This window comes from Thunnus thynnus, chromosome 14 (genome assembly GCF_963924715.1).
Source record: "Thunnus thynnus chromosome 14, fThuThy2.1, whole genome shotgun sequence".
In the NCBI taxonomy this organism is placed as follows: domain Eukaryota; kingdom Metazoa; phylum Chordata; class Actinopteri; order Scombriformes; family Scombridae; genus Thunnus; species Thunnus thynnus.
Genome location: NC_089530.1, coordinates 7,169,380 through 7,220,666, shown reverse-complemented (window position 1 = coordinate 7,220,666; position 51,287 = coordinate 7,169,380). Strand labels below are relative to the sequence as shown.

At 40.0% G+C, this 51,287-nt stretch overlaps 2 protein-coding genes across 4 annotated transcripts; one reads left to right on the top strand and one right to left on the bottom strand.

The window, feature by feature from the left end:
• Positions 1 to 1,724: 1,724 nt before the first annotated feature.
• On the top strand, positions 1,725 to 9,015 carry cyp1b1 (cytochrome P450, family 1, subfamily B, polypeptide 1). Of its 2 annotated transcripts, XM_067609497.1 has the most exons (4): positions 1,725 to 1,833; positions 2,654 to 2,803; positions 4,689 to 5,693; positions 6,340 to 9,015. In XM_067609497.1, the coding sequence occupies exons 3-4, from the start codon at positions 4,699 to 4,701 to the stop codon at positions 6,950 to 6,952; spliced, it is 1,608 nt and encodes a 535-aa protein (XP_067465598.1). In that variant the 5' UTR covers positions 1,725 to 1,833; positions 2,654 to 2,803; positions 4,689 to 4,698; the 3' UTR covers positions 6,953 to 9,015. The 2 variants fall into 2 exon arrangements, with proteins under 2 accessions (XP_067465598.1, XP_067465597.1); XM_067609496.1 differs by lacking the exons at positions 1,725 to 1,833; positions 2,654 to 2,803 and adding an exon at positions 4,353 to 4,561.
• A 3,107-nt stretch (positions 9,016 to 12,122) lies between these two features.
• LOC137196705 (regulator of microtubule dynamics protein 2) lies at positions 12,123 to 48,444 on the bottom strand. 2 transcript variants are annotated; one of them, XM_067609495.1, is made up of 11 exons: positions 48,422 to 48,444; positions 44,264 to 44,724; positions 31,384 to 31,561; positions 31,181 to 31,283; positions 29,531 to 29,591; positions 20,040 to 20,115; positions 19,397 to 19,474; positions 17,696 to 17,794; positions 16,417 to 16,470; positions 16,188 to 16,268; positions 12,123 to 15,997 (listed from the first exon to the last, which is right to left on the bottom strand). In XM_067609495.1, the coding sequence occupies exons 2-11, from the start codon at positions 44,713 to 44,715 to the stop codon at positions 15,944 to 15,946; spliced, it is 1,236 nt and encodes a 411-aa protein (XP_067465596.1). In that variant the 5' UTR covers positions 44,716 to 44,724; positions 48,422 to 48,444; the 3' UTR covers positions 12,123 to 15,943. The 2 variants fall into 2 exon arrangements, with proteins under 2 accessions (XP_067465596.1, XP_067465594.1); XM_067609493.1 differs by lacking the exon at positions 48,422 to 48,444 and adding an exon at positions 47,422 to 47,495.
• Between the last annotated feature and the right edge of the window lie 2,843 nt (positions 48,445 to 51,287).

Below are 51,287 nucleotides of genomic sequence, written 5' to 3'. Positions count from 1 at the left end.
CCTTCACTTGTCACCCCTATGATGAAGCACATGTGCGTGACTGCTCTGCACCTTTAGAATAGCCTTGGGCAGTCCCCTCTGTTCCTCTGTTTTCCCCAGAAGTTCACAGCATAGATTCAGAAAGTAAGATAAGCCCTGTAAGTGCTGTAAAAGGCGTGCAACTCTTCCGAGGTCCTGTGCATGCTTCCACTAATTACAGACATAAATCAAAGTAATGACCTGTTTCATTTGTCATTTTTGTTTGTACATGACGTAACTTCCTGATCAGAGCTTACTCTGATTTCCTCTGTACGAAACTATGCTCTGAATGTGAGAAATGCTGTTGAAATCAGACATGATCGCTGCCCTGCCAGGCAGTAACTTTACAATGTAACTGTACCTTTACTGTCTGAGCAAATCATCACCTGCACACACCTTTCTGAGCTCCTCCCTGACCTCCATGCTCACTCACACGCGATGAGCAATTGAGCTGTCAGTCAAGCAGGAAGGGAAACTGGTGTTGAAACTGAACTTGCTAGCAATGAGGAGCTTTGGTGGCCCAAGGCAAAGGCCACTGTGTGGGCCCATCTACCCTACAGGTTGATCTGCAGCTAAAGTCACCTCACTGCACCTTTGAGCGGATTACCTAAAAGGCTCGGCATCCAAACACTGACAAATGTGGGGTTTAAGGGCTACATTTATGACAGCGCGATTAATTCTAGGCATGAAACTACACTGACACCTATAAATATTAATAACAAATGCATTTTTCTCTGCATGGTAGAGTCCACCTAGTCATCATTAAATTCTTTACTTTTAATTTGATGTGAGAGGTTTTAGGTCTTTAATTTGACTGAATTTGAGGGCAAATGACAGGACAGCCTCATGCAAATATGTGTGATCCTGCAGCCATAACAAATAGTGGGAAAAAAATCAAGACAATAGGAAATGTGCAAATGATGAATACTTGAATTTCATTGGGTAGATCTCTGGAAGTAAAAGACTATATATCAAGTTTCAAACAGGAACACAAAATGGAATGAAGACTACAAATGGAGGAAGTTGTATTTTTTTAAGGTTAATCTTTGAATCTTTTGCTGCCTAGGAAAAGAAGGAAGCTGACTCACTTTTATCGGACAAAGCAGCAATACTCATTTACTCATTTTTTCTTTTAAAAAAAATATGAACTTTGAGGTCTTGGGAAATAATAAACTTGCAAAGAGAATAAAAAAAGAGATTTTGAGCTGTCATAGATTAACTGACATTCAAGCACAGAGTATGTGTTATCCTTTAAAACAGAGTTAAACTAAAGACCTACTGAGGAACAAAAGTCAGTCATGTGACCATGGGATGTTCAGGATCACTGACCACACACACACACCAGACAGAGACAGAGAGATGTGTGTGTGTGCGTGTGTGTGTGTGTGTGTGTGTGTGTCAGAAACCTTCCTGAGAGCAGCTATTGTATCTTTTTTTTGTGCAGATTTAAAAAAACACATGCACCTAAAAATATTTAATCTTCAATTCTCCACCATTCAGAACATTATCACCTATAGATGATATTATAGTTTCAGTACAATTATCAGTTTACAAACATGCAGTTATTATACTACATGAGAGGAATTGATCAAAACCAGCTTGCTTTTCAATGAAGTGAAAGAAGGCAGGGGAGGACCCGCTCTAGTTTGGTCTAATAACTGAGTCCTACCAGTAAAGGAGGCTGGGACCAGTTGTACATTTACCAGCTTGTCTCCACCCTCATGGATCCATTCACCACTGGACTAAAGAGAGATCACGCACGGTCACCTTGTGAGAGCTTGATCCAGTGGAAGACAGCAGGAGGGTCCTGACTCAGTAAGTGTCTGTGTGCTTTACAGTGATTCAACTGAAATATATAATTAAAAAATTAATGCTGTAAATTATAATTTATGATAATATGGCTATAGCCTCTTTAGATTTTATTATATATTATATATGTATAATATATATTTTCCTTGCCGCTGTGGCTTGCTCCTGGGGGAATGTTGGGTCTCTGTAAATTAAAGAATATGGTCCAGACCTGCTCTATGTGAAAAGTGCCCTGAGATAGCTTATGTTGTGATTTGGCGCTATATACATAAAATTGACTTGACTTGATCATATTATAAGTAATAAGCTGTAATTGAGAATATTCTTTATACTGTAAGGCCAATAATGCATCGTTTTATAGATGTAATAATGATTTGCCTTTTTTAAAGGCCACAGGACAATCTAACATAAAATTACAAAGCACAAGTCTCATTAAATACCGGTTTTACAAATATATTTAAAAATATAATATATATACATATACATATTATCCCGAATTTGTTCTCGAGACTGACCGCATTATTACAACAAAGGACAATAATATGTTTTAAAAATATCACATTAACATTATGGCAAAACTATAAACCACATGACATCCTATATGTTATGATGATATTATAGAAGTCCAAATATTGTATAAAGTGCAATAAGTTCAGTATTTTATGTTGTGCGTGCTACAGAATATTTGTGTCGACCTCTGCGCAACAATGACCGACAGACTTATATCTAATTTATTACATGCGTGGATTTTTTTCTTAACAAAATATAAAATCAGCAGTATTGAAATGTGTCTGTACGTCTCTGTTAAAATGTAAAACTCCCACAGTTGTAGCTCGGTGCAGCAGTTGAGGGTCAGAGGACATCACCGGGTTTATCTGAGCCGCTGTCCGCGGTGCTGAACCAGGATCCCCGAATCACATCCCAACCAGACCAGACCTCCTGAGCAGGAGGGTCCAAGCAGGGGACAGCGAGCCAGGTATCATCTACAGGCTGAAAACAAAGCAGAGACTCACAAACAACAACAACAAGTCCAAAGACATAATCATAAACAAATGTCAGACTAAAATGATGAAGCAGGTCTGAACCCACGACCACTGCTTTAGACTACATACCGAAGCCGGAGTGAACACAGGAGAGAGAGGTGGCCTAACAGTTATTCTTATTGTTCAGAATTGTCAAGGCGCCCCGAAATACATTTAAGAAATGTCGCTTTAATTATGTTTTAGGGTCACATTTCCTGCCGCACTCTTATATTTAGTACTTTTATATGAGTATAAAAGAGAGACAGACAGGGTGTGCAGTGTCCTGCAGGACAGGTCTGATGCTCAGCATGTTAATTAGGGATTATTAATGAGCTGCAACGCGGGGTTCGCCTCCTCCTGGTGGCTTGATGGGAAAGCGCACCCTTAATAACGTGCTCTCATTACAGCAACTTCGCACTGTGCCGTCCGAGGCATCAGAAGAAATACAGCGAACAGCGTATCTCATGCAAACAGACTGCAATCCTATTTTCACTCCTATGCAAAAGCCACAGCAGTGAGAGGAAGGAGTGCAGATTCCCGATTGTAATTTGTAACACTATCAATATTAGTAAAGTCTCCTCATCTGTAAGGTTTAATTAAACATACAATTCAGGAATAAAAATACGTTTTATTTTTCACAGTCTGTTTCAAAATGTGATGATGAACCATCCCTTCAATAAATAAATACATAAAGAAAAAAGAAAAAAATTAAGACCTAATTGTAAAATGCGACGTCACATTTAGTTTAAAGCAACAATAACAAATTAACACTTAAAAGGCATTTGTGCTGTACTGTATTTTTGAAAAACGTAGTTTCCTCCCCTCAGACAGCAACACGCTATTGAAAAGCTCTGAAAAGGAAACCATCAACACAATGACAAGAATCTCAATTTGATTAAGGTGAAGAATAATTATGATCAAATGTAAAACAAAATCCATTATCATTAAGAGATTAGAAATATATTATTATCAATAAAATGTGTGTTATTTTCATTTTCTTTCAGGAACTTTACTACTAACGACATTAATATATATATATATATATATATATATATTTATTACCACTACTACTACCTCCACTACCTAATAATAATAATAATAATAATAATAATAATGATAATAATAATTATAATCAATTGTTTATACTATCGTAATTATGAAATTACAGTTAGTATAAAAACATTTTGAACTACTTTAAGATGGCTAAATCTACAAGTTTAATGACGTCAATGCTCCATTCATTTATTGCAAAGAATATCCTCTCACCTCAATTAACTTTACTTTCTCAGCTTTGTATTGAGGTTAAACACTCACATTTGCTTAGTCGGACAATAACGCCTGTAAGCGCGCTGAGAGAGAGAGAGGGAGGGGGGGGAGAGAGAGAGAGAGAGAGAGAGAGAGAGAGAGAGAGAGAGAGAGAGAGAGAGAGAGAGAAAGAGAGAGAGAGAGAGAGAGAGGTGGGTGCAGGAGGTGGTGATGGTGGGTGGGTGGGGAGACACGCTTTGCAACAAATCTGCCCACTGTAACAAAGCAGGGCACAGACGCTGACGGGCCGTGATGCTGCGCCGTTTGGGGATAAATGCTTTCACTTGGTGCTTCAAAGTTTCACAGTCTGTGGATAAACATCTGAAGTGGAAAAGTTTTTGAAACATTAAAAATCTGGATAAATCGTAAAGGCTGGTATATTTTCGATGAGCCAGGGATATAACCAGGTATTTTATCACCTAATAATTGAATTTATTTAATTTCACATGCCCATAACTCATGTCGCACCATATATTTTAAATCTTGAATAATATGTGCGTTAATATTGATGTTATTATCATATTCCCCCTGCAGGATCCCCATCATGGATATTAAATTGGAGGGGATTGACCCAGGGACTCCAAGAGCTCTGTTAGTGACATGTGTGACTCTGTTGCTTTCCCTCCAACTGTGGCTGTGGCTCCGGCAGAGGTCGATCCACTGCCCGCCCGGTCCACTCTCCTGGCCGGTCATCGGGAACGCTGCGCAACTTGGCAAGGCACCGCACTTGTATTTTACGCGTATGGCAAAGAAATATGGCAATGTCTTCCAGATTAAACTGGGCTGTCGGACCGTGGTGGTGCTGAACGGGGAGTCCATCAAACAGGCGCTGGTCAAACAGGGACTTCAATTTGCCGGCAGACCGGACTTCACCTCCTTCCAGTACGTCTCCAACGGGAACAGTCTCGCTTTTGGCACCATGACGGACTGGTGGAAGATGCACCGCAAAGTGGCCCAGTCCACTGTACGGATGTTTTCCACCGGGAACCCGCAAACCAAAAAGACATTTGAGCAACACGTCCTCTGCGAGGTCAAAGAACTTCTGCAGCTGTTTGTGGGAAAAACGAAGGAGCACCAATATTTCCAGCCCACGACATATCTTGTGGTGTCCACGGCCAACATCATGAGCGCAGTGTGTTTTGGGAAGCGCTACTCCTATGAGGACGAGGAGTTTCGGCAGGTGGTGGGGAGGAATGACCAGTTCACCCAAACAGTGGGCGCAGGGAGCATAGTGGACGTGATGCCCTGGCTCCAGTATTTCCCCAACCCCATCAAAACCATATTTGACAACTTCAAGAGGCTCAACCTGGAGTTTGGCATGTTCATTCGAGATAAAGTCATTGAACATAGAAAAACAATCCAGTCAGACACAATCAGGGACATGACGGATGCTTTTATAGTGGCGCTGGACCAACTACGCGACAAAACCGGGGTTTCATTGGAGAAGGACTTCGTTACCTCCACTGTTGGGGATATATTTGGAGCAAGTCAAGACACACTGTCAACTGCCATGCAGTGGATCACCATCATACTTGTCAAGTAAGAAACTTTTCCTATGATTTTATAGAGATTATTTTAATGTTCTGACATTTAAAATGCACAAATAGTAAACAATATACGGTACATTCTAAAGGGAAATAAATGTAACAATTAATGATAAATCAGAGTGGGTCCTCATCCTTCTGACTTAAAGCTGCTCAGACTTGAGGAAGTGCAGTAGCATTTGTGTTATGTAACAGCGGGGGAGCTGAGGCTCAGGCAGGTACTCGCAGCACGATATAAAGAGCTGAAACTGCACACCAGTGAGAGTGAATGAAGCGCCCAGTCAGCATTTTACTGTACACATTCTGTAGCAAGACCTTTGTCTGACATCTCATAAATCCATTTTCTAATCTTGCTTGATTGTTTAATCCCATCAAGGCTTAATATTTTGTTCATCAGGATGGAGTGATAAAATGTCTTGAGCCTCAATTTTAAAAAAGATAAACATGTGTGTCTACATTATATCCTTAAATCAAAAGATAGGTTGCATTTTCTTTGGTTACTAAATTACGTTAAATGTCAGATAAAGTTTTCTACAGAGATGTTGTTCCACTTATTTCTTTAAGTGAAGTTAAAAACCTATGACAGTAACCTCCATCCTCAATATAGTCATCTTAAATGTAGGTCTCACCTGTGCATGTAGGTATCCAGAGATGCAGGTGCGTCTCCAGCAGGAGGTGGACAAGGTGGTGGACCGCAGCCGGCTCCCGTCCATCGAGGACCAGCTGCAGCTGCCTTATGTCATGGCCTTCATCTATGAGGTGATGCGCTTCACGAGCTTTTTGCCGCTCACCATCCCCCACTCCACTACCACTGACACCTCCATCATGGGCTACACCATACCAAAGAACACAGTCATCTTCATCAACCAGTGGTCCATCAACCACGACCCGGCAATGTGGTCCCACCCGGAGACCTTTGACCCTCTGCGTTTCCTGGACCAGAACGGAGCACTGAACAAGGACCTGACCAGCAGTGTGCTCATCTTCTCGCTGGGCAAACGGCGGTGTATTGGTGAGGAGCTGTCCAAGTTGCATCTCTTCCTCTTCACAACCGTCATCGTCCACCAGTGCAACATCACTGCAGACCCGGCCAGGCCACCCACACTGGACTACAACTATGGTCTGACTCTGAAACCCCACTCCTTTTTTATATCAGTGTCTCTGCGGGAAGACATGACACTGCTGGACACGGCAACCAGGCAGGCTGAGGAGGTCAAGGCCGAGCCCTCATCAGACTCCCAAACAAAAGAATAAATTAAATCAAAACTATCATGAGTACAAATGAAGGCTGAAACATAAAAAGACTTATGAACTGTAGCTCATTTTTGTGAGCTGCCTGAAAAATATATTTATAAGCTGAAATCTCAGGCTAAATTCTTATCCTCTACACACTGTTTTTAATGCTTCACATGACAGTGAGTTGAGAATGATTACATAGTTGTGATCACTGATTGCTGACTTATTTTTAAGTATTATAATGCCGGACAGAAACAGATGTGCATCTGTTTCACAGGAGACATGATGAATACTGCACATGCCATGTCTCACAGCAGTTCACCTGGGATGAATCTGCTCAGCTGTAATCCCTTCACATGCCAGACGACCTCAAACACACATCAACTTTGCAATTAGCATCTTCTTTTGATTCATCAAGGAATGCAGTCAGCTGCACATCACCAGTGATCAGCCTCAATCAGACGTCAGTATAGGCAACACTGGCTACAAGCTGTGACAAATCCTTGTGATTTTGGTGCGAATAGCATTACTGCAAGAGTTGAATGAAAAGTAGAAACCTCCAAGCTTGTATACACCCTGTTGTCATTGTTGCTGTCAGATAAAGAGTTATAAACCCTCTGAAATTCATGTCAAATTTCTCAACACATAAAAGAACATTTATTCCATGAAGTTAACTAATCAAAACTGGACTTACAAGATTTCTAGATGATTAAAGTGATGTGCCATCTAAGGTCAGACTCCTGATCTTTGCAGTGATTCTGCATGAACAGGTGAATAAGCTCATGGAGTGCTCCAGCCCCTAAGCGTAATGTCTACTAAAATAAACCGCCCAGTACTAACGTGTAGTTTTTGATATAATAGCGTAAAAGCATAGTTACTCAGGAATAAGGGCTATGAAATGCCAAATACTATTTTAAGTAGAATGCTTTTGAAAGTCATCTAATATATCCTGAAACCTACTGTAGATACTGTTTGAAAGGACAAAGCAAAGGAGCTTAAAGAGTACACCAAGCAGACCTACTGCAAGTGTTGCTTGTGTCTGTGAACTACTGTACAACGCACCTATGAAAAAAAAACTAATATTAGATCAGTGTTATTTAGCCATTTATTTCTTTTTTGTGTGTCTTGCAAAAGTTTGTTTAAGTTTGAATGTTTTAGAAAGCTGCTCTATGAAAAACCCCTCATCCTGTCATTTAGGTTCCCTCTTCGAGATGCCAGTAACCAAACAATTTTGTCTTTATGTTACATACAGAAATATTCATGCTGTCAAACCTGGGGTTGGGACACTGGGGTTAACTGTTTTTTGTAGACTCATCTAATTGCAGTCTCAACATGAGAGACTAATGCACTGACTGTAATGTCTTGGATTTGGGCGTTTGTTGGCCTCCTTTTTAGCATAATGAAATTCAGATTCATCTTCAAAATGACATGTGACTTTAAGAAAGTATTTGTTATTTCTATGATGTAGTACAGTAACAATCACAATGTATCCACTGCTGATATACAGCTCCATATACAGAAGGTAGAGTATAAAAAGACATGAAACTTGACAATCCATGATGATTATCTAAAAATAGGAGTAAAATCTGAATGAATGAAATGGAAGCACTGCTGTGATGATCGTTCAGTTTGTAAGATCAGAAAAGCATGTCATAAACTTTCAAGTTCCCTTTTCTTCTGTAAAGGAAATGATAAAATGTTAAGTTCTGCATGCTAATTTCGGCATAATTTATATAGAAACAAGAAGGTTTTGTCATCAAATAATAAATTAAAGGTCACCTGCTATTATTCTTTTCATGTAATTTGGGACACTAACCAACAGCTAACATCTCATGAAGTCAACATGATGGGGGTCAAGAAATACTTCAAATCCAAAATTTACAGTGTCTTTACCTCATATGCTTCTTTTACAGAACTATACAGATTAGATGAGTGAAACAAAAAAATACATTTATTATTTGTCACTGTTGCAGTACTTTAAGCTTTTGTCTACACATCACTGCATCTGTGATTTGCTTGCCTGCCTGAACGTTGTTTTGAAAGATATTGTACAGTTATGTAATAAAAGGACACTAACTATTCTTTTGTATTCACTGATGCAGTTTCCTATCATCTAAATGGGTTAAAGGTGAAAAGATAAGGACTTCTTAAATATGTTAAAACTATAAGCTTCCTAAGCACATAGAGTAGGCTCAATTTTTATTTTTTTTTCAATGGTATACACGTTAGTTTGTCCCGATTGTGTTCAGAAGTTTTGACATAAAAGTGACTCCGTACTTGAGGCTGATTAGGTAGAGCTGATTAACATAACATTTCAAGCAAGTGTCACTGTGAACTCCTAGAAAAATGCCATGAACTCTTGGCATCTTGCCCGGTCAGGTGGGAACAAAAGGGAAGTGTTTGGGAGATCCCTTTCCCTGCACAGCGTTTTATCTCGCCCTGCCAGAACATCCTGTACTTGATCAGCAAGAGCGTCGCAGCCAGCCAGCCAGACAGCTTTCAGAGTGCGTGACAAATTCAGATAAAACTAAAGTAGATGATTACTGATATGGCTCTCCCCATTCTCTTTCCTCCTTTACTGCCTTTTTTTACAAGCACAAAATTAAATCTGAAGACTAAATAGTGCCAGCGTACTCGTGTGGCAGCTGTCCAAGCATAATCTTTATGAATCAGAAGGAAACACAAAGTTTGCCTTGCACTTCTTTAATGAAATGTGAGCTGACAGGTCATCAAACACAACTGGGCTGAAAAGTAAAGAGAAACTGACGATGTCATGGATAATATGCCAGATTCAGTGGGATGATGGCTGATGACTGATTATAGAAATGAAACAAATATTTAAGGCTAAATTGGTCATACTGAACTAATTAAATAAGAAATGTCAAGTAAAGCAGGTGCCTTGTATGAGTTTGGCAGGCACACATCAGAAGAAGAGCTATGGTGGCATAATGCTGCTGAAGAAAATTAAATATTGCATGAAGTAGTGGTAAGACACATCCTATGTCATTACAGCTTAGACCTGTCAAGACTGCATTAACCAGATTAGCATGAATCTCTCCATTTAATCTGGTATCCTGCACTGGCTGAAGATAACACATGTACACGTACAGCACATACACACAACAAGCTCTTGCTGTTGTGTAACTTAAGACATAGCTGAGCTTAGATTGTGGATGGAGGGATATGTTAGCAAGATTGTACAAATGTGGCAGTCAGAGAGAAGGTCGCTGGTTGTTGAGACTGACAGATAGGAGTTCAGAGAGGAAGAATAGCACTGAAATGTAGTTGAATCCTATACAATGTCAAGATCAGGTCCAGGCTGTCCACAAGGGTTGAGTTCAGGTCAAGATCAGAGCAGACTGAGTCTTAGTTAAGATCAAGACATGAACAGGATTGTTGTATGTTATTCGTTAACATCTGACTAATCAATGCACACACATGTTTATAGTCAATGCTGGATTTACAACTGGACAAAGTGGGCAACAGTCCGAGGGCCTGAGGGCCCCAAAACTCCAGGTCCCCTGCATGGCAATTTGTTTGTTTTAATTTGATTGATTGCAAAGTTGTTTGGTAATATTGTATGCACTGCTAAAGCAATATAAAAAAATATAATGAGTAATGATAGAGGCCTTAAGATAACGCCTGCATTATTATATAATGTTGAGGTCTTTTCTCGTAGTGGGGCCGAGAATAAAAATCTAGTTTTAATGCCTTTATCATTTCAGTTTATACTGTGCTTATGTGGTCCATATTCCTCAGTGAATTTGTGCTCAGTCGAGTTACTAACAATTTACTAATACATACCTAATGCACAGACAGTGGGAGAAACTGAGGGTTCAGTAGGGGCCCCCAGGTCATTTCTGCCCTGGGGGCTCTACAGGGTTAATCTGGCCCCATTTGGAACTACATTAAGGAAATATTTAAACATTTTGGGAAATCCACTTTCGCCTTCTTTCTGAGAATTAGATGAGAAGATTGATACCACTCATGGTAAATATGGACATTACAGCAAGTAATCAGTTAGCTTAGCTTAGCATTAAGACTAGAAGCAGGGGGAAACTGCTAGCCTGCCTCTGTCCAAATATAACAAAATTTGACTACTAGCACTTCTGAAGCTCACTAATAAACATGTTATATCTCGTTTATTTGATCAGGAAAAAAAGTGGGAAAATGACAAGTTTTACAGCAGGTTATGTGCCAGACTATTTCTTGGTTGGCTGCAGTTACTTTCAGGAGTCACCGTGAGGCTGCCAGGCAACCAGCTGAGACTCCAGCAAGAAAGCAAATGGCGTATTTCGGAAAATGTCAAATTCTTGCTATACATGTTCGCAGTGCTGAGGTCAAAATAAACCAAACTTCAATCAAGGTGCACATGAGACAAAGTGAATCTGAGACAAAGTGGCCCCATAGGTCCAGAAACTTCCAAAGAAAGCAGAGATGATTCTCAGCTCGTTATGATAGACAGCAGCCATTCATGGGCATCAACTAATCCCTCCTCTGGAATTTCAGGAGACTTCATGAGAAAGAAAACCCGAAAGCTGCAGCCTCTAAATTCTTACGCAACATGGGGTCCTGTCTTTTAGGCCAACATGTACAGACATCAAGATTAGATGCAATCACATCCACAGGCATAATATATGATGCCTATGAATAAATATAAAACATCAAAAGTTTCTTTCACATCTAATAAAAAAAAAAGCTGTAAGTGAATTCTGCAGCTGTCTCAACTGAAGCCTTTGATTGAAGTGCAGAAGAGGCTATTAAAATCAGTCAGGGAAAGCTGAAGTTTTCATGACTGTATAAACAAACACCTGTGCTCATTTGGGAGGTACCTTCTTCCAGTGGTTCTACCATGGAAAAAAAAGCTCAAACATGACTAGACTGGCGGGAAGTTGTCCTGAATCAGATCCAGTAACAAATTCAAAATCGTCCTGGCACAAAATGTAGTCTGGGGAAAAGGGAAGCCTTAAAACTCCACAATAATTTTTACTCATGCAGGAGCCTGCTTTTCTGTTGGACTTGGAGTAAGATCAGTTTAGTTCATAATAAAAACCAATGTGAATTTTAATTATAAGTTACAGATTACATAAATTATTGCAAGAGGGCACTCCTCATAAACAGCAACTAACAGAACTAACAAGCTTATGTTTTCATACATGCAAGACAAATATCAAACTGGCGACACATATCAAGATTGCACATATTTAATTATCGACTCCAGTACCATTAATCATTCAGTGCACACCATCTATGACATTATACAGTATAATCTCTATGTAGTGTATCCATTTTGATATCATTTTGAGGAATATTGTACTTGCTTTGGCATATGAAGAAAATCAAATACATTCGTAGTGCTGGTAGAAAAATCTGAAAAGTGAAAAATGAAAACAATTCTTGTAATTTTTTTTTCAATAGATACCCTTAAAAACATAAAATAAAATAAAATCAATGACTCTAAATCCATAGGATCACCCAAAACAAATCTCAAGAGTAAACACAACTCACAATATGCATCACATTTACAAGACTGAGTAAAACCATTAACAAATGTAAAATAATTAGGAATGCATAAAATGAAAGCAAAAGTCAAATATTACTTCAGTCTCATCGGGTCACATTTTAGTGGTATAATCTGATCTGGAATGCAATCACCTCATCATGCCAGGATGGGTCTGCATCCTCTGCAGACGTGGCCGAAATTATCGGTACCCTTGCATTTTATTAAAAATAATTCACTGTTTGCCCTGAACAGTGTTGAAATTAAAAGATATGTTATTATCGATGCATGTCTATGTTTGGTTTGCAGTGGAACAAGACAAAGAAGTTGTGAAAATAACTGAATTCATGTTTATTCTACATTCTAAAATAGCCTGGACAAATTTATTGGTACCTTTTAGAAGTTTTAAGAAATCAGTGATTTGTAGTGATACTTTAAGCAGACTATTATGTTTTAATTAGTATCACAGGTGTTTTCAGTGTTATAATCACTCATGCAGCCAGTTTAAAAGAAGAAAATGATTCACTCTGCTGTTTTGTGCCACTGTGTGCATCACATTGAACAACAGAAGAAAAACTTGAGAGTGGTCTGAAGACATTAGGAAAAAGGTAATAGCCAAAGATGGTCAATGTAAAGGTTACAAAACCATCTCCAAATAGCTTGATGTTCCTTTGACCACTGTTACCAATATTATTAAGAAGTTTAAAGCCGAAGGAACTTTAGCCAACATCTCTGGACATGGTCGCAAGAGGAAAATTGGCCTGAGATTGACAGAAGGATTGCTCAAATGTTTGAGAAAGAACCAAAGAAAACTTCAATACAGATCCAAGCTGATCTTCAAGTTCAAGGTACAATAGTTTCAAGTCGCATCATCCATCGCTGTCTGAATGAAATGGGCTCCATGGTAGAAGACCCTGGAAGACCCCACTTCTAATAGAAAGACACAAAAAAGCCAGACTGGACTTTGCCAAAATACATGTTAACAAGCCACAGTCCTTCTGGGAGATTGTGCTTTGGACAGATGAAACAAAATTAGAGCTTTTTGGTAAATCACACCAACCCTGCACTGAGTGCCTTGAATCTGTGAAGGACACAATGAAATCACAAGACTATCAAGGCATTTTGGAGCGAAACATACAGCCCAATCCCATTGAACAGCTGTGGAAAGAGCTGAAACCTGCAGTTGGGAGACAGCACCCATCAAACCTGAAAGAACTGGAGCAATTTGCATAAGAACAGTGGGCTTAACTACCAGTGGAGAAGTGTAGAAACCTTATTCAGAGTTACACAGAGCAAGCCTGACTGCAGTTATTGCCTCCAAAGGCTGTGCTACAAAATATTAAGTTAAGGGTACCAATATTTTTGGCCCTGCCATTTTCATTTCTTTTATTGTATTAAATAACATGTTAAGTTGTAAATCAAAAGCAAAGTTTTCAGTTATGTTCAATGTGAAATAAAGAATGATGGATACCATATACTTCTGCCAGTTTCAACAAAAAGGTGGAAGGGTACCAATATTTTCAGCCACATATTCATTATAGTATTACTGGAGAGCCATAGATCCAACATTTCTGCCACAGAGAGAAAAACACAACTTGCCAACAGTGTCCCCCTCAATGACTCCATTTACATGCACACCAGTAAGGTGATTTATAACACCTTAATCTAGCTACATTTGTTCTTCAGTGTAGTGATGAGACCTGATCTCACAGGAAGTTTCCACTTATTTCCAAGAAAATATACATCTTTTGACATTATGTGTATGAAACACTGTAAATCATGTGGACTGTGAACCAGGGTGTTTTTTACATCAACTGAAACATGAGAAAAACCTTAATTTAACTGTTAGCAGTATAATTAGGTGCTGTATATGTGCAGTGTAATAGTAGCCTTCTATAAACATTAAACTGTTTTTTTTTTTTTACTTGGCATACCAAGTTCGAGTGGTGTGCTTAGGATGCCTCTCCACTTTCTTTGACATTTGTAGAAGTTCATAAAAAACAGATGTCTCAATAAAAGCGACTTTTGATCACACAGATTTAAAAACAATGTAACAGCTATGAAATATGAGCAAGAGTCCGAATGCCAAATAAACTGGGAGAAAAACCTGTGGGAAATAAAAAGCATTTAGATAAAATCTTTCTGAAAGGTTCCAATTGGAAAAAGTTCAGATCTGCCTGCACAGGTTTTACATATAACCCCTTAATATGCAGAGATGGTAATCCATGATTTAAAAAAAAGAAATTTGAAACAACTTAATTCTGTGACTGTGAAGAATTGTTGTGACAGTTCTGAAGAGAAAGATGAAGTTAAGGCTGTTGATGGATCTGTAAGCGATGGGACATTTAAAAACGGTTCTGCTACACGGTATAGATCCGACAAAATCTTGTTTCTAAGTGTATTATGTCTTAATTTAAAAACATTACTGTCACAACAGCTGAGTAGCAGGAGGTAGCAGGAGGTAAGAGTATGATGAATGTCATTCGCTTACCTCCTGGACACATGCCAGAGTAAACAACCACAGTTCAAAGATCTCATAAAAGACACCACAAAAGAAAAATGTGTGTTCACTGCATGGTCAAATTATTTTATAAAGTTAGGGAGGTAATCAGCTTGCTGCCTGCATGTAAATGAAGCCAGAGAGCACTAATGTTCGGCAGAGTGAAGAGGGCAGGAGGTTATCCAGTGGTCACAGCATTCCAAGATCTTTGTTTGGGTGCGCTATTGTCTGATGTGTTTTTGTTATTGCCACTCGAACGTGTGGCGGGAGACGCAACAAAAAAACAGGACGCAACAGGAAGGAACAAGAAGTCCTGTGGGTCACTTTCCCAAAAAGTGACATGTCTTTCTTTGTTGTCAAGGAAACTTATACTCGAGACACACTGGACTCCGTATCAGGGCAATCAGACCTCTGAGAGAACGTCTGCGACACGCTCCTGCTGTGCAAATAGATCAGCAGGGTTTACATAACATGTACTAAGAGTGAACACTGAATTCAATATAAATTATGATTCATCCAATTTCTGTAGAATATTTCAAATCAACTAAAATCTCTACCCACTATAAAGACTTCATTGCAATATACTTGATTATTGAGACAGGGAAAATCAATTAATTAGATTATTTGGTACAGTGGTAGTTTGTTTTCCACTATTTAAAAAAATTTTGTCTACCACACCAATTTAAAAAAGCTGTAGGACGGTTCTGACTATATTGTTCCTGATGCTGATACAATGCCACAGCTCACCTCCCTCCACTCACAGAGTGAATTAAAATGATGGCCTCTCAATACAAGCTCTCTCTCTCTCACTCTCTTTATATATATATATATATTTATACACACACACACACACACACACACACACACACACACACACACACACACACACACACACACACACACACACACACACACACACACACACACACACACACACACACTCACACACATGTGGCCCATAGCACATGGAAAATAAATTCCCAAAAAGAAGTGGTATTGCACGGTGATGTCACACTCCAAGCACTGGGCAGAGTAAGTCCAGTTCCTTCTGTGCCTCTTCATCCTGAGGAAAAAACATTACTTTTAATACAATAAAGTAAAATACAGTAAAGTACAGTATGCACTGATTAGCCAGCTACCTAAACAACTCCAGGATTTGATTTAGGCGTCCTGAAAACATGGGTGAAGGAATAAGCCAGCAAGATTTTTAGACTGTATTTAAAGCATTGTGATAGGACAGTGATGGTTCCTACCTCTTTCGAAACAGTATTCATTGAACAAGCAGCTTCAAACATCTTCCTAGCATTTTCCCTTTGCCCCAGGTCTTTGTAGCACTGCCAAAGAAAAGAACAATAACTGTCAAAGCATTGTTTAGTCCAAGAAGGATCTCACAGAACAGAGCACAGTTTAGTCCAAAAAGCAAGATCTGGCAGTGAAGTCTCAACATTTCTATGTAAATGATAATGACTCTCTGGTACTGACCTTAGCTAGAAACACATAGTTGAGTTTGGAATATCCTGGATGGAGCTCCTCAACCTGAGTGAAACAAAGAGACAAAAAAGGGGAAGGCTTTCTTTCAGCTTTCAGAGAGAAACTATATCTCTGCCCATTATGCCCATTATATATATAGAAGCAATACTCCAGTACTGTTTATATTACATATTCAAGAGAATTCACTAGGAAAGCTTTAATGGTAGCTGTCCATTTTAACTGGACTACACATTCTTCTATGGTCTGGATTTAAATGAAGACACTGTTCTTCAAACAGGAATCTGTATCCCTTAAAGGTCTGGAGGAATTACCATCAGCTTATTTCATCCTCTCTTTCTCTGCAGCTCCTACAACCTGAACAACTCTCCTACAGTTTTGTCCAGATAACCACTTGTTACGGGCCGGAGATCCTCTTTAACCTCACAGGACGTATTTGTTGAAGCTCAACAGCCTCTCTGAAGGCTGTCCTTGAGGTCATGAGCAACATGTTACAACAAGGTTTACTTAAATCAAATTGATGGGTGAGATACAAAAGACATGAGGAAGAGGCATGCACAGGAATATTGGCCAGAAGCAAAATTCATTTCTCTACTATATAAACATTCGAAATGTGGGAATGCAGATTAAGCCTTTCTAAATATGGAGGGTTTGGTCTGTGAGAACTGGCAAGTTATGAACATGACGCTGCACATTACATTTCTTTAATCAGGGCAGCTCAGGGAAGAACGTGCCTTAAGAACACAAAAACAAACACAAACTCAATATTAAAATAAAACAGTAATCCATGCAAAATTAGTCTAACTTTGTTTATTTACCAGGAACAAAGGCTAAGTGGAAGTATTTCTAAAGAGGTAAATATACTTCAAATGGGGTACTTTACAATACAACAACAATATTTGTAACTTTCCAAAACTGACAATCCAACCATCACGCCCACTTCTCACGGCGACTGCACCATGGATGCGGAGGTAAGAAAGTAGGCAGGATTTATTACTTCTGTCACTTTTCGTGTGTTCAAACAAGTACAACACCATAATTGCTTTTGAAAAAAACTGCCCGAAAGTGTGCGGTGTTGTCCCCATTTGAACATGTCTCACGTCTTACCCCTCTCTCTGACAGCAGGCTCTTTGCGCCGCCTTTTTCATGATAGCTATCACTTTTACTAGTTTGTTTTGAGCATACTCCGACCTTAAGGAGTGGTATGTCTGGAGTTCCCCAGACTGATGTAAAAAAGTACAAAGAAAAGTGGTTGCAAAATTATTCACCGAACCTTAAGAAAATTCTTCAGTGCGTCTTCAACGGTGGCGCTTGGAGGTTCTCCAAATAACGTGGCAGCAACTTTCCTCTCAATCCAGGATAACTGGGCCACCTGCAAAATAAACACCTCAAGGTAAAAGACAATTCTGCACATTAGTTAAAGAGTAACGTTACACCAGGCTGAAAAGCAGCGGTTCACTGCCCTCTGTGGTTGAAAGTTTCAAGCCTGTTTCATATGCTGGATGTGGTCAGAAACGTGCTCTGTTGCACCAAACAGTGATGTCACAGTGTCATGACACCACTGCAGCTAGTTGAGCAGGTAAACCACTGGAGGTCAGAAAAAACAAAATTTTCAGGGGGTGTTAAGTTGTGAATAATAATGGCCATCAACTTCAAACATTTTTTTCCTGCACAACTCCTAAAAACTTTCAGAAAAGGACCACATTCCCTGAGGTTTCTACAATGAAATCCACAACTTGTCAATGACATGAAGTTCAAATTCCACAATCACTATTTGTTATCGTTTGTTTAACTTTTTAAAGATGACTTTTGACTGTCTCTCATCTTGCTTAGACATATTGCTGCTATCTCTTGATATTTCTATGTAATGTGGAGATTTTTCCTTTTTGTCCCTTAAAAGTAATTATCTCTCTGAGCAACCAACAGTGGAATCAAGTGCTTTAACATTTAATGGAAGCAAAGTTGATGAATTTTGTGGGTATTTGTTTTGTTTTTGTTTTCGTTTCCATAACACCCACAGAATTTAATTACAGGTTTGGTTACATATCATTTTCCTTAACTATTCCAGGCCAGAAAAACACAATTTCTTGACTGTGAATTTTCCTGTACACTGATACCTTTCCACTGACACTTTTCACAGAAGATGATAATGGCCAGGACAAGCCTGGGTCAAACATGTAATGTTCCTGCCTCACACCATTCATCAGAGTAACGTCTAATTGCAGGTGTAGCATTGCTTTGGCGTCATCACAGGTTATTTCAAACAGAACCGCTGACTGAATACAAACAGTAGATCATTGTTGAACATGAACACACCACAGCCCATAAAACTCAATCCCTAAAAAAAAAAAAAAAAAAAGGTGTTACTACTCCAAATTAGCACAGTCCCTCACTACTGCCCTTGTACCAACAGTGAAGGTGAGTATTATTAATTTAATCAGAGCAATTTCTATAATAGCTTCCTTACTTTCTGGCAGTTAATTTGACAACTGGAACCAAGTTATGTGATTAGTAGCTCATGAAACAACAAGAACAGTTACAGGCTGCAAAATGGCTGCAAACTTTTACATCTGAATGATAATAATTCATCACACCATAATCAAATATACAAGTATTGATTAAATGATTGGCAGACAAAACATGGTGTTCATAGAAACCATTATGAGCTGCATCACAAACAACTTCCTGCACTGAAAGAACATGAGCCGAACAGAAACAAGATGAAAATATCTTCCTGGTACAATCTGATTCAAAGCTAACAATGGCTGTGTTAACCTCCTGTAGCGCTCTCTGTGAATATCGTAGAGGGAAAAACAAACCTCAGGGAAACCTAAACAGTGAGAATGAATGAGGGGAAACGGTGGGTGTGTTAGGCCACGCCGACATGTTGGCCTCCATAAATTCCCTGTTCGTGGATGTGAGGAGAGATGGGAGAGATAGATGTGTAGCGCAGTGTGTCGGAAGGGTCACATACAGCGTAGCACCAGCGGCCCAGCAGGTAGTAAGACATGGGGTCTTGCGGCTTCAGCTCGATAGCTTTATCCAGATGATCCTGCGAGGGGAGGCAGACATACAGACAGACAGGGAGAAGTTTTTCACTGTTGATTCATGACACGGCTGCTATTTCCACTGCCTTCTGTTCTGACCTGATCTGTCCTGCTTCACCAACCCACAAGTATTTCACAAACACCTCTCACACACGCGATCTCGGCGAGCGACCACACACTCCTGCCTGTCACGCACCCTCCCCTCGTTCTTTTCCACTCTCCCTCTCTCCAATTCAGCTTTTTTTTTTCATATCTTCCCTCTCCAGCTCTCTATCTCTCTCTTTCACCTGTCAAGAGTTTTGCAGGTACACAGTGTTTGGGGGAAAGCCGCTGACAGAAGATAAAATGCTACGTGCCGTTGTTCCACACACTGTCTTATGCAACTGAATGGCTGTAGGAGTGGCCTTCTGTGTAGCCAAGCCCCTCTACTCTAAGTTTATGAGAAATGTAATGGTCAATATATACAGTATTTATGAAAAAATGTATACAAATAATAGTATGTGGCAAGCATTTCACTAAATAATCACAACAAGCTTCAGAATGTACTGTATGTGCTAGAAAACAGCTTACCTTAAAGATGTATCCGTTCTTTATCTTGTTCTGTACTGTGTCATATTCTGCCATAATTCCACACATGATGGCGTACCTGTTGAGAGACGATACTATATTGACATTAACTGTCTACATCTTATATTGACAAAAAATTATGTCCAAGGCTCTTTGTTTTCTGCAGATTTTCACTGAAAAAAATGACCACGTTTTTCTTTTTTCAAAGTAGTTTGAACTGATTTGCATAGATTTCGTGTCAGCTGTATCAGATCATTTGTTGTGTTTCTTCATGCAAGAAGGCGCTGACCATCACAGTTCTTCTTTTCATCAGATCATAGCAGACAAACTTTTCAGCGAAAAAACTGGGAGAAACTGCAACTAAGCAACAAAAGCAAGTTGAGAAAAAGGGAGAAAAACTGCTATGTTTGGATGATAAATTGTAGTTTTAAAATCTTTGTTTTTTTTTGTTTTTTTAATATTCAGAATAGCCAAGGTAAACTCTCTTTTTTAAATACAAACAGAAATGAACGACTTTCTCTGATACCCTTTTGGGATCCATAAGCTTGGCTTGAACGCAAAAGCATTTTTCCCCTTTATTTATTCTGACAGACAGAAAAGAGCATGCTTGTGCTATTCCAACATCACCTTGCTTCACATTTACACAGATTAATAGATTCACAAGTGTGAGACAGTTTAAAGATGTCAGTATGCTTCAGCTGAAGTGCTTGCTGGGTGGTCAAACCATGTGCGAACCACATGGTTTGAACCACTAACACAAGCTCTCTTTTATAATTTCACTCCGCCTTCGAGTGTGACTGAACAGCTATAAACACTTCTGCCTTCAGATGTGGTCGGACGACACTTCGTACAAGCTTTTTCATTTGGAGCATACCCCAGCCTTAAGACAGCTGGTGATCGAATGTCTTGCACAAGGTCATCTCAACATCATCAGTTAATCCACCCACCCAGCTGGTCCAGCTATTTGAATCTTTGACCTTGCATCACAAGATCACCTCTGTCCTTACTTTGCCTCTTCTTTATAATGCAGAGTGACTGAATTCGAAACTCTCTGTTGATACTGTACTTGTATGTTGGTTGAGATCCAACTGGAAAAAAAAAACATTTTGAGCCTTTCTGACAAGTTAAATGCTTTTTGGGTGCCCAGTCCTGACTCATAACGATAAAGAAGTCAAGTACTGAAGATTTGTGTGATGGGAGGATGGAAGAAGAGGAGCTCCGCAGCACCTTTAAGTCACACCACCTTTTCTCTGGGTCACTAACGATGAGCACAGCAAAGGGGCACTGAGAAACCACCGACACTCAACCCTCTTTAGCAAGACTCTTCGTTAGACAACACCATCAGAGATAATCCACTTCACCCTCTTCCCTCACTCACTAATTAATACACTGACTTAGACCAACAGGCAGGTAGGAGGGAAAACAAAGAGCGATTTCAACTTCGGGATCTGTAAGTCAGCATGACGCTGAGGGTTTGAAGAGGAGCGGAGGAGGCTGATCAAAGTCTTTTCACCGCACGGCTGCTTTAATCCTGCTGGTACTCTGTCAAACACCACAGAGCGACATAAACACCTTTTTATATATGAAGGATCAGCGGGTAGAAAGGTCACCCGACAGCATCGTCTGACATGGTGGTGCTGATGGTAGATGGAATCTGCAACTGTGTGTGTGTGTGTGTGTGTGTACTGAAGTGTCTGGTATGTGTGTATGGATTTCTAACAGGGCATGATTTGGCGGCAGGCTACTGTTCTCTGTAGTCACTCACACTGTCTGGATCAGGCACAGCATGCCGACATGGATTACAACACCAAAAAAATAATAGTAATAATGATAAAAAAAAAAAAAATGAATGAGCTCTATTGAGCTGTGGCAGAGTGCAAATTGTACTACATGATTAGCAGGTAATTACAAATTACAGTAATGTTGGGTACACTTATCTGTCTCACTGGCATTTAAGTAACTGGATGATTTGACTGCAAGTTGACAATATTCCAGACAGCGATCGATCAAAATGTACAAAAAAAACAAAACACATAATGAAGGTGGTTGTAATCGGTGAAACATCATGAAATCATTAATCTTCATCCTAACCATTATTACTCCCACTTACTGTGGGCGGTGCAGAAAATGAACAGTGATACGACAAGTACTAACCACATCACGTTTAAGGGCCCTAGATATTCACTGCAAAGCAAACAGAGGCAGATGAATTGTGTGTAACTGTAACCAAAAAGATCTGTGTTTATTTTCTTAAGGTAGCTCAGGGTGCGGCCATGCTGTCGCTGGTTGGCGCTCGATGAGTGCAGAGCTCCACTACATCACAGGAGCAGAGATGCTATCTGTCTGCAGTTGTGCTGCCTGGCTTCCAATGAAAACAGATTGCTGGATGTAAAGGCTTTGAGCAAATCCATCACCGGTGACTAAATATCTGCTGTGAGGAAACTGAGCCAGGACACTGTAGGTTTGCGCTTGGCCACCACTACGTTTTAATTCAATTTTGAGCCCCTGTCATACAATAAGAATGCGTTGCTCCGAGAATCTGTGTGGCAACTACCTGGCTGCATGATACCGTTTAAACAAAGTGAGAAAATCAAAGCTGCAGTGAATCAAATATTATCAGTGAGAAGTGTGAACAAATATCCTTTGGAGCTACTGGAGGAGCATTTATCAGAAAAATGAACTATACTCAACAACAATAGGACCTTTTTCTTCATTTACCAATTTTGAAAACTAAACACTGAAGATAAGTTGATTCACTTATTAGTTGACGGAAAATGAATTGATAACAACCTAAAAATCAAAATCGTTTAAGTCATTTTAAAGCAGACATGTCAAAACATATCTGGTAGCAGCCTCTTAAATATGAGGATTCATGTTCTTTCCCTTTTGATATCAATTGAATAACATTAGGTTTTGGATCGTTTGCTGAACAAACAGGCTACTTGCAGATGACACCTTGATGTGTGAGAAATGGGAAATCTATTTCTGGACACTTGGACTAAACGATTAACCAAAATCATAATCGACAATGAAAATAATGATTTGTTGCCGTCAATCTAGCTTCTCTTCACTCCTAGAAGTCAATGCTCTGTGAATCCAAGGAGTCAATTATAAACGAATAAGTTCAGCTCCTTCAGGAGTTATACTAACCAGTTAGACATTCCTCTCTTTCTACGAGCATGCTATAATATGCTGATGTGATTAAATGCAATAAATCTAAGCGATTGTGAGATGAGGATAGTAACCAGAAGAGCATACCAGAGAGGAATAGTAATCATAATTGAGATTGAGCATTGCCCAGGTGAAGGCTTTTGGAGAGATTGCTCAACATCCAGGTTACCGCAAGACACATTTTCACTTCCCTCTGATTGGCTGTTTCTGCCATTATTCAGCATGTAGCAATTCTGGCAATGTTTATTGAGAAGTATTTGGACCAGGAGTGCCAGTGGCAGAGCTGTTCATGATTGGCTCTGCATGTAATAATGTTGGCTCATCACGCCACCTGGACTTTCCCCTGTGGAGTGAGACTGGGGAGTGTTTGTATTTAGCAAAGAACACTTTCAGTGAGTGTGTCAAAGTACATCCTAGTCATGCGTTTCTGTCTTCTATGTGGTAAAAATTTCTTTCGGCACGGCACAGGGGAGTGTGGGATGTTTTTGTTCTCATGCAACCTTTCTATTGTCATTGTGTGAAACAGCAGCAGGCCTTCGGTGGGGCGGAGAGAAGTAAGGGGAGGGAGTGTATAAGGAGAGGGGATGTGAAGGTGTAGAGAGGTGTGTCTCGCCTCAGGGGCCTACCTGCTGTTGTTTATCCTTTCCTTTCTTCTCTGAGCTGAAATACTAGCTCTCCTCAACTGTCTAAGGCAAGAAAAGGGAAATATCAAGAGGAGGAGGAAAGGTGGGCGGTGGCAAAACATGACAGGGGGAAGATGAGAGGAAGACAGAACACTTAATTGCGCATGGTTAGTCCGCGTTTTTTATCGCGGCTCAGTGAAATCCCCCACTCTACTGGGCAAAAACAAAAGGGCCTAAGTGTCAGATGCTTGGCGGAAACAGCAGATTGATTTCAGCCTTCAAATCCAAACATAGAGCTCATTCAAAGACAGAGAGGGCCAGGCAGGACTCCAGGCTAAAACTTGTACAGAAACAGGGGGGAGGAACTTGTGGAATTCAAGGACAACCTGTGAGACAATGTGTGGGAGTGAGTGAGGTGCACTGATATTCTTAGCCCATGACAGCATGAGCTGATAGTGTTTTCTTTGCATGGGAGTATGGGATTTGTGGCTGTGTGTCAAGTGTTCCCACAGTGATGAACTGTAGTACAGTGAGGTCTGAAGTTTACGCACACACAGGGTTTCCACGGCTACTGGAACAGAGCACAATGCTGCCACAGCGACACTAACGATGACTGCAGCAACGGAGGCACGTGTTTGAAATTAAAGTTGTCTTTGTAGAGGTCAAAGTCACCCCATCCTCCCCCTCCTCTGACTGGCACTGCCACAGGCTTCCTGCTTAATCCGCGGGCCTTTGTACCATCAGAGAGGCCCTATAGTCGGGGATTTACATGGGCTGAATTCACACGGTGGGATCACTGAAAACGTACCTATAAACAAAGCCGGCGATACAAGAATGCAATCACATCTCCCAGCCGTCAGCCTGCAGAGATTATACAAATAGGCTTCACACTCGTTGTCACGAAAGCACCCTGCGTAACCCAATGCATGCATATGCTCACTCACACACATTCATACACCCACAGACAAAAACACATCCTACACTATATCCCAACACATTAGCTCTCTTTTGTAAAGTGGTTTCCTAGAAAGCGCTTGGGCTGCAGGATTAATCGAAATACAATCCTTGTCTCGGTTCCCTGTGCGATCTCTTTTTTTTATATGAAAACGATTCTGCTGTGTTTGTATTAGCGGGGACATCCAATGCATCAAAACAAATGCTCCAAATTTCTCCTTAAGCAGCGTAAAAATGACAAACTGTGCACAGAAAGAGGCGGCAGGACATTGACCTAAATAAAGTGTGAATGACACATTTTTGCTGTTCCTAAGAAGATTCTTCTTTTATTGCATTTTACTCCTCTGACAGAGTCATGGATACTCAGCGATAGTGAGGAAGAGCAAAAAAATGTATCTACCCCCAATTCTGACAAAAATGCTGTGCTTTTACCCTAAAATGTTGTGCTGCTGTGTACACCAATTCAAAGACGACGACGATGATCATTAAAAGCACCTACATTATTTTGAAACCAAGAGTAACACCGAAAATTAGCTTAAAAATAGTGTGGAAAATTCTTGTGGCCTGATCACTCAAGCATTAAAGGATTGCTATGCAAATGCAACTCTATGACTTCCCACAATGGTTCTTCATGTTGTGCTAACTGCCTAAAGTGTTGACAGTCGAGGCAGATATGTAGATTTACTGTAAGATCAAGTCCGACAGTCTGTTTTTATCAATAATAAAATCATCATGCACAGTCTAAAGACTGTGGGGGTCGCTGGGGATCACGCAGGACTGAAGCAGCTCTCACCTGCTGGAGGTTGAAGGTGTGTTTTGGGGCACAAGTTACAAGATACTGGAAAACATTTTTCAAAGTGTTCTAGGGAGTAGACAACACACTTAGCTGATTATTAAGTGTTTCATGTGGTTGCATATGAGCTGTCTGTTAAAAAAAAAAGCAGTATCTAATGATCATATTGCTTATGCTGTCTGCATGTAGACAATATGGATTACAAAAACAATTTTTGTGTTAAGGAATGTGTACCAATTGTGTGAATCACGGGGGGAAATTGTGCAGCCCTAGAAAGCACTACAGCCGACAGGACAGCTACACATTACCGGAGTGCTTTTGAGGAATGACACCAGAGGAGGGAGAGGTGGCGGCATGTACTCTGACATGCACAGAGAATTAAAAAAAATAGGAGGTGACAGTGTGTAGAACTGTTGGAGACACTGATCGTATCCATCTCAATGGCACTCTTTGACTAAGCCAACTGCCCTCATACACATCTGACTTCAAAAGAGTCCTCATCCACCTCTCCTGGGAAAAGTACAGAGGTTTTGTACTTGACAGAGTGGGAAAGTATGTGTAATCTCTTGTGAAGTGATGACTGTTACACGGGCATCACATTCATTCATCACTCCGGGTCTTCAAACGGCCAGTCAGAGAGGATGTTGCATGTTTTGTGACTGCGTGAGGTTCACAAACGTCTTGCAACTTGTAGCTGCACATAGACAATGTTTAATGTGTAAAAGCGTCGGGTTAGTGTAAATCCTGGTTCTATGATAACAATCTGAGATCTTTCACTATGGGCATCGCCTTGGTGTTATGCAAATAAATACAAACCTGCAGAATGAGCTTCAACTTTTTCAACTTACAGTTCAATGTCAACTTTTGTGAAACTGGATTTATGAAGCTGATACCAATACCAACATCAAAGAGTTAAAAAATCTGATAAACAGTATAGCTTACTTATTGGCAATGTGCTGATACTTATATATTAGTAATAAGCTAATACTGACCAAAAATATCAGGCAGCAAGTTATTGGTCTTGCTCTAATGGCCACTCTGCACAGCTGACAATCACTCCAGATATTACTGTGTTTCAGAGTCGTTTAGGGGACCTGAAGAGCTAAACTGGGACATTGCTGCAGCAGCAGAACACCTTTCATGGAAACACAGTGTATATATTAACATCAGTGACTTGCCATGCAAGGTACAGCTACAATAAATCAGGTTTGTTAAGACTGTCTCCTCACCACACCTGCTAAACTGTCACTCAGAGATGTCTCAGTGAATATGCATTAGGTGTTTGGGCCTGTGTGTGCTTGTGCTCTACAGGCCATAATGTCTGATAATATCTCAAAGCTATGCATTTCCACAATTACAAAATACTTAACATGAATTTAAAAATCATTTGTAATTGTCTTGGGAATCGCATAATTTGTTCCAAACTTATTTATAGGTCATAAACAGTAATCTGATAATTTGTACTTGGAGATGTGTAAAACTGGTTTGACTCAATAGGGTTTGTGTGTGTCATCAAACTTGTAATACTGAATGAAGTTTCAAAACAAATGTTTTGGAGAGCATCCAACTGCAGCTGGCTTGCTAGGATTTTAGCCAGCTTTGAGGTACTGTACCATGAAGAGTAAAAATGAGTCCGCGGGCCTTGTTTTGGATGTCATGACACAATGATAACAAATTTGGTGTACAGAGTAAAACTGACATGTTAAAGCAATAACTGTGTAAATTGGGGTGCATCCAGTATTTCATCCCTTCATGCAGGGGCAGAAGCCACTGTGGGCTCATCTTTCATTTTCTCATTACAGTACACTAACAAAATATATGCTTTTGCACCAATTATTTGCCAAAATGTTATAATTTTCATCAGTGTGTTGCATGCAAAGTTTCAGCTGTGTCTGCATCATTTATATCTGTGCATGTATTATTACACATTTAAAAAAGCGAATTCAATGCAAGTTGCAAATTATTTGTGGTTCTTTTTTTATAAAAGTAGTTTCAGTGGCAGAAGAGGACCTGACATTCAGGAAAACAGGTGACAAGTTTTCTCACGGCATCGGTTCACTAAGTAAACAGTTACCTCAGACATAAACTTCCTTGCAACACTGCCTGGCACCGTCCCCAGTCCCTGCCTCCTCCCTTCTCCAAAGTGCGGCTTTACCTACTTTGTCCTGTCCATTCAACTTAGACAGCATTTCTGCTCGGTTTAAGAATCTTACAAATTCCATTAGTGGATATAGGATTAAGCATTAAGCTTTTTTAAAGCTGTTGCTCTTAATTAACTAAACAAACACGGCCTTCTATTTCACTTGACGTCTCGAGTGCTGCGGTATGTGCATGAGCTAATGCTAATTATTTCCTAACGAACAGAGCAAACAGGACTGCTGGCACGAGCAGGCAGACTGGGACTATTTTCCATGAGAAAACTTCACACGCGTGTATACAGAAAGTAACCACATGATCTCAATTACATAGGACACTAATTTAGGGAATGTAATTAACAGTAACAAATACCTACACTGGGGAAACTATTAGTATGATATAAACAAGCTAACACAGTACACTGTTTACTCTATGTAATTATATATGATCTATGCCCGTTTCTGAACCTGTGTTAAACAAGTCAAAATAAAAAGGGGTCTGATGCAATTTTATTGAGGCTGTGTCTGAAGCAGGGCACACTTGTTTTCAAACCCCAGCAGTTGCAAGCTGATGGCAGAGCTGCATCTGGTGCAATCTTCATCTCTCTGTTGCAGCCATGGATTCCGTGTATGATCAGCAGTCAAGTTTTGACACGAGCAGTGTTTCAGATGAGGAATGCACCACTGGGGCCTTCACAAATATAAACGGGATTCATGCCATCAGGCCCACTCTGCACAACTAATTAAAAGCAAGGGGATTTTTTCCCTGAGTCATGAGCGACCAGGGAGGTATACAAGGAGAGAAGAGGTTCTCCTGATTTTCTTTCCTTTAATTTGTCTTAACCTACGGCTGCAAAATTCCCCTCAACTCTTTATTATATACTGAGGACCACCTAAATGTCCAGCAGTGTTTGATGGAACAAATCAGACAAGAGACGACAGCAACATCAAAACATAAAATGCAAAGAAAAGTTACGTGTGGCATTTAAACCCACAATGCCTCAGTGCCACAGACTGATTTATCACCAGGATAATCCCAAGCATTAAAAATATAAATATGTGAGTATGTACAGCTCATGCTGTGAAGCAACCACCAACATAGATGAACTGCAATAACAGTAAACTGATCACATTATTTATTCCAGTGCAGCCGTCAGTCTATGTGAGCAATGTAGTCCGTGTTTACATTCCTGAAACTGGATGTGATGCTATCAGGTGGATGAGGGGGTGACCTGCAAGAGGGGATGTTTACGAGGTAAGCTACTATTATCTTACAAACATGCATGCCTGCAAAGCATGCAGCCATGCTCTGCTGAAAACCACTATTTCACTCCTTCATTTGACAAAATGTATTGACTTATCTATTCAACAGTATATATTTATTTATTTGCATCGCCAAAACACTGCAGATCCCCACCTATTTTGGTTTGATACAAAGAGCAAACAAGCATACTGTCACTTTGTCTTCTACGTCTCTGGGCTTAATTCGAGTTAAACATCCAGGCAGACATCGAGGAACAGCTGCTCCAGGCTGACACGCCACTCAAAAACCACAAGCCCCTTAACATCTCATCTGGGGAAAGTACCTGTGTTATGTTTTCATCCTGTCTCATCACATTCACTGAAAAGTTTACCTGATTTACAATTCAACCATGAGTGATTCACACTATGGGGCTCAATGACAGCAACTAACATGACATCAAACTGCACCTTCCTTGATTGTGTCAAATAAGGTTTGTTTTTGAAATGGCAGCTCCAAAGACTTTATTGAACAGAATACACAGGATATAAAGAAGTTGGGAAACAACTTGAACCTACCACTGATGACTTTCAGCACATGTAGGGTTCAGCCTCACTGCCTCCTCTCCAACTTTCTTCCCTAAGAGGAAAGAAAAGATAGAAAACAGATGATGATGATGTTTCACTGAAACACAAATTCAACACAAGCAATTTACCCCGGACATTCTTTTTCACATGACAAGAGAACATAGCACGGATTAATAGAGTCAAGGAGTGTGTTGACTGAGAAAACACAACAGGATATACATGAATCAAGAAATGTCACTTGGTGCTGGATTAGAGCAATAAAAACAGAAGTGATATGAAATGCAATCTAGGATGGGAGCTCACTTTTAAATCCTTCATCACTCAGTGGAAAGTGTCACATTCTTTCTGATCTATTAATATCTAAATGAATGTTAAATATGATGCCCCACTGCTTTAAATATCCATGTCTCTAACACTGTCAAATGCTTTGACACAGGTGTCTTTGCAGGAAGCACCTGCTCTGCTCTGATCAGAGGTGCATTGATGACGAGGGATTACAAAGAAACAGGTCAATCCAGTCTGAACTTCAGTTTAATCACAAAACAGCCTCTGTTTGAGGAAAAAAAAAAGCATTACACAAGACAAGCACGGAAAGTCATTGCTTGCTTTTAAAGGGCTGGTGGGAGCTCACTGAGAAAAATGTTTTGTCATCATGAAGTTGACTTTAAGACTGTCAGATGTTCTCTTTGTTGAGTGCAATTCTGTTTACAGTGTGTGAAATAGATGTTCTGTAGCCTGAAAAGACTGAAGTAAATCTAAAAAAAGGTTAAAAAAAAATAAAATTAATATATATTTAAAAAAAGCATTTTTGAGTATATTTATCAAAATCCATGTCTTTTTTCTTCCTGTAAAATATTTTTTATGACTCATTCTGTACTCGAGGACATACGTGATTTGGATCAACCAGCTAAACCTGCCAATCATATAAAACCGCTCTGGATCATTAGCTTCCAGGTCATATGAAACAGAGTCATATCCTGGTAGGAGGTGTGTGTTTGGATGTCAGCTTGCAAAAACCTACAAAAACTAAAGATGCTTTATCTCCCCTTACATTGTAACTTTGAAGGCCCAGTCCAGTTTGATGCACAGTGGTGCCTCAAGAACATTGATGTAAGTTGGAACAATGGAAATTGAGAATTGGGGCTTTTTGACTAGAATTTGACTAGAAATGTCTTTTACAGAGAACCAATATAATCAGTTTATTATAAAGGGGATACGTAATGTAATCAGACTAGTAAGACAATTAATACTCAGACCTAATAACTGCTTTCCTTCTGAAATGGATGACTTAATTACAAGTAAGCTTGCTCTTTGATTAATTTCGACTGTGCAACACTTGAAAGATTATTCAAGCAGTAAATCCTACCTGGCCCATTGTAGACTGTTACACAGACAATTTAGAAATTTAGTCAAAGCTGCCAGACATTGTTTTTGCCAATTTTCCGAGGGCCAACAATTCAAACCAGCTGACTGAGGTCAATCAGAGTCTTGAATGGATTTGGGTTTTCCTCATGAGATACTGAAATTTGAGGTTTGGCCAATAAAACAGTTGTGGTTATGACATTTTAGCAGCTCACTTCCAGAGTGGAAAGCTCAGCAAATGAGCTATAAAACAAGGTAAAATAGACAATGTTAGATTACCAGTTTCTGCATGGATCTTCTTTTCCTCCAGAGCAGGGCTGATGTCATGAACATCACAGTAAGCTCTGGTTAGTCGCCAAAGAAATGTTGAGTTCTGCCCATACTAGAAAAGTACATCAAAGTGTTAAGACACAGTATTGAGCTACAAGGGGGTTGCAAACATTCATAAATTCATTATACTGTATAACGGTGATTTACCACACCTCTTCTCTCTGCTCTAATAGGATGTCGAGACTTTCCCTTTTGTCAGATTCAGTGCCCTGACGTAAACGGTCGATCTTCTCAAGGAGGACAGATAACTTGTCCGCAGGCTGTTCTTCAACCCCCGGTTCTGCATCACTTAGCTCCTCTTCCTCAGAGTCTGTCAGTGCAGTCATATACCTGAAAGCACAAACACACACAGGGCACGTTAGTAAAAGGAAAGGTGTGGTTTCACTTTGCTGTCAGCAAGTCCACTTTGCTGATGTGGATTAGAAGCTGTACTGAATAGGTAGGTGGTTCCAATCACCAGACCAGACTGTTTCCATCCTGCCATCAGCAAGATGTGCAACTTGGCCTCATGAAGCATCAATAAACAGCCTAAACGTTGCCAGTTTCCCTGAATTACAAGAAGATGGCCCGTGTCCCGGTAACTCAATCAAAAACCATCTTCTGCCTGTGAGGTGGAATGAAAACACCTCAGCTGAGGAATTTTTCAGATCAATCAACATCCAATCTTAACGAGCACTTTTACTGGCTGTTTTCTGCCAGGTGCTGATTTAAAGGATCAATCTTCACAACCTGTTTACACACAAATGGCACTGAGTTTGTTTACATAAGTGGGTCAATTAATTGTTTATAAATACTGGCTGTTAAGAAACTCTTGACGTCTGAACGTGGATACCTGAAGGCTTTTCTATGAACACAGTCAGACTTGTTTGTCAGGGTGAGGCACGCAACACTCGCATTAGACGTTTTATGGTGCCCTTTCAACTACTGTAAGTATGTACTAACACCCTAAGCTAACACTTAAAAAGCAGTAGTAAAAAAAATTGCTATATTAACAGTAAAGGTAGAAATGAAAGACATAGGCAAGGGTGAAAATATGAGAAGCCTTATGAGCAGTGTTGGCACCCGCTGGATGTGCGTCATTGGTGGTTAAGGGAATATTTTGGGCTGTGAGCCACGGTTCTGGAGGGATGTGTCAGAGCGGGCCGCAGACAGAAACACCAAGGACCCAACAGGTGCCTCGCGCCGCAGGCTGCTTCCTGACTCCACCCCACAACACACACCTTCAACCATGAGTGCTGTGATCACAGGAGTGATATGAGGGCATTTGAGCTGCGGAGAATTTTCTTCAGTCAAGAATGGAACTGTCAAAAATAATGCACCACAGCTGACAAAATCAACAAAAAGGACCTGCATTGGTTCTCTGAGATCAAGGAATTCTGTCCTCTTTTTCTAAGTTTAACGTTTACTTGTCTGTTACCACCAAATGTATTCTACATTAAATGAAAATTTAAGGATTTATTTCAATTATTCAGGATTTATTCCAACAGACAAAGGTCTTTTCCTTTTAAGTCAATATAAACATGTATAATCAAAGATGATGAAGGGCTCCTTCCTCGTTCAGTGAGGTGCTGCAGAGCAGTGGAGCACTCAGGTGGCCATAACATGTACAAATAAGACCTTTAAGGCCAATTCATGCTTCAGCTTTCCACTTTCCGAGTTCCACGTCCATGGACAGCTGTGGACTTGCACCACTTACACGGTTCAATTCATACTTTTCGGGGGTCTACGGACACAGATGCGCTTCACATGTGTGCACTAGTAAACAGGGTTGCAGCGTGATAACTTACCAGAGTTGTAAAATCTGTGAGTATTACAAACTGCTGTGCAGCGTTTTTCTGATCAGCCTTTGAACACAATAATCTGTTACTCCAACCGGACTTGCTGGATCATATTTCATTGTTTCACTGACACTTTAAACAACACGCCCACACCAACACAGCTCCTGTATTGTTTTACACAGGACTGTTTTTAATCTGAACGCAGCTGAGGAGTTTCTGTATGTTACTGAATAACAAGAAATGGTCAAAAAAAGAAAAGCGACAGCTTAATGAGAACAGGAACAGGCATTCCTGTTTGCTTTTCTGGCACATGCACATTTGGCGCGCTTCAAATGTGTTCAGTCCATGCAGTCACAAATTTTGGGCTGTGCGCGGACGTCCACAAAAGGATCCATGCGGAAATGGGCGGATGACGACATTACGTCTCGTGGACCAACGTGGACCCTCGCAGACATGGAAAATATGAATTGACCTTTATGGTCACTAGTTTTGCATAGCTTCCATCTACAATCTTTGTTTATTAACGGCCTGTATAGATTTAACAGGAAACCTTTCTCTGTCAGAATAAATCATGATTTTTGTTACTTTACACTCACTTTCTCCCAGTTTAGCAATATATTCCCCACCCTGCAGTGAGTTCATATTTTCAACATTCTATCCTTAAAAAACTTTCTCAGTGGATCTTTGCCTGAAATGTCCAAATCATGGGAGACAAGCATGCAGCACCGTTTTACGTAGTTATACAGTAGTTCTGTAACAAGGCCAGCAGGTCTCGGAGACTTCCCCTGCATGACTCCTTGAAAGATTCCTAAACCGCCAAAAACAGATGACATTTAGTCATATAAAGTGAGAACTCTGTGACCCATTGGATTTCATTCACACCCAGTGGCTTGGTAGGAAACAGAGAATCACTATAACTGTAAGAGACTTTACAGTATCTTTACTTTAATCTTCATCTGTTTTTATACCATCATTTTGGGATAGAATGCCAAAGCCTGTCTACAATCCTCCTCTCTACACTAACCCCTGAGTAAACCCTGAAACCTGCAGGCAAGGCTCAAACCATTTATTGGCCAATGCACCTCGGCTTAAAGAATCTGAATGGTTGTGCTTTTATGTTTACTCTGACTGTTGTGGTCTTCCTCTTTGTCTGCTTACACCATAATACAGAGAAATACCTGCAAAAAAAATAGGCCTGCCCTTCAGCTATGGTAAGACAGTCATTTCTTAAGACTTGTGTCATCATTCATTCTCTAATTCATTCATCCTTTTGTACTTTTATTCATTCAGCAGTCTGTTTTACCTCCCTCCCTGCAGTTATTTACTCAGTGGAGCTGGAGAGACAGGCAGCAGAGTACTAAGTGATCAGCGCATTCCTGTCACGCCATTCCACGGCTCATGAATCATTTGAGTTGAAAGAGAAAAGACGCTAAGGTTCTATTTGTATTACGGTGCGTGTTTACGTAATGTACGTATGTTTGTGCAGGAACCATTATTATCCTTGTAATGTTACTAGCGGTGCACGGCTCTGAAAGAACATGTCTAAATATTGTCATTGCCATTTCAACACTGACCAGGTACAGAATATACCAGCAGGTCCTTTTATGTCTCACACAGGACAGGAAGTGAGATTATTTTCTGCAGGCAAGTTCAGTTTGCAAGGGCAGAAAAAACAACATACTTATTCATACATGCAAAAAAAAAAAAATGAACAGAAAAACACGTACAATCTAACAAGTTTTAAAGATCAATAAATCACTGAAGTCATTAAAAAAATAAATGCAGCACATTTGATAGTTACGGTTTCACAATTTTCACATTTTATACATCATCTTTTATGTGTAAAACTCATTATAACAAGTCAGTAGCAGTACCAGTCCTTTATAGTCCACTTTTTTATAAAGAAACAGTAAACTACATCTACCCTTGCTGTGTCAACCTCAAGCACTTAACAAACAACGTTAAGTTATCCAAGACTCGAAGGCTTTAACCTCCGTTTCAAGCAGGATGTGTGCTCACAAGGGGAGATCAGTCATTCAGTATAAATAACCCAAGGGGCAATGAAGGGAGCTCTCAATAGAGCTTAGCATAGGCAGTCTCTGTGGTTACACCATTCAAAACAAACCCGAGTTACCATCCCAACATCACCGGGCCTTGGAACATGCAACCCAGCTTATTCAGAGTGTATCTCTGGTGACAGGACCAAAGAACACCTTCTCTCTACAACAGTGGCTGAATGGAGAGTCCACTGATTTATTCTCTATCCCCCTCAAAGACTCAGCAGACTCTTTCGATGTTAACTCCCACTTTCCCTCTACTGGGCTGTATAATAACCATGTAGTTGATAGGGCTGAACGAGTAATTGATTTCAAATCAAAATCAAAACTTGAAATCAAAATTTGAAACAATGCCATTGGCAAATTGCAAAGGCTGCAATTTAGGATATATGATACGTAGTGCGTCTAACCCAGGGTTTAAACTGCCGTGTCTATGGTTTCACAAATCCATGCCATCCTCCTTGTGCACCAGTCATGCTCACCAATCAGAAGTGGCCAAAGGCAACTGCATATATGCCCACCGACAAACATGTGAAACCCATCGAAAATGTTACATTCGTAGTGCAGAAAAATGGCCTCCATTGAGCCAGAAGCAGCGTTGGACAATTTAGTCCCAAAGAAAAGCAGCACTTCGGTGGTGAATATTTCCTGTTTGAGACAACAGATGTGAAAGAAGGTACTGTGCAAGGGCTGTCGTGGAACAGTCACCACATCATGAGCCAAAACCACAAACCTATATCAGCACTTGAAAAAGCGTCACCGGCAGCTATATGACAAGTGTACGGCCAAAAAGCCAAGTGAAAGTAGTGATGCTCTAGCCCAGTCTAGTAAAACTATTTCAGAGTTGTTTGTGACTGTTACTCTGTATGAAAAGGGCTCGTGAAAGGTGGTAACAAATGCCATAACGCACTACCTCGCTAAAGACATGGTGTCGATTAACACCGTGACCAAAAAAGATGCTGGATAAAAGATATGCAATTCCCTCCTGTGCATACTTCACTCAAGTTGCCCTCCCAGTGCTGTACATAGAATGTAGGAAAAAAGTTGAGACAGGGCTGAAAAATGTACAGTATTACCCCACAACAATCTTGTGGTCAAGCAGGACGACTGAGCCATACCTAAGTCTCACCGTACACTTCATAAATGATGACTTTTATTTGAAGAATCGCTGCCTGTGAACGGCATACTTTCCTATTGACCACATGGGAGAGAATACTGGTCATGGACCAAAAGAGCGTTTGTCCAGCTGCTGTCTGAAAGAAGAGGGCCAGACGTGCATCACCACTGATAATGGATCAAAGGTTATCAAACTAATCAATCAATGGACCAGGCTTCAGTGTTTTGGCCGCAGGCTGCATCTTGCGAATGTTAAGTGTAGGCCTCTCTCTCTCCCTGTGTGTTTGTGTGTATGTTTTTGTGTGTCCTATTCTTGTTGATTGTATTGCTTTCTGTGAAGAACTTTGTGCTCTTGCTAGAAAAGTGCTATACAAGTAAAGTTAATATCATAATTATTGTTGTTGTTACATTTTCATTTTTCAGAAAATGCTGTGAAAGATGACGTAAGAGTAAATCGGGCAACAGGACTCTGTAAACAGCCTTTTCTCACACAGTTGGAAAAAGAAGACTGCACTGAGTGAGGCACAGCGAGAGTTAAATCTGTTGGAGCGCTTGTTGATTACAGTGTCCAACAAGATGGGGCTAAAGGCAGAGGATGATTGGAAGGGTGTTGGAGCAGAGCAAGATTATTCATTCAAGACTAACTACATAAGTGCAGAGAATGTCCCAAACATCAAAGCAAGAGTGAAGACTGAAATATAACAGGTGGCACGAAAGGTAACGTCTTGTTTTTATGTGCAGTTTAGTGAATACCAGATGCCACATGCAATGTAAGTTAATGTATTTTGATTCCACTGATTGGCAATTTTTTTCAAACGTTTACATAAAATGCCCAATTGTTCAAAATTACGTCACATTGCAAAACTTAACAGCTCTCATCTCTGTGTTTTGCAGGAGAAGAGAGCTTGTGTCAGCACGACAGACGCCGTTCTTCAAAGTGCAGCAGAGGCAGAGCCATCAGCTCTCAAGAAGAGAAAGCAATCATTGGGCAGCTTCTTTAAGAGCAGGGCTGTGCCCCCTGCTTCATCCACTGTTCAGTTGGAGGAGGCTATGGAAGCTGAGCTGAACAGCTACCTGATGACTTCTTCCATCAATGGAGATGAAGATCCCCTGGCCTGGTGAAAGGTACACAATGTTAACTTGCTGAACCAATGCTGAGCAAACTGGCCCGCAAATTCCTGTGCATACCAGCCAGGAGTTTGCCATCAGAGAGAGTGTTTGGTGCTGGGGGCAATGTAGTCACGTGTCAGCGTTCATATCTGAAACCAGCAGAGGTTGACATGCTGGTTATCTTGAGAAAAGAGTGAGTGCTGAGAAGAAGTAGAGAGGTCAGGGAAGAAAGTATTATGTAAGGCTTCTGTTGTTTGGAGTCATTTTAAGATTTTATTTGTTCTGCACTTTATCCTATAGTGGCAGCCTTTGTGGAAAAAATGTTCAAAAGTTAAATGCTGGTTATCAACAAATAAATGTTTTAGCTGAATGTGCAATATTTAAATATTTTGTGTAACATTTATATTCCTATTTCTATTATTATATTTAGTCTTCACTTTTTTGATAATTAATCTTTGGTTTTAAAAATGTGTAAGTTAAATGCTGGATATCAGTACACAATGTTCTATTGATTACAGATGCAATATTTAGATGCTGCTCCTGAGCCATTGGTGAATGACCTTCCTATTTCAATGTCAGAGACTGTTTACAGGAAGGTCCTATTATTTTCTTATTGGAATTGTTATATTTTTTTATTATTATTACTTTATTTATTTAACTTAACACAGTCACAGCTTTTGTGATAATTGTTCTACGTTCGATTGTTCTATGCCAAAAAATGCAATAAATACATGTTGGAAGCAATTCATATCTTTAAGTTCTCATCCTTGCATTACAATATATAGCAGTTAATATTTTGATGGCATCTCATGTGGTAATGCTCCATCACATGTTTTAAATATATTACACAATGAAGAACTGAAGCTTGACTTTAAAAAATTGTATCACAAATTTCAATTGTAATATCTGTCAGAAAAATCACAATTAGATATTTTCCCCAAATCATTCAGGCCTAGTCACTGATCACATCATTGGGTTTCTACCTATGCCTCTGTGAACAATAACCTGTGATTCATTTGTCACAGACAGATGATGACATTACATGTCAATAATGAATGCAATAATTCATCTGGTATGTTCATGTCATCACACTGGTTCCATTTACACTAGGCAGCCATAAATAGCTCTTATGTTAGGATGCCGTAACACTTTGTTCCCAAAATAGCAGATGGAACAAACACATTTGGAAATTTGAGGTTTGTACACAACTGTATACATATGACGCTTTGGCTTGTAATCTTGCCAAAAGGCAAACAGGCAAGAAAGACATCTGAAGCAGCAGGTGCAGGTGGGATGACACCAGCACTTAACAGAGACTGAAACTCAGGGAATGACTAAGCAACAGAAAAGAAATATGAGAGATAAAGAGTCATAGTTGGTGAGAGTGACTTAAAAAAAGTTTACCTCTCTAATACTGGTAATAACATATATCAGGACAGCTAAGCATCCAGCGGAACAGTTCATATTATTTATGCATAGAACTGCTAAAAGGTGAAATATTCTTTTCTACCTTGAAGATGTAAAATATTAAAAATATATTGAATGCTTTGCCTACTGTTGTGCTGAGGAATAGTGCAGAGCTCAACTACTACAAGTGTGGAACGGTCGGCTGCAGAAAAGTTAGAAAAACGCTTGATTATGTTATCCTAGATTCCACTATACAGTCATTTCAAATACAGAACACATATTAGTATGGCGTATTATCTCCTTTTAAGTTGTAACAGCAAACTTGTTCCCAAACAGTTGTCTATTTACACTTCCAGGTGCCACCTTGCAACATCAGTGTTCAAATGGAGTCGTGTTTCTGGCCACCTGGTGAATAGAAGTCAAATATTGAGTCTCCTTTTTGCTCTGTTTTTGTCTCCACCACCTTCTGAAGGAAACATGTCGATCTTTAGCTGCTAAATGCTAAACTATGTTCAGCAGTTAGTCACGAACTTTGTTTATCTGCTGTTTGGTGCTGGACAGGTAAAACAGCTGCCTGCTACAGGTGAAAACGACACTATGATAGTAGTGAGAGCAAACCAAAACATTAAAGTTGCAGGCCAAAAAATAAAAACAATGAGTTGAAAGATGTTAAAACTCTCCATAGAACAGACAAACAGCAGAGTCCAATTAAAAATCTCCATGGGTTCATCACTAAACGTGACCATTTCCCATACAGGTAGTCATGTGATCCATTGTTAACATAAAAATATTTAGTATAGCACCTTTAATGCATGACAGAAAATAGGAGAAAAACTATTCAGGGAGCTTAATCAACATTTAATTGATCGACAAATTTACATGAAAGAGCCTTTTGCAGTTGAGGTTGTCGAATCATAGAAACAGAGAGACATTAAAGGGGAAATGATGGGGAGATGTGGGTGGTCAGTCAAACTCGACAGATGTGGATCACAGACCGGCCAGGGTGACAGTGGACACATCAGACAGCTGAAAGTGTCTGCTCTGTGTACATATCTGTATACACTGTACTCAAGTAACTCAAGTCAATAAATGCGTTTGTTTGGCTAAATGCCACTCGCTGAAGAATAAATTCAAGGATATGGATGGGAACGTCTTGAATACTGACAGCTGTGGAGCAAAACTTCCCATGACGTCACAGCGAAGTTAGACTAAAGCTTTTACGCACAAAGCAGACAATGTGCTCCTTTTTACTTTCTAAACATTACTGTGTGTTGATCAGGCTTGCCCGTCACTAAACAAAACCGCTTGAATCTGCTTAAATCAACAACTATCCGATGTCATAAATGCAAATTTTTTGGACAAGGAAAAAAGAAGTGGTAATGTCCTTGAGCTACAGCGACGACGTGATATGAATAAACTCAGTGGGAACTGTTCAAGGAATTACAAGTTCCTACAAGACACGTTTAAATGAGGCCTCTGACAGCTTGGCACACAGACAGAGTGATTGATGGGTATCCTTACCTGCAGAGAGGTAGCTCTGAGGAAGCCGCTGTGACACATGAGGAGTGAATGGAGTAAACAGCTCAAACTTTCAACATTTCGGTGGCTATGTCTACATCTCAACTGTTTTGACCAGCACTACCCTCCTCCATAATTTTGACATTATGTCCCACTAACTGCTCTGTTGTTTGTGAACGTTTCTGCAGAAGCAATTTGCTTTGTTAAATAGACTCAGGTTGGAACATATTTGCCAACACTGGACACAGCTGAGATATCTTTGTAAACATACAAGACTAAGTTGGTTTAGAAAAATAATAGTTTATATATTTTTATTAATCAAATGCAATTAGGAAACTAGAAAAACACTTTAGCACAAATATTAGAAAACCATTAAGCTTAAAAGCAATAAACTTCAGAGAGGCATAAAAACAGAACTTTGTTATGTTCTGCAGCACAGCTTGCTGCAGGATTTGCTGAAGGCCCTGTCCACACTTGAATGATGTCCCCTGTTGGAAATCTGTCGCCCCACTACTAGTTGTTTACACACATTTAGTAGATGTTGTTTCTATGATCTATTTAATCAGGCGTTGATTCTATACCATCTCACAGGACCTAATGATGGGTTCTACTTGTTTTGTTGCAATAAAATGTTACTGCCATGTTTGCAAACTTACATTTTGCACAAAGCAATAAATACACTAACCTTGCTAATCTCAAAAATATTCTTAAGCCTTTAGATTTCAACTAACGTGCAACAAACATTGAGCAAAAACTATTACCCAACCCTTAGCATCACAGCTCTTATGTTGTGTGGAGATATTGTGCTCAAACACTTCCAAGCCAGCCGAACAGACATGAAGAGCCCTTTAAATGGATGTGAGGATTAGGGCTGTAACCGGCTCCTCTGGGGGGGGGAACACTATACATTCCCTAAGGAGCTGGAATTTCTTCACTACACCATTCCCACTAACCCCCCCCCCCAAACACACACACACACCCTCAGCTCATCCAAATAACAGAGCGGCAGGAAAGGCTCTTTAATTATGGGGGGTGTGTGCGTGATGTGATTTCTTTTAAAGCATAATAACCCCAGCTGTAATTAAGAGCATTTGATGTGGCCGACGGCTGTCACTCAAGACCTATGAATCACATCTGCTAGAGGGCAGCCTTACACTTCATAACACTTTCATACCTAACGTAAGTAGAGACGGGGTGACCTGAAATGTTTATCCATCATCAACGACTCATATGATATGGTGATAATACCTGTCCACTAGCCATCTTATGTCCAATGCCAACAAATGTGTTATGATCTGGAATATTTTAAGGTGATACCAGCACCAGCAGAACAGTTCTGTGTCACTCTTGATTTGAGAAATATAAGTCGCAACACATTTTTCCACATAAATAGTATTGAAAAAAGTTTGTAATTGACTTTTATCTGAGTATGTGTGTTGATGGGCATGTGTATCTGGTTGCATCTTAAGTAGAAGAAGTATCTGAAACATTATATAAACATTATATAACAACTGATGTTGGCTTCTTTCTTGGAAAAAAATATTAACCTACTTAACCCAACCTTTGTGTGGAATATGATTCTTGGAAAACACACACTGTGATTAAAACTGATCAATTATCCATGGCGCAATGGATGTTCAGTTGGACTATTTTGTGTTGTTGTGGTTGTAAAAAACTGCTTGAAGGCGATTGATTGATTGCGAGGACAGTTACAGAGATGGGGAGGAGCTGAGCAGCTCTGATCTAAGGCTCACTGCACACCTAAAACTGTGTGGTTAGGATGTAAAAGCAGCTGCGCTCAATGTTATGATGTCTTCTTGGCACTGCGCATACACCACTTCCTACACAAAGGAAGCTTAGGTCAATCCAGGCTAAGCATTCCAATGGCAGACAAAATGTCCCTCCAGGTCTCTGTGTGCAGAAAAAAAAAAAAATCCGATCTCATCTTTCTTTGATTTGATCACCAGGTTTGCTACAGTTTCTGAGTCGCGTGTAGAGAATGCATTCAGTCATGTCCAAGAAAAACTTTGCCTCACTGCTGAAAACATTAAAGCCTTGACTTAATCATCATCATTTAACTGGTGATATTTGTTTTTTTAAGATGAGTTTTTAAGTGGTAGTCCATTCAAAAGAAACTCATCTGTTGTTTATGTTATCTTAGATTGGCATGAGTTCAAGGTAGGCTATTTGGCTGTGGATAGAGGTGGATGACTGGGCATGTGGTCCTTGATTAGTCTACTGTTCTCAGCAGCACCTGAGGCAAATGTACGCACTGTCATAACTATAATTTAGCACATAAAACGAGCAAGTGCATATAACTGGTGAGGTAGGGTATGCACGACATGTTTGCTTCACAAACTGATTGACAGGTGAGTCTATTTGATTAAAGTGGAAATTAGTTTGAAATCAAGTTACAATGTCATGTCAGTTGGCCACCTGTTGAATCAAAGTATTTCTTTCTCGTTCGTCTGCTGCAGTTATTTTCATTAAAGCTGGACTGGGGCCTGCTTAAATTTGGGGCTATTGATGATATAAAAAATTAGGAACAACAACAAGATCCTGATACTAATATAGCACAGAAATGCACATACATGCAAGGATCACTTAGATTTTTGTTATCAGATAGATGTGACAAATATGCATACTGTATCAGAGTCAAATACTTTACAGTTGAACAATAAACTCCTGAACAGCGTCCACACCGATGTCTGCTCAGCTCAACAGACCTGCCAGCTCATGAGCTGCTGATAAGTATTGTAAACAGTGGAGTCTGCTGGACAAACTATGTAATGATGACACTGATTCACAATCAATACAAGCACTGTCTCTGCACTATGACAAACTGAAAAACTTGATTTATTTAATATCAGTCTTCATATAATTTTATACTGGACTGAGTTTTAAAAAAAATGATTTTATTAGTACACCAGCAATTTAGTATTGTGCCTTCATAAATTTGGGGGACTGATAAGAGTCATAAAAAAAAAACAATGCTCAAAATCACAACAGCAGAGGCCAAAATAAACTGACTTTTGCTTCCAATGAATGGTCAAGCTCTATAAATACACTCTCCTACACTTCTCAGAATGCAACCAATAAGATTATTTCATTAAACCCTTCCTACTAAGTCAGCTCCACACCTCCAGTTTTTCCGTGACTTGACAAATCTCCAGAAGAGAGAGAGAGGACATTATGCAACTGTCTCCTCAGGCTGAGTAGTCAACATGATACGCAAACTGACCTTTAAGTGTGAAATCTGTGGAGTTCCCCTTTAAATTTTGATTTAATTAGGTGGACTACCAACATGTTGTCATGCAGCACAAACCTTTTTTTGTCCGTGACAACTTTATACCTAGTGCCCTGTTAGTGCCTAATGGAAAATAGAGCAAGACGCTCAATTCTGTGTCCTTATTATACAAGTGTTTAATTATTATCCATTAGATTAAAGCATCAAGTCCTGTGATAAGGAGCCACTGCTGCTTTCCAACAGTTACATACAGCCTTTTGATATTATATCATGCCATGAGAACTACAATTTAGCAGCTACAGTCAAAATTTCAAGTTATGTGACACTTTCAAAATAAATTGCTGTACAGCTGAAAATAAAAATTTCCTGAGCATTTCACGCAATCAAAGGTTACTTGGAAAAATCAAAATTTAAACCACTACATCAAATATATTTTTAAAAACCACCAGCCTTGCTAATGTATTATTTTCTTGCCATTCATGTGTGTGGGAATGAACATAACTTCTGTAAATATTTGAATCCTGTATACTTGAATTCAACTGGTGTGTTCAAATAAAGCATTTAAAATGTATGTGTGTGCGTCATTGTGAGCGGTTCGGAAAAAGGGAAGCAGTATGACGTTTGTGAGGAGAAAACTGGAAAAACTCACTACTGTCAATATTGAATCTGGCAAAATTTGGTTTGCTTAATATTAAGAAAGCTGATGAGATCATGGTGGAGAAAATGGATGTCAGGATTAATTTCTGAGAATGGTATAATTATTGATATGATGTATTACAAATGCTTTTAAAGTACTCACCCTCCCTCACTCTCTGCCTCCTCTGAGCTCCGACCTCCAGCTCTGGCCCCGGTGATGGTGCCTGCAGCCCTTTTCCTTCGTGTTGGTGTGGTCCTGTGGTGAGGGCTAGCTCGACGTGCCTCTGCCCCATCATGTCCCCTCAGCTCTTCCCTGACTTGGTCCTGTAGTGTCGGCAGAGCGCTCTTCAGCGCCTTCATCTCATCTTTCAGCTCGGACACGCACTGGATCAGGGCCTCGAGGCGTTCCAGCACCACAGCCTGACCGCTGGGCAGACCTGGACCATCCACCAACATGAGGCTGGTCTCCTGTTCATTATTGCGGTTGAGGTAGAAGCCCGACCATGAGCTTCTTCGTCTAGACCTGAAGCCTTGGTAACACACCACAGCCAAGCCAATACCAGCCATTCCAGCCAACGCTCCCAGAACTAGCACCTTGCTGTCTGCCTGGGCCATCCTACAGGCCTGCAGAGAGAAGACAGCAGTTTCAAGCTACTGAAAACATTTAGCTGAATTTGCATAATGGAAATATGAAGAGAACACATATATCTGACTTGTAGTTACACTTTTTGTATAAGTTATTAAGCAGAGACCTGCAAAAATATCACAAACAAAACACATTACATCTAAGCCTAAATAAACAGCATTTGCAATTAACTTTGGTTTCCTGTTTGTTAAACAGATTAAAGATAGCAATTACCAACTTGCTGCTATTTGTAACTATCAGAAGTAAAAAATGTAGGGCTGCAACTAACAATTATTAATATAGCTGCAACAATTAGTCGATTAATCGATTAGTTGTCAACTAACAGGTGCAATCCCGGACATGTAAATGTGAAGGAACGTTTCTGTGTCCATATTACTTGTCAAGGGAGTTCTTGTCCACCATTGTTATTGCTGTCTACATTCTTCCATCAGCTGACGCTGAGGTTGCATGAAACACAATTCACTCCACTATTGCAAGACTAAACTCAGCCCAATGCTTTTATAGCCATTACTGGGGACTTTAATCATATCACACTGAGTAAAACATTAGCAACATTTTATCAGTATGTTAACTGCCCCACTAAAACACTGGACCTCCTGTAATGCAAATGCTATGGATTGCTGCCAATGCCACATCAAACTCTGTGAAAACACCACCTTGCCAGCCCGGACTGTACACTGCTTCCCTAACAACAAGCTCTGTATCACCAGTGACCTGAAAGTACTTCTTAATAAGAAGAAGAAGGCCTTCAGGTCTGGAGACAAGGAAAAACTGGGGAATGTACAGCATGAGCTGAGAGTGAAGCTGAAGAAGTGCAAGGACTCCTACAGGAGGAAGTTGGAGGCCAAACTCCAGCAGAACAACATGAGAGATGTGTGGACTGAAGTGAAGGAAGTCACTGGGTTCAAGGTGTGAGACAGACAACCAGTTGGCAGCCTGATGAGGGCAAATGAGCTACACTGTTTCTTCAACAGGTTTAGTTCACAGCCCTCAGCTGTCTCCTCCACCACACACCCAGACCTCCACACACCCCCACTGCCCACAATGCTTTCGCCCTTCCCCCCTCAATCCCCCCTGGTGAGCTCCTTGTTCCCAAACCCCCCACCATTGAAGTTCCTTTCCTCCACTGAGGTGATGAGCACCCTCCCCCGCCTGACTGTGACCACTGGCCAGGTTAGTAGACAGCTGGAGAGACTCCACCAAGGCAAGGCTGCAAGCCCTGGCGGTTGTGGCCAGTGCACTGTACTTCTCTGTAGTCTGTTTGGGGAGCAGCATTGGAGCCAGTGACACCAACAGACTCAATGAACTGATTAAGAAGGCTGGCTCTGTAACTGGCTGCAACCCAGACACCTCTGAAGTTGTGGTGGAGAGGAGGACACTGAACAAACTGTAATACACTATGGATAGTCCTGACCACCCTCTCCACCACCTACTGGACAGACAGCGGAGCACTTTCTCTAACAGACTGTTCGCTGTCACAAGGATCCAAACAGGAAATATTTCCTGCCCAAAGCAATGACTCTCTTACACCTCACCTCTGTCTAACAGTGAACTCTCAGAACTCTCAGTTTTATAGTTTCTGTCTCAACCAAACTCCATCTTTCTCCCTGTGTGTCCTCATAATGTGCCTCTTGTCAAGTGTTTTCTCCAAAAGGTTGTAATTACACATGGCCAAACCCTTTTCCTTCGCATTTTGTGTCCCTGTTGCTTGACTCAGCATGGAGAGAACACTCATGGTGAAAGTTTAATATTAAACAAACGAATGTCTGTCTGCAAAAAATGTTAAATATGTGAGACAGCCAGTATGGACTTAACGGAATATGCATGTTTAAAAAAAAACAAGTGTTAGGACAGAACTGTTAAGGGGGTTCATTTATGGAATAACTGTGACAGGGAATTAAAACTGTGTAACACACTTCGCGAATTTAAAAAAGGTTCAAAAATAACATAGTAAACAAGCATAAAACTGAGGTATGAGCATAATGGTGAATGAAATGTTTGATTTTGTATTTTGGGACTATTGTTTTGTATTGCTTGTTTTTTGTATGAGGTAAAAAGGGGAGGCGTAATAAGCTAAAGCTTCAGCCTGCACCTTTTCGGTCAATAATGTTTCTTTCTTCGTTTGTTTAATATTATTTGTTATGATTTATCCAGGTATATGTGCATTCTTTCGTAACACTGTTAAAATAAAGACCGATTAAACTAAATTACATTACATTATAAGCGAGTGAGTAATAGACTGTTAGTCAACTGAAACATATGTTTACAGGGAGCTACGCTAAAGCATGTCTGGCAAGCTAGCTGTTTAACTAGATAATTGGATCAACACACTAATCATCAAACAGCGTGTTAGCCAGCAGTCAACAGCTCCATAAAGACATTGAGTAATTCAGTGTCTGTCTGTGTCAAGCATGGGTTATCCTTATTAACCCCAACCCACTGTTTTAATTGTAGACTGTAGACACACATATGACAAATTGTCCTGCTGCTAGCTAAGTTAGGTCGCCAGTCCAACTAACGCTGCACGAAAGATCAAAACAAAGTTACTCGCAAAGGTTGTATACCGTTAAAACGCATTAAGTTAATCACTTTCAGTAATACAGCATCACGACAAGTCATTACATGAACACTTTATGTCGAAATAAATGCGAAATTGACAGTATCAGAGATCTTACTGCAGATGTCTGGAGGTACTTGGTTGGAGGTGGTTTGACAGCTCTGTGGTGTAACGGTCAAAATATTCCGTGTGGGTTCAGGCGAGCCAAAGAAACGTTCCGTGCATCCACTGAAACAAAATGACTACCTCAGAGACAGCCAGTCTGTCATTAAGATCTAAATATTTAATATCAGCACATAAAAATATAGCAAATATCTTGTCTTCACTACTGCTGTCATCTCAGGTCCTCTCTTTGTAGATTTTACATGTTTTTTCTTGGTGTCAGTTACCCTCCCTAAATCCAAACATACATGTTGGGTTTGGCCTCAGGACTTTGAAGATGACTGTTATATGCGGATATGGAAAATAAATTAATTAACATTCATTTTTCATAAAATCTGAAAAGCTGTCATTATATTTTGAGGACTTTAAGTTTAGACCATTTCTGGCAACATTTGTGTCTAATTCCAAAAGTGAAACGGTGAACAGGCAGTGCAGATATTTAAAGTTGTACACTTTGTGATAAAATACAAGGAAAAGAGCATAATCAACTGTAGTTGTCTCCATTTGCCCCTCTCCACGTATAGTATAATAAGCAGTAATAAAACATTTTTTTTATTGCACAAGATAAGGTTTGTTTTACACTGGTTGTAAATAACTTTGTTATCTGACATTTAGTGACTTTATGTATATGTATTTTTAAGTTTTATTTTAAAAGATGTGGATGAAATCTAGTGGCAGGCTAAACCTTTTTTTTTATCTTTGTAGTAGATTTGTATTCCTTGAGTTCTCTCTCATCAACCTTATTGTCACAACACGTGAGTGAATAATCAGTGAAGTTTACAACAAGTTACAATGTCCGAATTGTATAGACTTTAGTTATATAGACTGGTAATAATAACTGTCCTTAAAGGAAGTGATCAATCATCATAAGTTAAGTGCATAAATTATGACAAATAGTTTTTCATTTATACCTCTGATACTCATTATCCTAAAATAAGACATGCAAACTCACTCACCTCTATGATTCGCTTCTCTCACAAGTGTGTCCCTGCAGTGAACTTGGACAGAATGAGCACCAGGATTTAAAAAGTTACTAAACTCATCTATTATCACATTAACCTTGGACCTGTAGTCAGTGAACCTGGAGCTGTCCTTACTGGGTTTTATTCAAGTGTTACAAATGGCATTTACAGAGGAGCTAGAAGAGTTGTGTTATTTCATAATTTACATCTGTTTCATCATTTACTTCTTTTTACATTTTAGTAAGATTCTTGTGTGAGCGTGTGTGTGTGTTTGTGTATGTGTGTGTTTGCCTTTCCCAGATTATCTTATTCATCTGCACATAGAGAGTTACAATTTTTGATTAACAGTTTGTTAAACTTTCCATCAGAAAAAAAGCAAACAACAACAATGACCTTGATGACCTTGACGAGTTGATTCATTATACAAATGGCCTTATTCTGGGATGATGATGTTTATTTGACTTGGCAGTGGTACGTGAACTCCCTAAGTAGTTATTTCTTTGAGCCTATAGAGAGGTAGACAGGCATACTTGCTTGGATGCAGAGGTAACAGGGAGTTCCCTTGCATAACATGATGTGAGGATCGCTACGTGCAGTTTCTTCCCTGCTCTCTGAACACAGTATTGTTCCTTAGCCCACAGCCTGCATTCTGCCAGCACAGGGAACAAAAAACCCACCTGAAACCCAGAGGCATGGCGGTGCAAAAAACCTTGGCCAGCGGCTCTGGGTTCGCCCCGCAGACGTAGATATGACGATAAGAGAGGCGCATCCAGCCATGGCCTTGCTCCCATCGGGTCAAAGCTGGCAGATAAGCAGATATTGTCAACACTGTCGTTTTATCCACCCACCACACATCTGCCCAAACTCTCATACCACAGGGGAGGAAATAAAAGCAGCCTTAGATTTGCCTTTGTGCACAGAAATAAGCCCATTACAGTTGTCAAACAATACACAAGAGAAGAATCAGGGTGAAATAAGGCATCACTATCAGCATTGTACTGACAGACCACAGTGTGAAGCCCAATTGTTCCCTGTCAGTATTGTACAAGTGTGTTCTACTCGTGTGCATGAGGAGCCTACCTAAGTGGGAGGAAAACTAACTTCTGTATCAGTTGCGTGCCCATGTTTACAGATACTTTAAAGAGTCATTCAGCCATAAAGATGTGGCAAGTGTTGTGTAACAGAAGGCACAATATCACTCAGCTATAGCATTCATGAGGACTTGGGGAAGTCCAGCTCATAGGCCTACACTTGCTCTGCTGATGTCTATCTCAGCTGCAAGCACTCAGTGTTCCGAACCATAGGCCTACCAAGACACTCAGCTAGTTACTGTATTAGGGTGTGTCACCAAGGAAACAAAAACTGTCAAGTCAACATAAAATCATGAAAACTGTCACATTTGAGCTCTGTGTCTACAAGCAACTCTGATTTGTCTATTTGTAGAATACCGCAGTTAGTCCTCTGGTATGACATTGATGATTCTTAAATGTCCTTTTAAAATGGTAATTAACAATTGAAAATGGTTTGTTTACTTGAATTGGTTGCTCAGTCGCCCAGAGGTTATTCCAGGAAGGAGCAAGTTAAACAGATGTGTTCAAATGAAATTCAGGAAATGCTGGTTTTTAAAAACAGGGCTTTTTTCTCTTCTCAAAACCGGTATCACTAAAATTCTGGATCTGTTTCTTGATTTGCAACCAATACCCTGAAACCAACTTGCTGTATGGCAAGTTAACTCGATCTCAACCCCTGGGCTCAGGCTAGTTTTTCAGGCTTCGACTCTCAAACACGGAACACAACTGGTGTTATCAACATCTGAAGAGACTGAAACACCCATCAGGTCGTCTTTTCATTAGACTTCCGCCATTAAGGTGGAGTTCATGAATAGTTTCCATAATGTGATCCCAGTTTGATATTCTGCACTCCACCACTCTACCACAGCAGTTTTCTTACACTCATGTGTAAATTAATTGCATTTATATCAATTAGTCGGTTATACAATATTTGGGAAGTTATTAAAAAAAAAGCCCAGTCAAATTTTAGTGAAATGTAATTCAAGAACACTATCTGCATGTTTTCTGCTACTTTCTGTTGTGGGCAATATTTTTTCTGTATCAGTGCCATATGAATCTGATTCATAAGCCTTTCCACAGCATTTTGAAGTGTCATAGCAGGAAAAGCACAGGTGGTACTGATAATATTAACAATGTTTCCATCCCAGCAGTTTTTGAATGCAATGCAGCAGTTAACAATATCATTGGTTGCACATGTGTTTGACAAATGAAAATGTCTGCTGCGAAAAAAGTCTTTTTAACTTTAGTTTCCACTCCATACTTTCCCCCCCTGTCAGTCATGTTCGAGTACTTATCTGTATTGTTTAAAGCAGACTTGAATTAGTGTTTTCTTTAGAGCACCTCAGCAGTGTTTGTTTGCTGGGAATAGCCCATGACCCCTGACCAAAGGCCTGTCCATGACTATGTAACCCTGAAATTACTGTGCTACATGATGCTTGTAATAACAGCCTTCTAACATAGAGAATTTGGCATTGCACTCAACCACTTTCACCATTGCACCACTGCTGCTGCTCATGTACCAACAGAGATGTGTTGACATTATTAATTCATTGTTAATCTAACTTACCTTGCAACCAGTTTACTGTTGGTTTTTTTTTTGCTTTGAGATATTGCCTTTGTAGAAAAAGAAGCTAAACAAGAACCAGATCGTGAGAATACAACTCATTAGCATATAAACAATGCGCTCTGTCTCTTTCATTCACTCACTCACACACACAAATCCACCTCACCTATCTTATTAAAATCCTGTTTCCCCTGTCTGACAGTCACTGCACCCTGGTGTGACGACA

What these genes read in the sequence shown, in the direction of transcription:
- LOC137196705 (XM_067609495.1), bottom strand. Translation starts at nt 44,715, where the DNA reads ATGGCCCAGGCAGACAGCAAGGTGCTAGTTCTGGGAGCGTTGGCTGGA. An exon ending in ACTATGTGTTTCTAGCTAAG is followed by an intron (nt 16,269 to 16,416) that starts GTCAGTACCAGA and finishes TTTCTTTGGCAG; the next exon opens with TGCTACAAAGACCTGGGGCA. An exon ending in TGAATACTGTTTCGAAAGAG is followed by an intron (nt 15,998 to 16,187) that starts GTAGGAACCATC and finishes TTTTTTCCTCAG; the next exon opens with GATGAAGAGGCACAGAAGGA.
- cyp1b1 (XM_067609497.1), top strand. Translation starts at nt 4,699, where the DNA reads ATGGATATTAAATTGGAGGGGATTGACCCAGGGACTCCAAGAGCTCTG. An exon ending in ATCACCATCATACTTGTCAA is followed by an intron (nt 5,694 to 6,339) that starts GTAAGAAACTTT and finishes CTGTGCATGTAG; the next exon opens with GTATCCAGAGATGCAGGTGC.